Genomic DNA, 72,089 nt, shown 5'->3' on the forward strand with positions numbered 1-72,089 from the left:
TGTATATGTAGGTAATTATATTTTAAATTAAGGACGAAGTCGTAATTTTAAAACGAATATAAAACAGTAAAATGGTTAGTCGAATAGGGAAGTGCCACGCAGCTGCGTGGCACTATTCCCTCAAACTTCCTTTTGTATATGTAGTGCTTGGCACTATTCCCTCAAACTTCCTTTTGTATATGTAGGTAATGTTCTTTTTTTTCTTTTTCTGATTGACTCTAACTAATTACATAATTATGTCGGCAACTCGATCTAGGGGTGTGCATGAGTTGGTTTGGATCGGTTTTAACCTAAAACCATAATCATAACCACGATGTCGGTTTATGGATTACCGTAAGTCCATAACCATAACCGATCGGTTATGGTGGTTATAGTTATTCGGTTTTGATGGTTTTAGCGGGTCGGTTATGGGTGGTTAACCGTGTATTTAGCTTAGCTAAAAATAGTTTAATTTTTTTAACATGGGATAAATTGTTATGGAATATTTGTATATATTAGTATATTACATAGTATAAAAATACATATAATCTATAATATTAATACCAATTATTATCGAATATTTATTGATATAAAGTGATATCATACATTCCATAAATTCAAATAAACATCCAACCAAAACCACAAAACGATATGAAAAACCTATAAATACTAAAAATCTTCAATAAACAACATCAAATATAAAAAATATGGTGAAATGTCCTAAATCCTACAAAAATTTATTACATGTCGGTTCGGTTCGGTTATGATGTGTATGGAAAAAATGATAACCATAACCGACCCGCTACTTTCGGTTTTCAAAAAAACCATTAACCGACCCACCGCTTGTTTATTTGGTTCGCTTTTTTCAGTTTGGTTTTGTCGGTTAATTCGGTTATGGTTCGGTTAATTCGGTTTTTTGCACACCCCTAAGTATAACCATGGTTGTAAAACAAGGTTTCCAAGGCCGAGTACTCCCCGAGTAGTCGCTACAAGGTAGGCTGCCGATGCGACTTTCTTTAACTCCGCCTAATTACTCGAAATCGGTCAAACACAATCAACCGCCTAATTCGGGACGAAAACATAATTTTAAACTGAAGGCGAAATCATAATTTTTGAAACGGGGGCGAAAATGCAAAATCATCATTTTTAGTTTGGGGCAAAAGCAAAAATTATTTTGAAATGGGGCCAAGAATATAGTTGTAATATGGGGATAAAATCATAATTTTGAACCGAGGGCAAAATCGTAATTTAGAGCGAGGGACAAGAACATAATTTTATTTTGAAGTGGGGGCAAAAACGTAATTATATTTAAAATTAAGGACGAAGCCGTAATTTTAAAACGAATATAAAACAATAAGATGGTTAGTCGAATAGGGAAGTGCCACGCAGCTGCGTGGCACTATTCCCTCAAACTTTCTTTTGTGCGTGGCACTATTCCCTCAAACTTTCTTTTGTATATGTAGGTAATTATATTTTAAATTAAGGACGAAGCCGTAATTTTGAAACGAATATAAAACAATAAGATGGTTAGTCGAATAGGGAAGTGCCACGCAGCTGCGTGGCACTATTCCCTCAAACTTCCTTTTGTATATGTAGGTAATGTTCTTTTTTTTCTTTTTCTGATTGACTCTAACTAATTACATAATTATGTCGGCAACTCGATCTAGGGGTGTGCATGGGTTGGTTTGGATCGGTTTTAACCTAAAACCATAATCATAACCACGATGTCGGTTTATGGATTACCATAAGTCCATAACCATAACCGATCGGTTATGGTGGTTATGGTTATTCGGTTTTGATAGTTTTAGCGGGTCGGTTATGGGTGGTTAACCGTGTATTTAGCTTAGCTAAAAATAGTTTAATTTTTTTTAACATGGGATAAATTGTTATGGAATATTTGTATATATTAGTATATTACATAGTATAAAAAATACATATAATCTATAATATTAATACCAATTATTATCGAATATTTATTGATATAAAGTGATATCATACATTCCATAAATTCAAATAAACATCCAACCAAAACCACAAAACGATATGAAAAACCAATAAATACTAAAAATCTTCAATAAACAACATCAAATATAAAAAATATGGTGAAATGTCCTAAATCCTACAAAAATTTATTACATGTCGGTTCGGTTCGGTTATGATGTGTATGGAAAAAATGATAACCATAACCGACCCGCTACTTTCGGTTTTCAAAAAAACCATTAACCGACCCACCGCTTGTTTATTTGGTTCGCTTTTTTCAGTTTGGTTTTGTCGGTTAATTCGGTTATGGTTCGGTTAATTCGGTTTTTTGCACACCCCTAAGTATAACCATATTTGTAAAACAAGGTTTCCAAGGCCGAGTACTCCCCGAGTAGTCGCTACAAGGTAGGCTGCCGATGCGACTTTCTTTAACTCCGCCTAATTACTCGAAATCGGTCAAACACAATCAACCTCGACCAAAATCGTATCTAGTAGGTCGACTCGAGACGAGTTTGACATAAAAAATAATAAAACATTCTATGCCTATCATATTAAAGAATTAATATCATTTTCACGTATTTTGTTCTAGATATTAGAATATTTATGTTATTTGACATATATATAATTTCCAAAAACTAATTTCTTTATAATTTAACATGTCCGAGTACTCCCCGAGTACTCTCCTACTAGGCCGAGTACGCTCAACTCCCCGGTCGACCGACTAGTGAGCGCCTAACAACTTTTGCAACCATGAGTATAACTAAAAAAGGAGAGCACACAAAATCAATAGCGGCGGACCACTTAGACTATGGGGTGTGGTCCAATATGGCTGGCTTTGGTTTGGTTGACTACTTTAAGAAAAAGAAAAATCCACATGACTGGCCACGCCAAGCTAAGCCATGCCACACCACGCTCCCTCCACACCCCACTTTTTTTAGGGTAGTGAAGCCCACCTCCGCCACGTGTCGTGCAAAGCCCCCAACCCAAGCGCCCCCCACCCCACCTCGCGGTCTTAGGAACTTTGTACGATTAAAAAATGGCTCATAAATATACACGTATGTCTAAAATAAAAGGTAACTTATAGAATACGTCCTTTACGTGAGACGTTTATGTGAGATATAAAGTTTTTTCTTACGGCCTGTACATAAAAAACAATAATTTTGGTTGTATTTATTAAGCAATAATCTAATTAAAAAAACACTCACGATAACCTAGCTAGGGGCCAAAGCAAACTAGCCAAGGATGAACAAAGTATTTAGTTAGATCCTAGGCTTTTGAACAAGGGGGGCTAAGGCCGTGGGGTATGGGGCTTGGGTTGGGGTGTGGGTTGGGGTAAAACGTCCAAGCCACCATCCCGGGTGGGCTTGGGTTGGGGCGTGGCTCCTTGGGGCTTGGCTTTCAAGCCGGGGGTGGGGCGGTATGACCATGCTAGTTGGCTGAATCTCATTGGCTCACCCGCCACGTCAGGCGGTCTTTTTAAATTTCGAAATTTAAAATTCAAACGGTCCCCCCATCTTCTCTAACCGCCACCGGGTCCCCCAAAGGCCTCTATATATTGTAACCCCAACCCACTGGTCCCCCCATCCCACGAACCGAAACCCTAACGGCTACCCAGTCTTGAACCCGCTACCCCACTGGTCCCCCCCATCCCACGAACCCACACCGCTATGGCATCCTGGACCCGTGAAGAAGAAATGGCACTCATCACTAGCGTCGTCGACGCTATGAAGGGGCGGCCACCGAGCCAAACAAAATATTGGACAGAAGCATTCGCGGCCTACCGACATAACGTCGGTAACGACCGCCACAGCCTCAACGCGTGCCAACATAAATGGCGCGAGCTACGGCCCAAGCTCGAGCGTTTCAAGGCTTACTACGAAGCCGTTCCCGGTGGCGAGTTAAGCCACGAGGACCGGGTGGCGGTGGTGAACATAGAGTTTCGAGACAAGGAAAACAAGGCGTTCGACAAGATCGACCTTTTTGGAATTTTTGTAACGCTCTAGGTTTGTTTATTTTGTAATTTTTTGAAATTATGTAATTTTTAGGATTATGTAATTTTTAAAATTTTAATGAAGTTGTAGGCTTTTTTTATAAATGTTGTGTGATTTTTTATAAATTTTTTGTATTTTTTTTTAAAAACTATTCTGCCACGCGGTGCACCCAACCCAAGCCCAACCCACGCCCCGCCATGCCCCGCGGACACGTAACCAGGCAGTGGGGGGACTCCCTTTACACGTGTCAGCAAATACCTCAACCCAAGCCCAACCCTCCGCCCCACCATCAAGGGCGTAGGTTTTAAGGGGCCGGGAGGGGCGCCCGACCCCCCGAACTTTTCGCTCAGTAGTGTTATGTATGTACGTTTCGTGTAATTTTTTTTAGGTATATACGTTTTTGACCCCCCGGTTTCATAAAAAAACATTTACTTGTATAGAATTTTTAGGTTCGGTGACTTCCGATCCCCCGGTGAAAATTTTCGAGCTTCGCCACTGCCCACCATACTCCACGGTCTAAGGGAAACGAAAAAGAAATAAGCACATGCTGTTTCGGGAAAAAAAAAGTTTTCGGGTTTTGAACCACATCTCATGTTAAACGGGTGAGCGCTTAGCCAACTAAGCTAAAAAAAAGACCAATGGAATATTTGGGCCTTGTGTGGCTGCACACCCTGCGAAGGGTGTGGGCCGGCTCTGACAAAATTCTTTATCAAACTAAAGTTACTTAAGTCGAAATAATAACTTTAACACGGCATTATCCTTATTTTATCGTTGGTGGTGATAGAGAAATATGACTACAGTAGGAGTTAATTACACAGATGAACCATGTGGTTTATAGCTCGCCTTTAGGTTCTAACTTTTTTTTAACAAGTTCAGGTTTTATGGTTTTAATTTTGTAACACCTTTGAGTACTAACACTAAACTTAGTTAATTTTTATGTTAAATTTCAGTGAAATGACTAAAATTTAAATGTTAGTAAAAGAAATGTACTAAGAATCAATAATGATCCATCTTGAAATTAAAAAAAAAAATATGATATATATTACGGCTGAAACCAGATAAAAGTAAATTATGGTGGGGTTTTTTGCTCCTCTGAGCCTTCTAACATCTCAATTCTCGAACCATTGATTATTAGTATTAATACAACCCAACCCAACCCAAATCACTTCACCAATAGAGACATTGAAAGAGGAGTTTATAAATTATTGAAACCCAGATCAAGAAATTCTTTTAATGGATTTGGAAAGAGGATTCTATAAACAAACAAATTATTGAAACCCAAATCAAGAAATCCTTTTAATGGATTTGGAAAGAGGATTCTGTAAATAAACATCATTTTAATGGAGTTGGAGTTTATTCTCATGTCAACAGTTTCTAAAACCACAAGCTAAATAATTTCACTTTCAAACATCAAACAAATATAAAATTTTGGGGGGATGTAAATTTTTTTTCATGTTGCTGCATCCAGTTCTTCTTATCTTTGGTATATGAGGTAATCTTCTTGACTAAGAAATTAATGATCATTACTCATCACCACGAGTGATTTCAAGTCAGATTTTACACGATCATGGATAGGGGTGAATCGTGGAACCCGAACATGGCCTCATGTATTTGTTTGTGTCAAAGATATCAAACCTAATCCGGACACACTTAAAATCGTGTAAACCGAACATGACCTGTTTAATCCATTTCACTAAATGGGTCAAACGAGTTGTAAACAATTAATCATTAAGTTGTAAATTTGTTAAACATGTCAGGGGGTTATTATAAATGGATTCAGCAGGTTCAATTAAACGGGTTAAACATGTCAACTCGAACACAACCCTTTCATCAAACGGGTTTAGATATAACAACCCAAAACCTGAAGACATCAGGTTACTTGATGAATTGCCATCCCTAATCATATGATCAAATTAATAAATTGGATTTATTCTATAATACTATTAAAATTGTGTCCCTAGACTATCAACTGCTCACTGAAACTAAACAAGTCACATAAACTAAAGATTATTATGCCTAAAATAAAACAAATCACCATGTCCTGTCTTTAATAAACGCGCACCCGCCTTGTTTTCAGGCCGTTTTCTGCTTTGAAGCTTGTCGAGGTGGGAAGACAAGCCGATATAACCAGCCAGCCAATATTGCCCCTAATGATGGACATATCCAATAAACATAAAACTGCTCCCATGTATTGTGTTTATTATATACATACGCCCACCCAAACGCCTGCAAGATACAACATAATCAGCCATTTTGTCTTTAATTGATAATCAGATTTTTATTTCTTTATATATTTCTTAAGAGTAAAATGCCATTTTCGTCCCTGAGGTTTGGCGACTTTTGTCCAAAGGTTTGTTTTTCAGCATCTGGATCCAAAAGGTTTGAAATCTTGCCATTCTCATCCAGCTAGTTAACTCCATCCATTTTTCCCGTTAAGTCAGAGGGATATTTCTGTCTTTTTTGCTAACTTAAATGGCAATTTGGTCTTTTTCACTTTATGTCAAAAGACCGAATACCCCTGAAAAACCAAATTGCCCTTTATGTTAACAAAAAAGACGGAAACACCCCTGATTTAACGGAGAAAAATGGATGGAGTTAATGAGCCGGATGAAATTGGCAAGATTTCAAACCTTTTGGATCCAGATGCGGAATAACAAACTTTTGAATGAAAGTCGCAAAACTGGCCATACCTCAGGGACGAAAATGGCAATTTACTCTTTTTTTTTTTTTATCAAGAATCAATAATCATTAATCTAAGCCAATCAAAACTGCATATAGGTACTAGAAATAGTCAACATGAAAACTAACTAATGAGTTCTTGTCGGTCCTAAACATTGGTTACAAAACTATATTATTACTAGAATAATAATCTAATTTTGTTGATAGTACTAAAGCATCTAATAAATCATATATGAGGATCAAATGCTTAACCTATCATCAACAGATAAGAGTTTTGTAGTGCTTACATTGGCAGGATTCATTGAAGGACCGGTGTAACTTGAACCAGGAACAATCACCGCCATAGCGGCAACGGAAATCATCCAATTCTTCCAGAAGAAGCTCTTAGGACCCTTAATGATAATCAATAAGACGGCAAAGGTAATAGCGAATGTCAACACCCCTTCAGCAATGGCTCCTGTGTGCAAGTCAACTTTTAGTGTAGGCCCTTCTAGCATATGCTTATACTCTAATGGCATCAACTCCATAAGTGCCAATACACCACCAACTGCTCCAACTGCCTGTTAAGTATACCACAGAGTTCTAATTCCAGTTTCAGAAACAAAGATCCATTATATAATTGCTCACTTCATGATCATCATCTCTAATACACGGGAGAGATCTATGCAGAACGTTATATGTTGCGATAACACGCAAAACAAAATAGATCATATATTTTGTTGATCCTAAAAAAAAATAAAAGTATAAAAAGTTGTTGATAGGCAATGTTTGTTCAACTCTCCTAAAATCCAAAAAGTGTGTGTGCATATATATATGAACAAATTTCATTTATGTATTTCAACGGCTACACATGAGTAGGTAAAAGGTTAAAAGTTAAGAAAACACTCGAGCAAATTAGTTTGATGGCTTTTTATGTACATATTATACATGCTATTTCATATTTGTATGTAAAAAGTACAATTTTTTTTTTAAATATTAACCACTGATAAGAAAAAACTAAACAAATTAGGTTTGTTCTCTCTGTTTTTGCAAGAATACAGTGTTTAACTGTTTATGTAATGAACCTCTTACTTACCTAACAGCACCAAAACCGATAATTTCACTTCGAAAATTCAAATCATTCATATCAAATCTGATATCAAACTCCACATGTTAACAATCTACAGATCATATTATACCAATTCCAATAGTTAAAGTTACCGATACCGATCTATCACGTAATTCAACTAGAATCTGACACTTCAACCAATCATAAACCATCACCTTAAAAACTATCGTTTTGCTATATTACCTGAGCAGATCATTCCTATCAAATCTGATATCAAACTCCACATGTTAACATTCTACAGATCATATCATGCCGATTCCAATAGTCAAAGTTACCGACCTATAACACAATTCAACTCGAATCTTAACACTTCAACCAACTATAAACCATTACCTAACAACCTACCGTTTCATTAATTACCTGAGCAGGAAACCGACGGCCATAGACATGAGTGTGTGTGTGTATGAACAACTTTCATTTATGCATAAAACCTACATATATTCAAGTGATGTGTAGGTTATATTACCTACACATAAACCAGATTTAGGTTTATTATTTTCGTTGTCGCAATAATTTACTCTTCCACATTCAACAACACCAATTTCACTTCAAATATCCAAATAATTCAGATCAAACTCCACACGTTAACATTCTACAGATCATATTAACCGATCTATCATACAATTCAACAGTTGAATGAATAAGAAAATTATAACCATAACCTAACAAGCTAGCGTATGGAAACATTACCTGAGCCGGAAACCTAACAGCCGTAGACATAAGCGTATCGTCATCTCCAGCAGCACCGGCGATGTAAAAGGCAACAGTACCGGTAGCATTAAAGCTAGCGCCACCGACCGCATCGGCGATGAATCCAAAGAGAACAGAGACGACGAATATGAGTGCGGTAGTGATGGCAAGTGAAGCGTTGCCTTCAACGCCGATGATATCGGAGATTATGGAGGTGGTGGCGCCAATGGTGGAAGCGCAGATAATCCACATGAAAGTGAGCACCGCATCACCAACTGCCGCCTTCACCAGCCCCATGGATACTCACCTGAATCTGGAATAAAGTCAGGGGATTGGGATTTGGGGAATTATTATTATAGTGATCCAGGGTGGGGAGGAGGAGGAGGAGGATTGTTTGGGATTTGTATTTTTGTTATTTGGAGATAAGTTTGACTTTATGAGGTCAATAAGATTTTAGGATCTATTGGAAAACTTTGATTACTTAATGTACACGTGTTAGTAATAATCTATTTAATTAACAAATATTTTATTTTATTTCATTTTTTTGATAAGAAATATTTTTATCTTATTTTATAATTTTGAATATGTGGAAGTAATAATAATAATAATAATAATAATAATAATAATAACAATATCCATCTATCATCTATGTTATTATATAGTTTGCAAAAGTTGTTGGCCGGAGATAAGAGATAAGATAAAGAAATCAAATTGAATGATTTGTATAAATTGTATAGCTGTTAATTTTTAAAGATATATATTTTTTTAACATGTAATACTCTAACATTAGATAGTATAGATATAGATAAATATAGATTTACTCGAGATATCATAGTAAATTACAAACATTAAATGGACATATACATATATTTAAATAAAAATATTTATAAATATATTGAACACTTAACAGTAGGCTCACTTAATCTAATCAAATACACAAAACACTTTAGGTTTTTTCACAAATTTGCAAGCCTACTCAATACTTTTTGGAAAAGTACATGTTCAAAAATCAAAACTTGTTCATAATTTTCATCGCTATTTTATTATAACTTGAAATGTACAGTTTGCATCATTTAACAATGATTTAGTTTGTAACCACATGTGAGTCACTTGAAAAGAAACATAAATTAAGGTGATGTCTACTTTATACTTTGATCTTGTCATAAAACACAAAAATGAGTAGGTATCGCCATCAAGATCCAATAAAAAGCAAAGCAAACGCCACATGGCAAAAAGAAAAAAAAAAGATGAGAGATATCATAAGATTCATTAAAGAACAAGATTCGTTTTCTCACTTTATGATAACTTAAGATTCAATAAAAGTAAGATAAGAAAAAGCAGTAGCAGCATCCATATTCCATCACATGTCCACCCACCATTTTAGTTGTTGCTTCTTTTTTCAGTGGGGGTGGTAATAACTGCCGCGCGGGCGGCCTTGCCTTTACGGCTGCTGTTAATTTCCAAAAGATAACAAACCATTGAATCAACATCATCGCCGAATATGCTGTAAGCCTCAATCGCCTGCGCGTAGCTGAACCCCATCGACAGCACCATCTGCATGCTGCTGCTGATTAGCCCGTTATCTTGTTCCTTCCTGCTGTCTGCCCCTGTTTTACAAACCATGATGAAGAAAACTCACTCTTTTTCCTTTTATCAACCCTTTTTCTTTTTGAATTCATTACACGAATGGTCCTTTTTTATTAAAGGACATTAAAAAATTTGTTATATACATGTTAAATAAGACAATTACACCCCTTAAATTAATAGAACAATACGTAAACAAATAAAAAACCCTAAAAAGTTGTTTGAAACAAGGGGTATAATAGTCGTTTAAAAAAAGTTAACATGATTTTTAATGCTTGTTAGTGTCAAGGACCATAAGTGTTACAGTAGAGTGAAACTTTGTGTAATTTCTGGAAGAGCAAAATGTCATTTTCGTCCCTTGAGGTTTTGTTCCTTTTGCGACTTTCATCCAAAGGTTTGTTTTTCCGCATTTGGGTCCTCGTGGTTTCAAAATCTAGCCCATTTCGTTCAACTAACTAACTCCATCTATTTTTTAACGTTAACTGAAGGGCATCAATTCATACATTTTTTCGTTTTGAAAGCTTATTAAATAGCGGTGGTTGCTGAAGAAGAAGAAGAAGAAGAAGAATTGACTTAACGTTAAAAACAGACGGAGTCATAGTTGTTAAAAGCCATCGCCACTTGCACCTAGGCCCAATTTCCTAGCGAGGTGAGGCAATTGCGCCTTAAGTCGAGGCAATTGCGCTTTAGTTCTCCAGGTGATGGTTCATGCGCAGATTCCGCGCGAGATTCCTAGATTCCTGAGAGTTTTCGGTCAATTCTCTAAATTCTGGCAAGATTCCAGCTAGATTTCTACTTTTATCTAATGAAACTACTTTTCTACACTAATAAACTAGCATTTTATAACTTTTGGTACTAAATAGACGATATTAAATGTTATATAATAGCTTTAGTTTATTTTATTTGAAGAATAGTATTAATTTTCTATTATATAATTTTTTTTTGTTGCGCGCTTTATTTTTCTTAGGCCCGCGCTTTTTTTGCGCCTTGCGCCTAGGCCCCAGGCGAGGCCTATCCGCCTTGAGTGCGCATAACGCATTTAATAACTATGGATGGAGTTAGTCAGTTGGACGAAATGGGCAGGAGTTTGAAACCACAAGGACCCAAATGCGGAAAAACAAACCTTTGGACGAAAGTCGCAAAAGTGACCAAACCTCAGGGACGAAAATAGCAAATTACTCTTTCTGGAAACATGGGACCAAAACCATATTATGGTTTTACCATATGACTATTGACTATCTGTGTAAATTAACTCCTTTGTGTCATGTAAAGTGAACTTATGAAAATATAACAGATTACTCACTGTTGGAACCCGAAGGTTTATTCATGTAGGTTAGCATAGTTTAAGGGTTAATTATGTACTTGTTTAGTTCTTATGTTTTGGGTTGATAAATGTGGTTTGGGCTAGTCCTTTATGTGTCGCATGGGCTTAGGTTAGTGGCCGAGTTGGTTTTGTATTTAAGCACACCATTACCTCATTGTTGGAGGTTGTTGTTTTGGTGAACAGTGGGGGCGACACAAAGGAGAAGGAACCGAGTTCCTATTCGAGTCTTGTATCAGTCTTTGCTAAGCCATTGAATGCAAGATATCGGTTTGTGTTTTGTTTATTATTTTCATCTTGGATATTATACATATTCTTGAATCACCTATTGATTGGATTCCGCACAATCAATAGGTTGTTTGATATCATTGAGAGATCCTCACGGGTTTTACAATTGGTATCAGAGCCATTGAAGCCATTCAAGGGCTCGGTTTTGATATCATTCGGATTCAAGAATTGTTTGTGCTACTAATCTATTTTGTTGCATGTTTTGCAGTGAAATACTTAAACTGTTCCTGACCGATTCATCAAAATTATACTGATTTTGGTTTGTTGATTTCTGAAAAAGGTGTTTGCTGATTTTACGGGAAGTTGGTGGTCAACAGATTCAAAGATTACAATATCTTTGAATTTTGGAAGTGCTGAAAAATCGGGATTGCGAGTAAACAGATCTTATCGTTTATTCTTTTGCAGGTTTCGACTCGCAACCATCTCAGTTGCGGTTCATCACGTTCTGGTTACGACTTGCAACCATCATTGTTGCGGTTCATCACGTTTTGGTTTCGACTCGCATTCACCACGGTTTCGGTTCATCCTGTTTCAGTTGCGACTCGCAACCAGTAGTCAGTCTCCACTCGCAACCAAAGCTGTTACGACTCGCAACCTCGGTTTCGGCTCATTCTGTTTTAGTTACGACTCGCAACCACTGCAGTTTCGACCCAGCTGTTACGACTCGCAACGACACTGATTTACGGACATTTGAACTGTTGACTTTTGGACTTAAAACAAAAATCAATTAATTAATTAACTAATTAATTAAACATGTCGTCAAACAACAGTGAATTGACTGCCCTTAATCAACAACAAGAATTGGATTCAAAGCTTGGTACCACAACACGCATTCCTAGGTTAACTGATGCTAATGATTTTCCCGAGTGGAAGTGGCGCTTTGAACAGCATCTGAAGGTTAAGGATTATAAGCTGTGGCGAAGCATTTTGCGAGGTCCTAGGGAAATCATGATGGAAAGCTCAACTGAACCAGGTCTTAAGGTAAAGAAACCTAGGGATCAGTACACTGAAGATGATTTGCTCATTGTTGAAGAAGATGATCGAGCTCTTTCCTACTTAACCATGGGTTTGGGTCCTGATATTGCTATTGGTTTTCGCACCTGCAAATCTGCCAAAGAATTGTGGGATTCTCTGATCGAAGTATATGAAGGAAACGAAGATATGAAAGAGAGCCGAAGAAATCTGCTGCAACAAAACTTCAACAACTTCAACCATATTTATGGTGAAACGGTAGACAATCAGATTCAGAGATTTGTGAAGCTGATCACCCAAATGCAAATGGAAGAAATTCATACAACAAATGCATCCACAAACCGACAACTTCTTAATGCACTACCAAAGAGTTGGGATCATCATGTTGCTATGATCAAGAAGACTAAAGATCTCGCTAGATGCACTCTGTCAGAGATGATCTCTCACATTAAGGCATGCGAACTGGATGATAAGCAAAGAGAAACAAATTACAAGAACAGTATGCTAGCTGCTGGTTTCTCCATTGCTCCCGCTTCCTCTAACAACAGCAACACAGCATTATTGTCTCAAGGTGGTTTTCAGATGTTTCGCAATACTTCATCCGTTACTCCAACTTCAGCAAAGGTGCACTCATCTGGATCCTCTAATCAAGTCGTCTCTCCAGCTTCTCCTGCTTCAATTCCAAATTCTGGAAATATCTCTACTGCTGCTTCTGCTTCCGCTGCAAACAACGAAATGATAGCCTTCTTTGCTAAACAATCAAAGGAAAACTTGGATATCGCAGCTTCAGTGATCAACTGTTTGAATGCTTTTATTGCAGGAAAACTTGATCCACCAAAGTGGAGTCCTGATGATCTGACACAGATTCATCCAGATGATGTTGAAGAAATGGACATCACCTGGCAGATGGCAATGGCAGCTTTCAGAGCCCAAAAGTTTGTGAAAAGAACAGGTAAAAACAGGTGGGGAAATGCATGGAATGGAGCTGCTAAAGTGCCCTTTAATCTTCGTTGCTTCAACTGTCATGAGGAAGGACACTATGCTCGAAACTGCCCGCAGCCACTTATAAACAGAGATCAAACTCCTGCAACTCCTGCCCAACCTGCAACTCCTAATCGAGAAAGAGCTCTTGTGACCACTACAAGTATAGCAGATGCTGCTGCTTCTGGAAGTCCACAACCGCAAGGATTAGCACAAGCACTGGTGGTTCAGCCCAACCTCAATTTTGATTGGACTTCAGAAATTGAGCGTCTGAACATATCAGCTCCAGAGAATCAAACTGCTACATCCAACATTGCATTCATGACTTCAAGCGAACATAGCCCAAAGCCAGAGGAAGAGACTGCAGCTGATGACTTTGCGTTCATGACTCAAATTCTTTCAGCTCCTGTTAAAGGTCTCACCAAAGAAGAGGTAATTTCCGTTTTCTGTACTCCTGCGTGTAGGGAAAGGGTTGAGGCTTATAGAATACACAACGCTGAGCTCATTCAAGATTATAATGACATAAAAAATAAGAACTTTACTTTGTCTAAAAATGAGAAACTGTATAAAGAAAAAATTGAGGCTCAGCGAAAGGACATCATCAAACTAAAGGATGATGTAAGTGTAAAAACAGCCCATTTCCTAGAAGCTCAAGAAAAGGTGTGCATTTTAACAAAGGAACTGGAAGATATTAGAAACAGATATCAAATTAATGAACTTAATATCAAGAAGTTTGATTCTTCCAGTAAATTGGTTAAAAATCTTTGTGATCAACAAATCGCTTTTAAAGAAAAGAAAGGGCGTGGCTTGGGTTACACTCAGACTCCTCCTCCGTACAATGATAATTACACTTATTTACCAATGACTGAGGAGGAGATGCTGAATGAGAGTAAAATGACGTATGGTTCGAAAAACCACAAATCGTCTGTTCATGACAGACATGTTGAGCCACAAAAGTCTACTCCATTGAATTTTGTTCACAAAGACACAATTGATCCTAATGTTTCATCTTCGTGTGCAGATGATAGCTCTGAAGTAAAGTGTGATGATGTTCATGGGAGTGAACCGGTTATTATTTCAAATGTTTCTGAACCATATTTTGAACATTATTCTGAACCAACTGAGTCTGACATTGCGTTTACTAGTTCTTTGTTTGCGTCGTTTTCAACTTATGTTTCGTCTTGTGAGCCTGTTGTTTTGGGCAAAACTGATAATGTTTGTGTTGATGATTTGAACAATAAGTGTGGTGATGATTGTTTTTCAGCTAATGTTTGTGATCCTAACATCTCTAATGTTTCAGCTTGTGAAAATCTTACAGGTGAGGTCCCTCAGGATGCATTCAGTGAAACCACTGAAACGACTTCTCAAGAAAATCAAGAGTATCCTGATTCTTCTTCTGAATCTGTCTCAGTGGGTGTCCCTAATGTTGAATCTAGTGGGACCCCATTGGAAACTGAATTAAACAATGAACCTGAAACTGTGTTGCATGATCAATGCTCTGAGGAAATGCACATTGATGAAACTTCTTCACGTTCAGAAAAGGAACCTGATTCAGTTTCACATGACAAATGCATTGAGGAAGAGCATATTGTTGAGACTTCTTTTTGTTCGGGAAGTGAACCTGAATCAGTTTCATATGATAAATGCCTTGATAAAACGCATTTGGATGAAACTCGTACATGTTCAAATTCTGAATCAAGATTAAGTGAAAATGAAAAGGATGCTGATCTAAGAGAGAAATCTTTAAAAGAAAATTTATCTAAAGAAAAACCACAAGTCAAATCATCTAAATCCTCAGAGCAATCACAAGTCAAACATGTTCAGAAAATTAAAACATCAAATCACACGAAATCAAGCAAACAGAGTCAAAATGTCAAGAATATTCAAAATATGAAACGTCAAACATGTTTTAACTGTGGCATTGCTGGTCACATTGCCAGAAATTGTGGTAAACTCCCAAGGACATCGAACAAGAAAACATCAGGGCGAAATCAGAAGGTCACGTATAACCGATATCACTGTTCGGAGTCCATGATGTCTGCAAGGACTAAGACAATGAAGAACAACTATCATAGGACTAGACCTTCTGATCAGGATTGGAATGCAGCCAAACGCTATAATCAATATCAGAATAGACAAACAAATTTTCAGTGTAATCGAAGTAATTCCTTTGGTAATGCTTTTGAAAATTTCAATGCTAACTGGTCAAGACAGTTTTGGAAACCTAAAGCTAATGGTATGCAATCCAATTCAATGAAAACATGTCATCAAAATGTCGCCAAAAGGGATGTTTCAAAATTTCTGAATAAAGAAAATTTAGTGTGGCAGAGAGTGACGTATATTGATGCACAAGGAAAACCCAGATCCACTATGGGCTGGGTTCCTAAATCTAACTAATCCCGCTAATCGTGCAGGAACAGCTGTGGAGGACTACCGTGCGCCTCTGGTACATGGATAGTGGCTGTTCCAGGCACATGACAGGAGACTTATCCCAACTGGTAAATGTCAAAGAGTTTAATGGTGGATATGTCTCATTTGCGGGAGGAGAGTCAGGCAGAATCACGTTAAAAGGAACTGTTCAAAACGGCGTCTTAAGCTTTGAGAATGTTAATTATGTTCCAGAACTGAAACACAATCTGTTAAGTATTTCGCAGATCTGTGATCGAGGGAATTCAGTTCATTTCACGAAGAAGGGATGTCATGTTCTTAAGCCTGGGATTGTTATTCCAGAAGACTGGTTCTTGATGACAGCTGAAAGGAAAGGAAATGCTTACGTCATTGATATGAACAAAAAACCGTGTGAAGAGATCACTTGTCTATTTTCAAAAATTTCGGAGCATGATGGTCTGCTGTGGCATCGTCGACTTGGGCAGGTGAATATGAAAAATCTGAACCGTCTAGCTAAAGGTCAACTGGTACGTGATCTTCCAATCAAGGACTTCATGTTGGTGGAGAAATGTGTTGCTTGTGCGAAAGGGAAAGCTCATCGAAAACCTCATAAGACTAAACCAGCACCTTCGACAAAAGTTGTACTCGAACTACTTCACATGGATCTTTTTGGTCCAGTGAATGTGATGAGCATTGGGAAGAAAGCTTACTGTCTGGTAATCGTCGATGATTACTCTCGCTACACTTGGGTATATTTTCTCAGCCACAAAAATGAAACTGCTGTCTTGGTAAAACAATTCATTACTTTGGCTGAAATTCAAGCGAGTACTAAGGTGAAGGTTATTCGATCAGACAATGGGACAGAATTCAAGAACGTTACTTTGGATACTTTCTGCATTGATAAGGGAATCGATCGTCAGTTCAGTGCGCCTCGAACTCCACAACAAAATGGAGTGGCTGAAAGAAGGAATCGTACTCTCATTGAAGCTGCGCGTACTATGCTGGCTGATTCAAAGCTTCCTAGCTTCTTTTGGGCCGAGGCTGTTAGCACGGCTTGTTATATCCAGAATCATGCTTTAGTAAACAAACGTCACATGAAAACCCCTTATGAGATTCTGGAAGGACGTAAACCTTCGGTTTCACACTTTCGTATCTTTGGTTGTCCATGTGTATCATTACTAATGGACTCCAACGGAAAGTTTGAAGTCAAAGGTGACGAATGTTACTTTGTTGGATATGCTAAAGGCTCTGCTTATAGGGTATACAACAAAGTAACTAAAAAGGTCGTCGAGTCGTGCAACATTGAATGGCTTGAAGAGAATGCTACGGACGCTAGAGTTGGTCCAGATTGGTTATACGATTATTCTGCTCTGTTTAAATCATTTAACATTTTGTCAAGTGATGTTTCAGTTGCAGGTGTGTCTATTCCCAAACAACCATTGTCGTTTGAAGATACGGAAGACGAAGCACAGATGCAAGACAACGTGAGGCATCATACCATTGATCCACCGGGAATGGTGTTTACGCAACATCCTACACCAACTCCGACGGTCAATCGATCCCCTGAGGGTGCATCAACGAGTGACTCTGCATTGTTTCCTGAACCAATTCCTGAGGATTGTGTTGTCACTTCTCCTGTAGTTCACACTACTACAGCACCTAATGAGGGGGAGTCTAGCAACACCACCACTGAAGAGGAGATTGTACCTGATTTGGCCATACCTACGAGCGTTCAACGCAATCACCCAATCGAGAATGTGATTGGTCCTGTAAATGCAGGAATTTTGACCAGGAGTCAATCAGGAACCATTAACACTTGCTTATATTCTTGTTATCTTTCTCAAATCGAACCTAAAACCATTGATATAGCTTTGCAGGAACCTGGCTGGGTAGATGCTATGCACGAAGAGCTGAACCAGTTTGAAAAACTTGGAGTATGGAAGCTCGTCAAGTTGCCAACAGGAAAACGTAAGCTTGGAACTAGATGGGTATTTCGAAACAAGCAGGATTCTGCAGGAGTCATAGTTCGAAACAAAGCAAGGCTGGTGGTTCAGGGATTTAGACAAATTGAAGGACTGGATTATGATGAAGTATATGCTCCGGTTGCACGACTTGAAGCCATCCGGATCTTTTTGGCTTACGCGTCATACATGGGATTCACTGTTTATCAGATGGATGTGAAGACCGCGTTTCTCTATGGAGATGTGAAGGAGGAAATTTTTGTCGAGCAGCCACCAGGGTTTGTGCATCCAGACCATCCTGAGTACGCTTACAAGCTAGACAAGGCGCTGTACGGGTTACACCAGGCTCCTCGAGCTTGGTATGCCACACTAACAGAGCATCTGTTGGCTCATGGGTATACGCGTGGCACCATAGACCAGACTCTGTTTATCAAGAAGGTAGGACGTGATCAAATCTTGGTTCAAATCTATGTTGATGATATCATTTTCGGATCTACAAGTGAGGATCTTTGCAAGGAATTCGAGAGAGTTATGAAGAAGAAGTTTGAAATGAGTGCTCTGGGGGAAATGACACTGTTTTTGGGTCTACAAGTCAAGCAGAGTTCACAAGGAATTCTTATTCATCAAGGGAAGTATGTGGATGATGTGCTGGCAAAATTCAAATTCACGGACGCAAAGCCTGCTGAAACACCTATGGCAGAGAGACCACTATTGACTGAAGATGAAGAAGGAGAGTCTGTCAATCAACGTCAATATAGGTCCATGATCGGGTCATTGATGTATCTCACAGCTAGCCGTCCGGACATCATGTTTGCTGTTTGCAACTGTGCACGCTATCAGGCTAATCCTAAAACTTCTCATCTTACTGCTGTTAAAAGGATCTTTCGGTATCTTAAAGGCCGACCTCGGTTTTGTCTGTGGTATCCGAGGGATTCCAATTTTGACTTGTTTGCTTTCTCTGACAGCAATTTTGGAGGTACTGACAGTGACAGGAAATCTACATCTACGGGTGCCAATTTTTGGGTGATCGGCTCATTTCTTGGCAATGCAAGAAACAACAAACAGTGGCGATATCTACAGCTGAAGCCGAGTATGTTGCTGCCTCTGCTTCTTGCTCTCAAGTGGTGTGGATGCAACATCAATTGCAGGATTATGGTTTGACTTATCTTAACACTACTATTTACTGCGATAATGATGCTGCAATACAAATTGTTCGAAATCCTGTCTTTCACTCCAAAACCAAGCACATTGATATTAAAGTTCATTTTATTCGAGATTGTTTTGACAGAGGTCTTATTACTCTTGAACAAATCGACACAGATGCAAATGCTGCCGATTTGTTCACCAAACCTGTCAGCAGCTCGAAATTCAGAGTGCTTGTGGATTTTCTAAAAATGATCCGTTTTACTGATTGAGCATGTTTTTTTTTTTTTGTTTTTTTTTCGTAGGTAAATTTGTTCATAAAGTTTTCTATTCTTAGGTAGTTTTTTATTTATGCTCAAATTTAGGGGGAGAAAAATCGAAAAATAAAAAAAAAATTTAAAAATTGAAAAATACAAAAAGAAGTGTGGCTGGACTGGGAAATGAAATGAAGTTTCACATTATGGTCGAGGGCTGACTCATGTAAGACCAGTATCGAAAAAGTTTGACTCTAGTATGATGTGTTGGTAGGCTCTATCCTTAAGATTGGAAACATTAGTTGTTTCTGTTCAGAACTAAACTAGTACATGACCTCAGAAAAGAAAATCACCTGGAATTAGCTCATGTCTATTTGAATGTCTGTATGTTTTTCCCGATACACACAATTTTGATCTGATTCTGAAATCTTATCTGAAAAAGCCGTGTACCTCCTCTGCTGCATCCAGATACATGCTGACCTGGAGGTGCTAGGCAACTACAGCTTCTGCTGCATCCAGATACATGCTGACCTAGCTGTACGTTGTCGATCTGTAGATCAATTAACACCCGAAAGAGGCCCTCAAGTGCCCAAAAGAAACCCATGAAACCTATATCAAATTGAGAAAACTCATTTGATTTGTATATTACACCATCCCTGCTTAGGATCTATTCTGTTCTCTTCTCAATCTAATCCCAGTTAATATTTCAGAAATTTGGATTGGACTTGTGAAATATGTGGTAGGGAAACTGCTTGCATGATAGAGTGAGCTGTGCATAATCCCAGGATTTGATTAGTATTTGTTTGGGTGTTCATGGTTAAAATATCAAAACATGATAAAATGAGGTACAGGCAGTTATATGGAAAAGGTCTAGGGAGATGAGTTTAAGAGGACAAATATACTGGCAGTTGTCTAGATCATCCTGTAGTAGATCAGTGTTGATAAGTGAAGTCAAGCCCGAAACCTTGTGATTTGATCCCTGAGTATCTATGCAAATTTCCTGATTTATTTTTGTAAATAATATTTTATTATTTATTTTTGTTTTTTTTTAGGTTTTTATTTTGCAAACATTGCTCAAAAGGTTTAATGGATAATTTTTATTAAAATTAAATCAGTTTTTGAAATGGGGTTAAAAATTGCTTGATAAATCTGTTTTAAGCCCAAGTCCACAAGGCCCAAGCCCATAAGACATGGGCTCATGATAACTGTTGAGTATAAAAGGGAGGTTACGAGTCATAACCCTTGTTCACTCGCAATCAATTCTCTCTTTTTCTCTCAAGATTCCGGTGATCATCAACAGTTCCGACTGGTTTCCGGTTGCGACTCGCAATCTGCTTCGTTAATCATCAAGGTATAATGACGTCATCATTCAAGTTTTGCAGGAATTATGAATGTTTGTTGAATATTCCGATGAAGTTTTGAAGATTCCAATGAGGATTTGAAGATTCCGATGATGTTTCCGATGAAGTTTTGAAGATGTTGACTCGCAATCAAGAACACTTAGGACTCGAAACCAGTGGTTACGAGTCGCAACATCAAGATTGCGACTCATGGTTGCGACTCAATATTTGTCAGTTGCGACTCATGGTTGCGACTCAATGTTTGTCAGTTGCGACTCATGATTGCGACTCGAAATCTGTTGGTTGTGACTCATGGTTGCGACTCGCAGACAACTGGTTTCGACTCGAGACCTTTTAGTTGTGACTCATGGTCTCGAGTGAACAGTAACAGTGTTTGTTTTGGTTTTTATTTTTATCACTGTTATATTCGAAAGTTGGAAACTTATTTGAGGTGTGTTGTGTGCAGAAAATGGATTTAAAGTTTATATCTTCTCATAATCAAGTTGGATATTTAGCACCTCCACCAGTGAAGCACAAGCAGCTGTATACGTCGTTGATGAAAGGCCTAAATACATGCCGGATTGTTCATGCTCTTCGTGAGAATCCAGTTGTTTATGAAAGCGTTATTCGAGACTTTTGGAAGACTGCTAATGTTGAAATCGTTGAAGGAAAGGGAGCTATAGTTGCTGAGATTCAAGAGACGAAAGTTATAGTGACCGAGCAGATGATTAGAGATGTGTTAAGGTTTAATGATCAGGAAACAGATCCTATAGAACTTCCTGCTGGAACAGTGGAAGCAATTCTACCTCGTTTAAGTTATGAAGGAAAGTTTCCTCCCCTGGTAAAGAAGTTTGTGCATCCTTACTGGCGTCTATTACTGCACATGTTCCTTTTGTGCATGACAGAAAATAGAGGGGGAATTGATCAGTTGAATATCACCCAGTCTGCTGCTTTGATATGTGTGATTACAAATGAGCCGTTTAATTATTCTAGATATATCTTGGAAGCAATGAAGAGAAATGCAATTGGGCTTCGGAAGGATAAGTTTCTTATGTATCCAAGATTTGTGCAGATGATTTTGAATGAGCGTTATCCGGAATTGAAGAGATCTGGTAATACGTTGGAATTAAAGCCTATGGGTCCTTCATGTTTTGGTGCTCTCACTACAAAGAAAGGAACTGAGAAAAGGTTTGAAGGTTTGATTGAGTTGGAGAAATTTGGTCAGTTTGCAGAGACAGAAGATGTTGGTGAGAATCCAGTGATGGCACGATCTGTTCCAGAGCGTAGTATATCTGCACGTGCTATTGTTGCTGAAGAACATGATATTCCAAGGAGAGTTGAAGGTGAGCCTGAGCCAGAGCGTATTACAATTAACTCTGACGATGAAGGTGTTGAGATAATGTGTAACTCTGATGATGACATAGAACTTCCTCCTGAAGTTAATGCTGATGTTGTTCCTACGGTTGAGCCAGTGATTACTGCTGAAAATTTGGCTATGCTAATAAAGTCAGTAACTGACAAGATGGGAAATCCTCCTTCCGATCTGTCAGTATCAACTGAAGAGCCTGTTGAAAGCCCAAGGGATTCTGATTCCATTCCATTAAAAAGGAAAAGGAGGGATCCTAGACCTGGAATGTTTGTTGAACAAGGAAAAGATCAATCCGTAAACATTGCTGATGATGACGAAGGTTTGTATGACTTCGATTTTGAAAAGAATGTTAGCGATACTACCACCACTGCAGAGAATATGTTTGATTTTGACGTTAATACTCAAGGAGATGATATAGCTACGATGGATGTTGAAGTTCAAAATGAAACTGGGCCCAATGTTGAAGTTCACAATGAAGCTGGGCCCTCTGGAATTGTTGATGCTGGACCTTCTGGAATTGTTCATGAAGAACCTGGCAGTTCTAGTGGTAAAAGGCCTGAAGAACCACTAAGAATGCCATTTGATAGTGATTCAAGTGATGAAGATGAATTTATCAGCATGAGAGATATGAAGAAACGGATGGTTGTGCTTGAGCAAGATTCGATTCATAAAGATGCAAAGATTATTCAACTTGAAGACACTATTGTAAAGAAAGATCAACAGATTGAACAACTTCAAGGAGACGTTAGCTTGTTGTTCAACATTGTTTATGATTTACGAGGAAAGTTGGAAAAGAAGTTTGGGCAAGAATTTTCTGATCCAACTGATGTTGAAAACAGAAGAAAAGCTATTGCTAAAGATGATGCTGAAAGAAGTGCTGCAATGGAAAAATATTTCACAAGAGTTACAGATTCAGTTGCAGACAGAGAGAAGGCAGAGAGGATGAAAAAGAAAAGAGAGTTAGTGATCTTGAAGAACAAGAATGTGAATCCAGATGATGAAGATGCTCATGCAACTCATCATTTAATGGATGTTGGTGAAACTCTCTATGATAAAGTTGGAAATCGTTCTGGTGTAGTTAGCTGGGGATATGACCATGATCGTAAGAGATGGTGGATAAAAAGAAAAGTTGGACCTGTCGAGTGGTACAAACGTTCAGGACAGTTTCAGTCTTTCACTAAGGTGGATTTGACAGACTTGTCTAATGCACCTTATGTGGATGATAAGCCTGGTGGTCCTGGATATGCATTCTTTGAGAGGTTGAAGAGGGAGGTAGCTAGAGGTTTTCCCTCGATGCGTACGGCAGATTCCATTGTTAAACCAGCTAAAGGGATTAGAGATCCTTACACAAACGTATGAAGATTGTGCATTGGCCAGCTACAGATAAAGAGAAGACAATCCCGTTAGTGAGAAAGATACCCAAAGGAGCACTGAAAACATTACACTTTTGGGCATACGATGAATGTCTTGGGCAAGCGGTGATAGTTTGTGATGGAAATGCAAGTTATTGTTTGGTAGATCAGATTGACTTGTTGAATCTTGCAGTTGAAGATCTGGAAGTATTGGCAAGCAATCAAATCAGAGTTACAGAGAAATATGAAGAAATTGCTAAGGGTTGGACGTCTGCTGTAGCGTCTGTTCTGCATATTCAAAAGAAGGGATTCGGTGGATATAAAGATCGTATAAGTGGTGGTGATCAAGGCAATTGAAGTCAGAAGAACCTTCATGCATAAACCTAGGGGGAGATTGTTGGAACCCGAAGGTTTATTCATGTAGGTTAGCATAGTTTAAGGGTTAATTATGTACTTGTTTAGTTCTTATGTTTTGGGTTGATAAATGTGGTTTGGGCTAGTCCTTTATGTGTCGCATGGGCTTAGGTTAGTGGCCGAGTTGGTTTTGTATTTAAGCACACCATTACCTCATTGTTGGAGGTTGTTGTTTTGGTGAACAGTGGGGGCGACACAAAGGAGAAGGAACCGAGTTCCTATTCGAGTCTTGTATCAGTCTTTGCTAAGCCATTGAATGCAAGATATCGGTTTGTGTTTTGTTTATTATTTTCATCTTGGATATTATACATATTCTTGAATCACCTATTGATTGGATTCCGCACAATCAATAGGTTGTTTGATATCATTGAGAGATCCTCACGGGTTTTACACTCACTGGCTGCAGAAGATGATGGTCCAGAACTGGATGACGATGATGATTCTGTGGGACCCAGTTGATGTTTGAACCTCTCGTTAGCAGCAATATATTCAGCCCTTGAAGCTTCCATAACCATGCACTCAAGTTCTTTCTCGGTCAACTCTACATCTGAGTAAAATCGCGCCTCGGCCAGAAGAGCCTGTTAATAGTCAAAGCTGTTAAAGATTTTATCTATGTGAACATTGGATGAAGATTCTAATAGAAGGGTACTTATTTACATTATCAATTTGTTGGTCTTGCTGAGCTTTGATCACTGCCTTGACTTGATTTTTATCAACATTTGACTGGAATTCGAACAACAAACGTTAATCATAGAAACCTGGCATTTCTTTATATCTGATGGAGTTAACTGTCATTTACGTCCATGTCATTTGTCCACTTATAGCCATTTCATGCCATATTTCAAAATTGTACCATTTTCATCCCTGACATTCTCGAAACGTGCCATTTCAGTCCAAAAAACTAATCCCAGTTTAAAAAAACTCAGTTAACTCAGGGGTAAAATGATCATAGATCTTTTTTTTTTTTTTGCATTTTACATAGAATTTTTTTAAATGAAATATAAAAAAAAATCTATGTAAAATGACACAAAGGATGTGACAGACACTTTAAAACTAAGCCATTTTACATAGATCTTTTATTTTGCATTTAACATAGATTTTTTTTTAAATGAAAAATAAAGAAATCTAGTTAAAATGAGCATTTTACCCCTGAACTAACTGAGTTTTTTAACTGGGGTTAGTTTTTCGGACTAAAATGGCACGTTTCGAGAATGTAAGGGAGGAAAATGGTGCAAATTTGAAATTTGGCCTGAAATGGCATAAGTAGACAAACCACAGGGACGTAAATGGCGGTTAACTCTATCTGAAAACTTACCCCCTGCAGAGAGCTAAAACCAAGTCCAGCGCCAACTGTGAATCGACGTGGATCAACAAGAGAGTTATAGTGGTTACCATGATGGTAACTTAGTCGTATTGGAGGTGTGTCGGTATTATAGCTCCCATGGAAAATGTTAATAGGCTCTGCAACAATATATTTTACTTTATTTTGGAATTATAAGCACAAAGTGTGAGACACTATTCAATAACATGTTAAATACCAGAGCTATAGGAATAAATGTGGATAGGCCGGTTGTACATTTCGGACAAAGCTTGAATCTCCACATTGTTACCATATACCTGACACACGTAACCGATAAAATATGAAAAACATCACGAGGCGTATTCAAATAACATAATTGAAGCTGTGGTGAAAAATATTACCTTATCCCTTCTCTTCCTCTTGCAATAACTAGTAAAACCTTCTGTTATAAACTGAGAGAAGTGGTCTCTTTCACGTTCCTGATTCAACAAAACCTTGTTAGTAAATTGTTATAAATAATAGACCCCAAATCGTGACAAAAATATGCAAAGCTTCCTTTATTAATGTTGCTGGTAAAGAGGACAGCAGATATTACACCAACGGCCAATGTAAAGTGGCTTTTAGTTCTTGTGCTGAGTTGCAGGAAACGGTAATTTGAAAGGTGTAAAGAGACTATAGACTGGATTCATATCTAAAAGATCATATGATCTTAAACTCGATGTTTGGTCAAGTCCTATAATGAGCGAAACTCTCATTTTGTGACATGCGGAAGTTGGGCAAATTTAAGCATTTCTTTAACACAATTTTTGTGGTCTATTGATGTATGCATATGCATCTTTCCTTTACATTGTTCCAGCAACAATAGACTATTTTCTTAAGTAATTGTAAAAAAAACAGACCTTTTTGCTTTGATTTTCAGTTTATAAATACAAACACACACGTAATATAGAATGTGCACTTCACAAATTACTATTAAAATATCTTTTCAATTTTTAGTTCCGACATCCATCGAATGTGTACTTCTTAGTAGTTCTGGCCAATCCAGTTTGCTAGAAACTTCCTAACCTTAGGAATTGCTAGTTAGGCTTACTATGATTGTAAGTTGTAACATGAGTGTCATGTTTTCTAATGCTTCTACATATCACATAATTTGTTAACATATAAATTTCAAACATAATGAAGGTACTAGCGCAATATCAGATTATAAGGCAGAAGTACTCAAAAGGAAACTTTCAATATGAAAAGTTATACTGAATTCCATACCATGTAATCTATACACATTTGTCTAGCCAAATCATAAGCTTCAGAATCACCATACACTTGATCTGCAACAGCACGAAACAGGCAATTCCCATCTTCATTCATATTTTTCACTTCAAAACCTTTTACGCGTCTAATATCAATCTCAAACTGACGATCCCTTTCCTGAGAAAGGTATCAGATTAGTCCACCAATATCAATGGCATATGAGTCATGACTAAAACATCATTTTAGTTAACGTAAACCCTACTTCACGTAACACATTATAGTATGTTAGTTCTTGGTGGTCAATAAAACTCACAGTATTATCATACGATGATCCATAGCAAGGAATCTGTTCATCAGCACTGTTATATCCCTCATTATCCCCATGAGACTTTGGTGATCCAATTCTGCTCCCCGACTTATATTTCGTTGAAGAAGGTTTCGGCGGAGGAGCAGGCGGCGCTGGCGGATACGAACCACCTCCGCTACCCTGCAAAGCACAATCATCACTCTTTAAAACACCATTCTCTTCTTCCCCCTCATCAATCACTCTCAGACCCGCAATCCTTAACAAATTATCGTCCTCCACACGCGCAACACTCTCGTCTCCACTCTTATCACAAGTTTCCACAATTTCTAATGATAGGTCACCACACAGATCATGTTCTTGAGCTTCATGACTCGGAGTTGAACCCGAATTCGACCTGTTTGCACTATTAGATGATGATGAAGATGAAGAATCAGAGCTTCTCTGAACAACAACAACACGAACACGAGTCATCCTTATATGATGATTATTATTATAGTAAAAGCCTAAATTTGTATTTGTCACGCGTCCTGGCCTTGGGCACAGTGACTCCGATTCTCCAACAGATTCCTGGTTCGTTCTCCAACTGAAACAATTTCTGCATTCCCCTAACAATTCTCATGAAATTGAAGAAGAATAAAACCCTAGGCTAGGTCCTTTCAATATTAATGCGAATTTACCTCTCCAGTTAGTTTATCTCCAGGAATTACAACAATAACCTGCGATCATAATCATGATGAATAAAACCTAAATATGCTAATTGAACGATCGATCTGTTGTATAGAAATTATGGATAGATTGAAGAAAAGCAAAACTTAATAACCTAAGAACAGAGTTGACTTGCAATTGAAGTGAAGAAATGGAGGAGTCGGAGTTTAAATAGGTGGAAATGTTGTGGGGTAGAAAATTAACAATGGAAAATTACAAAAATGTTCATCGACCAAAATCACTTTTAAATTTAGCCATCTCATGCGTCCTTGAAGTGACTCATCACAAATCCAAATGTAGCGGAGGCGTTTGGATGTAGCGTCTGGGTCATTTGCTTTCACAGAAACCCAGTTAAAAAAAGACACATGGCATGGTTAAGAAAGAAAAGAACTCAAAACAACTGGAATCTTTTTGTTTTGTTTGTGCAAACTTGTTCCCACCCACGTGTCCACCCACAACTTGTAAAGTAAGTGGGGCCTACAAATAAAGGCAATTCTCAAAATTTTAAAGTAAGTATGAAAATAAATGAAAGCAATTAAGAGCAAACGTTTCACGTCCAATTGCAGACGTTTCAAGAATCACCACCGGCAGTATAGTCTGACAACCACATTTTAAAATTCCGATCTTCAATATATCACCACCGACGGTACAACGGTGAACACTAGCTTGAACCAACATGAACAAGTTAACTATTATAGCAGCGAACACTAGCTTGGACCCGCCGGTGACGTCTGCAACTCTATTCCATTATTTCCTGCAATACCTTGGAATCAAACGATAATGAAAAACCGCCGGAGATAGCCGGAGACGTCTGCGACTCAGTTTTGGCACCATGAAGTACATTAAAGAGATAGCCGGAAAAATGTATTGCCGGAGATGTCTGCAACTCTGTTTGGACATAGCCCAGACGCTTCAGCTTCTGCAAGCCCGGGCGCTTCAGCTCTTCACATGATGAGTCGCTCCAAAGACGCATCGCGTGCATGATGAGTCGCTCCAAAGACGCATCCCATGCCACGTGTCCTTTTTAGATTGGGTTTCTATGAGAGCAAATGACCCAAACGCTTCAGCTACATCCAAACGCCTCCACTACATTTGGATCCATGATGAGTCTTTACAAGGACGCATGAGAGGGCCAAATCTGAAAGTTGTTTTGGTCACCGGCCATTTTTTTGTAATTTTCCCAATTAATAGAGCGATAACTTGGCGACAAAGGGAAGTACTGATACATCATACATGTATGTGTATACGAAGGTGTGTGTATGTGTGCACGTAATTTCATTGGACAGTTGATGATGATGATGTGGCTAAGTGAGTGGCTGAGATTCACCGTGTGAGTGCTCCACTCTATTTAAGTCTGAACTCGTGTAGATACGTTTAATTTAAAGAGTTTGAGTTTGGCTTTCAAATTCGAGTTATGTTGTTAAAAAGATTTGCTTGGTAGGGTGTTAAAAAGTTTCGTAGCACTAGAGAATGACCAGACATGACTTGGAATCTTCTTAAGTTGTTGCGCAAGGAAGTAATCGTACGTCGTAGTGAAGGAAAATTTCCTCATGTAGTGTTGACTATGACGTAAGAGTAAGTATCAGCTTTAAGAACTCCCTTTCTTATGATGGTAAAGAGATGTTAATAGTATGATTTCTTTTGGATTTTTCTGTTGGTGTGACATATGGTCCCAAGAATGTTAATCTGTACTAATGAATATTATGTGTCAAACCTATAGGTTGCCTTGTCAAGCTCTATCACGAGTCTACAATGTTAGTTGTTTGCCTGATTCTACAAAGAAAAAAAAAGAAAACTTCTTCTATCTCCTACATAAAAGAAGAAAATACAAATTATGTATTAATATTAATTTAACGTTTGATAAAAAAAAAGTTATTATCCTTATCTAAATTAGATTTAGTTGGGAAAATTAAATTGAAAAATAAGATAAGAAGATTATTAATTCAAAGTTTGATAGAAAAGTTATTATCCTTATCTAAATTATATTTAGTTAAACTATTGTTTAATAGGAAAAAGAAATTGTAAAATAAAATTAGGAGGCACTAGAGATTTAACACATGTCAAAATATTTCTTTTTTTCCGTTTATTAGTATAGAAAGATTAATCAGATCTACAAATGTAAGGTGATTTGTGTATTGTTTGTTCTTCACAATGTCAATTCATTTAACAATAAGGGTGTAAGGAGTGGTTAGACACTTGAAAGTGGTAAACTTCAAAATCAACCAATGAGAGTGTGCCATGTCATTCAATGAAAGCATTTAAACTATGCTCAAAAGTGTTGGCAATGGTTAGACACTTCATAAATTGGTAAACAATTTTAAAAAAAAGGAAAAAAGTGTGATTGGTTGAGATGACATGGACCCCACCACACAAACCTTCCCTCGCTTCACCGTTTGGCAACCTGTCACCGATCCCTCACTTCACCGTGCGGCAAAGGGGGTAGACGGCGGTGTTCCCGCGCGGCAAACTGCTTTTGCCGATCCCCTTTGCCGCCCACTCCGTATCCCCTAAGCACCCAACAACTTAGTAAGGTGATTTGTGTATCGTTTGTTATTCACAATGCCAATTCATTTAACAATAAGCACCCAACAACTTAAAAACCATACACCTCTCAACGGAAAAAAAAAAAACACCAAACCACGGGCAACTGTAGAATTCAAATGATACCATTCACCCATGAGCCATGCAGCATTGACAGCACGAGCTTGAACTCAATTTCATGGTCAAATGACTTGAATTAGAGGTGTTAATTAACACTTGTTCGTGGGTTAGTTGTTCAAACCCAAACATGACATGAACCCCGAAAATTCGTGTACGATACATGAAGCTGGACAAGACTAGAGTTTTCGCAACACATATACAACATATTTAATTATATTTTTTTTTCATATTCATACTCTAAAATTACAAATTTACAATGAAAAAAATACAAATATAGATATATTAACTACATTTAAAGTACAAAAGCTATACTCCTTTCTCTTTTTATCTTTTAAATAAAACACCCACTTATTTAAGTTATAATATGAAACTCTTTTTTATCTTTCAAATAAAACACCAACTTATTTATGTTATAACATGAAACCCGAACATGACCCATGTACATTTTCATGTCAATAATATCAATCGCAACCCGCACATACTGAAAATTGTGTAACCTAATCAACCTATTTAGGACGGTGGGTTGTAAAAAATGGGTTAAACAAATCAACCCATACACGACCCATTTATTAAACATGTATAATTTGACAGCCCAAAACTTGATTGGTGATTACTTTTGCGTCACCTCTACATGAAACACATCTTATCAAAAGCAAAACGGGATAAACATGCCAACCCGCCACATTGGCACAAACATGACCCAACCTGTTTAAAACTAAACCCATAATCTCGAATCTCGTGTCGTGTCATAAATTCATTCGAATCCATCATATCTCGGTTACACATATATTTGATCTACTAACAAATAGCCAAATACTACGTCACTAACCATCTAAACGATACACACGCATCTCTTATTAGCTTCGACTTAAAACAGATAAGTTCAAAGAACACAAATGAATCTCTCCCTCAAGGTTTAATTTTCAAACTAAAGCTGTAATTTGTAAATGCCGGTTAAATACAAGCACGCCTCCATGTCTGTATCAAAACTATATTATGTATAATCCCCAAAGCACGAGGAAAAGGAAAAAAGAAAAAGCCTACCAGTTTGTAGTATATCTGCAGAATCTCGAACACGCGTGGTTGATAAATCAGACAGATGTTGCAGATTAAGCAAAACCAAAGGATCATAACTAGCTTGGACGATTTTCTTATGGCCGCAATCTCCATCCTCGGTCAGCAAGCGCCTCATGTACACGATTTGCAACGTCTGCGGTGTCGTTTAGAGGCGGGTAGCTCCAGCTTTCTGACATCTACAAGGAGTTCACATGTGAAATTGGGTTAATAATGTCTAGGGCTGTTCACAAGACAGGCTTGAGCCAAGCCAGACCCAATAGGGCTCATGCTCGAAAATACACGAATACCATATTAATATGTTACTAAAACAAGCTGAGCCGCTTGTGAGCTACTTGAGATCGGCTTGCTAATAACTTGAATTGAGTCAAGCTTAAACGAGCTTGAGCTCCACATACCAAGCTTAACTTATGACTTGCGAGCCTAAACGAGCCAATTATTTATATAAACATAACAGTTATTATTTTATAACATAAATATATAACCAAAATAATAAAATATTACTGTACATAAATTATGATAGAAATAATTAAATAATATATATTTGTTATATATACACACACGCACGCAATTATATATGTATACAAGTAAAACAATTAATTATTTAATAAATAATAAACTAGCTGAGCCCAAGCTTGAAAAATTATTAACAATCCATGCTTGAGCTTTAGACATTATGCTCGAACTCTCTTACTCTCTTAAATTAAAGAAGCCAAATCATGAATATGGTATTTTAAACGAGAAAATGATGATCAACCTATAGAAGGTTTTTGTTGCAAGTGAGAGATTTTACCAACTTGGACATGCAAGGGTTGTTTAAAAAGTATATTTATACAAAATGCCCCAGAAATTGTTTTTCTTTTTGCATTTCCAGAAGAATAATAGTTTGTTTGCCATATAAGGCCAAATAAAAGGTGAAAATAGTGCATGTTTCTTTGCATAAAACTTACATCCTCAAGGCCTGTAAAAGGTCGAACCAGACCTCTTTCCCTTAAAGTTTTATGAAATTCAGCGAATTTCCACTTACAACGTTCAGCTCCGACTACATATACAGGTTTCCTGAAAAGAAAATAAAAAAATACAACGTTACATTTATGAAAGAGAATGTAGCTTAATATTTGTTTATGTTCCATTTATTGTGTACCCAGTGCTGCAGGCTTCACTCAACATGCTGATTGAATCGGCTGTGACAATGAAAGCATCTGCCCAAGCTAGATGTCCCATGTGAGGATTTGGTTCTACATTTACAAAAAGGGTATAGACGTCATAAATTTGAAAGCGGGTGTATGTGGTATTATGATTTTTATCAGGTAAATCTAATATTATACCATAGTATTGATTAACTGAGATTACCTTCACCATCATATACATAGATTTTTGGATGGTCTCCAAGTTCTTTCCGCACGAAATTAGCAACCTGATGATATATATAATGCATAGCATAAGAACACAATAATAAATGAATATTTCACGTGCAAAAATTCATGATTTGAAGAAACAGTTATTGAGCTATAGATATGCTCTAATGGCATAGTAGTAACTAGTATAATACCTTATCTGGGGTCCTCCTTGAGAAAGAAATTCTTACACTTCCACAGCTATCAAGAACGCCACGCAAATAGTTTGTCAACTGCTTTGAAAGATCTGTACCGTATTTACAATGACCTGTAAAAAACCCCATTACACATAATTACAGTTACTAAGCAGCACAAGAATGTACAAATTTCACTAGTTAATGAAGAAAATACAAGTATTCAACCTCAAGACCATACTAACAAGTAATAACAGCAGAGCTGTTTAATAAAACAATGCGGACTGAGCTGGTAATTCAAGCAGACTCAAAACCAATGCAATATAGAGAAATAACCAAAATGACCAAAAGCTTTTATTAAATGCATTTAGGGGGCGTTTGGTTCGCGGAATGATTTGGAATTGGAATTTGTATAGGAATTAGAATTTGAAGGAATTGGATTTAGAATTTAAACATTCCAATTGGAATTGGAAATTGTTGGAATTGGAATCTCAATTCCATTTTTGTTGTGTTTGGTTGTCAAATGAATTGGAATCCATCACCCCGGCACCCACAACCACCAGTTCGGGTCGAAATGGTTCACGTCGAAACGGTTCGGGTCGAAACGGTTCGATTCGAAACGGTTCGCGTCAAAACGGTTTGATTCGAAACGGTACGGGTCGAAACCGTTGGCGTCGAAACGGTACGGGTCGAAACCGTTGGCATCGAAACGGTACGAGTCAAAACTGTTCGCGTCGAAACGATACGGGTCGAAACGATTTGGATCGAAAACAGTATCTGTCGAAACGGTACGGGTTGAAACGGTGTGGGTCGAAACGGTCGAAGATTCCAATGAATTTACTTTAATTCCTTCACATATAGGAAGGATTTTGAATTCCTTTAGTTAAAGGAATGTGAAGGAATTCATGCCTAATTCCAATTCCAATTCCATTGTCAACCAAACACATGAAGATTGGAATTGGGATTCCAATTCCACCAAATTCTGTGAACCAAACATCTTAAGAGATGAAATTCAAATTCCAATTCCCTTAAATTCCATTGAATTCCTGCAAACCAAACGCCCCCTTAGAGATACAGAATATATACTTGTAGGGCCCCCAATGTTAACCACGATTAAGGGTTTGGGCAAAGGTGCAAACTCATCATGCCAGGCAATAGCTGCACTGCGAAGTGCAGCAAAATCAACTTGATGCAAAGCTCCCACAGTAAGAACCTGATAAATCATGCATTATGAGACCAAAGCCTCTTATAGAAATACGAAACATCAACCTAATTTACAAATTTATAGAGGTGGCCATTTCAACCTTTTTATTCATTAACAAGCTCGGGTTGTATTTATCTCAAATTGGCCAAATCACAAAAACTGAGCAATATGGTTGACTGGGTAAACCTGTACCAAAATGACCCATTTCAACCCAATAAATTTGACCCATGACCCAACCCAACCTACCAATCTTGCCACCTCTACAATCTGTGATTAAGATACATACCACGTTCTTGCTAGGAGGCTCGTTGGGAGTTATATACTTGCGGAAAAGCCTGGGAACCTGCTCTTGTGCATGAGCTGTCAGAGCATAATAATCATGTTGAGGAGCAACCACCAGGTCAAACCTATTCAATTGTGTTCGTGGATGTTGAATCTAAAACCAATTTTCCAAAAGAATAAAATCAGACATAATTATACAAACATCATGTAAAGAGTCATTAATTGATGAATAAGACCTGAATATTCTTTAACCAGACACACTAATGTTAATTGCCGGTGTATAACAAAGATAATAAATGCGCTTATTGGACTGACTTATGAAAGGAAACAGAGAAAAAAGTTGGAACCAACCTGAACAACAAACACACTTTCAGATGCTAGTTTTTTTATGGAGCTTGCAATCGATATGGTATCTCTGCCACATGCAACCACCAATAGAGGCCCATCCCTAAGAAAAAATACATACAAAAGTTAAGTTACCATGAGCCATAGGAAACTGAACATCCAATATTTGTCAGATTCCTATTTATCATACCACAACTTAACCAAATAGTGGCTTGCAAGGACTCCGTTCAGTTATTACCAATTTGAGCATAAACAGGTTTCAAATTAATATTAAAGAACTTACATAAAAATAAAAGTAATTCAAACAAAACAGCTTACTTCTCAGCAGTTCCCTTTGCCAATTTTACTATTGACTTCACATCAGCTTCAAGTACAGATGATAAACCTACACTGCCACCATTTTCTCCAGTTAAAGATTGAACTCTACTTCCTCTGCTGGTAAATAGAACTTGCGAATAACCATAAATCAGTCTGATAATGTAATATATCTGTTTATGGAGTGAAACTGGGAGCCAATGCAGATATTCATTTATTCCCCCTCTTGGCCTTGTAACACGCTGCATGCATTTTGCCAGAAAAAACATAAGGTGAATAAGTTTTCATAAACAGGAGGCTGCATTACATCATTAAATGCTAAAACAACATTATAGTTGGATATGAATGGGTATAGATTCAAACAGATCAGTTAATGATAAGTGCAATGGCCCCAGTTATGTTCCATTTGCTGATATGCGCTTAGGGTTTCTATATGTTTTCAAATTTGCTTCTACAAATTAGAAAAGAAAAAAAATTGCACACCCAATTTTTTGCATATAGTATTTTCTTCTTTGTATTTCTTTTGCATACATGTGAAGAAATATATGCAAGCGGTTCTCTACATCAATATAACGTTTGCAATTTTTTCACATATTATTCACGTTTCTTCTGTGTGTCGTTTCTGTTTCATTAACATATTTAAGCATTATTTTTGCACAACCCACTGGTGAGACTGTAAAATGAAAGGAAGAAATACTAGACAAAAAGCTGAACACGTCTGAATGTGTAACTGACAGGAACAGAAACAAAAATAGGAAGAAAAAGTGAAAGAGAAGGTTGAAGTTTAAAGAATGATTCAATTACCTATCCAAAGTTCAAGGAATCAAAGGGAGATGAAAAGAACAATTACAGCTTTCTTGAAACATGTTAAAATGAAACGAAATTTGTATACAAAGTTCCTCTGAAATGGGTCTTTTACTCTCAAAATCATCAAGCCATTTAGAGACCCCCTTTTTTGACAAACATGTTTACCCCCTAACTATTTCAAAGCAACTCGTACAACTATACAAGTATGCAATCCATTCAGATGTGAACAACATCACCAATAGCTATAAATCTTACTCATAATTTCTAAAATTAAAAGCATGGCATCAAGAAAGCATTTGTCCACCTGTGACCTGTCTTTAACAATTCACCATCATACACATATACCCAGGACATAGTTGTTAATGGCGAATAGCGACAAATAGCGATAAGGTACCTATATGCTACATAGCGAATAGTGATACACTAGAAAAAAACTTTAAAAAATTATATGTATATTATATCAAAATACCCTGGTATATACGCTATTTTACATGTATATTTAACAAAAACCTAAAATCCAACTATTTTATAGCTATATTTAATCACTGTTTATATTTAAAAATAAATAAAATAAATAACAGTAATCCCGCTATTTATGGCTACATACCTTGTAGCGACCTTCGACCTATACGCTACGCTATTCGCTATAGCGACCATAGCGACCGCTATTGACAACTATGACCCAGGACTCTGAAGATGTTCACTTGAAAGACAACAGTAGCATGTAATGCTAAAAAATCCCATTGATCATTATCACTAAAAATGTTTGCACATCTTTGAAAAAAAGGCAATACTTCACAGGTGCCTTTCTACACAAAACAATTCACCAGTCACCACCAAAAAGGAAATGAAATTTTTGAACACAACATAACACAAATTCTACAAAACTTTCTAAACTGAGTTACACTCACACATTGCACTACAGGATATGTGTTCACTATAACTAAGCCAGTTAACCGTTGAGAAAATTAAGTGCTATGAGTTTTTCAGATGCGCAACAGGCTGCTGCTAACGCATAATCTATGTTCAATGGTCGACAGACAGATGCCTACAAGCAACTCTTTTTCAAGCAACCATACAGTACCAAACATCCTTTTTACAACCTTGGTTTAAAAAAGCGGGAAGCGCACAAAAGCGATGAGGTCTAAAACCGATTTTTAAAAAGCGAAGCGCAAAAGCGGTGAGCTTTTCGTACGCAAAGCGCCGCAAAGTTATTATATAATGTATTTTATATATCCCATAAGTGTTTAGCATCCAATACCTATGATTTAGCTATAACTAAGCTGTATATATGTTTTAAAATGAAAAAAACATAAATGTACAGCATAAAAAGCCTGTTGTACAACACTCATAAGCATAGAAACACCCCATGTACAAAAAGCGTACGCCTCAGCTGCACCTTAGGTCGATTTTCACCCTAAAAAGCGCGCCTCAGCTGCGCTTCTTGTACACCGTGCGCCTTATGTCACACAAGGCGATGGGGTTTGCGCCTAGATGCGCTTTGCGCTTAAGCTCGCTTAAGGCGCGCTTTTTTAAACCAAGTTTACAACAACCCAGTTACTCTTACTTGGGTCTTTTACTCTCATAACCATAGAGCCATTTAGAGACCCCCTTTGTTGACAAACTGATTTAGCCCCTAACTAATTCAAAGCCCAAGTCATACAATTCATACAAGTATGCAATCCATTCAGATGTAAACATCACCTATAGTTATATATCTTACTCGAATTTCTAAAATCAAAAGAGCGCCATCAAGAAAGCATTTATCCTCCTGTCTTCAACAATTCCTCATCCTACATACATACCTAGGACTTCGAATCTTAATATTCATCCAGATTTCTGCAGTCTGAAGGCATGCAAGCAGCCTAGAACATGTTGGCTTGAAAGATAAAGTGGCATGAAATGCTATAAAAATCCAGTGATCATACCCAATAAAAACATTCGCACATCTTCGAAAGTTGCAATATTTCAACCAAGTGACTGTCTACCCAAACAATTCACCACCAAAAAAGAAATCAAATTTTGTACTCACCATAACACAAATCCTACAAAACTTTCTAAATTGAGTTACATTCACACATTGCACTACAAGATATGTGTTCACACTTCTCTATAACTAATCCCCTTAACCGTTGAGAAAGTTGGAACGTTGGATGCTATGAGTGTTTCAGATGCGCAGCAGGCTACTGCTAACGCATAACTATGTCCAGTAATCACCAAATAGTTGCCTAAAACCAACTCATTTTCAAGCAACCATAGAAACTAAACATCCTTTTTACCACACGTGCAGCTGAGCAGTCTAAAACAATAAAATTGAAACTACATAATTCCCTTAGTCCCAATCTGAACATTTATTTTTCCCTCTTCTTTTAGATCACACTTATCATCCATATACAAAATTGAAATCAGTTGAGAATTCACCCACTTTAAGACCCCACATGAACCCTAGATACATCTTATACACTTGTCAACAAACAATATACCAAATCTAACACCATCAATATTCCAAAAGCTATACCTTTTACAAAGATTCATACTGTTGTCCTTCCATAGCCTAAATTTCTCTAGTCAAATAATCCTAAATCTAATAAAAAAAACTTTTAAAGTGCATTCACACATATGTTTAAGCTACATACCGAACAATTACACTTATAACTTCATATAAATCCGAAAATTTACAAAGGGACTCATACTGCTAGCAATCTTTTCAATGTGTAAAAATCCAAACACTATCCTTCCATAACCTAAAATTCTCTACTCAACCAATCCAAAACCTAACAAAACTAACTTTCAAACTCCATAACACATCTACTAACCTATACACCTAGCAACTACACTTAGACCTTCACATACATCCAGAAATTCACATATAATTCTTCCATAACCTAAATTCCTCTACTCAACCAATCCAAAACCTAACTAAACTGACTTCCAAAGTCCATAACACATATATTTAACCTATGCATACATCCATAAACTCACAAAAACAATTCAATCAAAAACAAAAACTACAACACAAAACATCACGACTTACATATAGAGTTTGCTTCTCCGACAATCCAAGCGCTCGAACTAAACCGGCGCTCTGATTCTCCGACGCCGGAAAACCGTTACCGATGATAACAGCACGCTTCACAACACCGTAAACACCGCCTTCGAATATGTCCGGTACGCCTCTCGGTGGACTACCGGGCGGTTCCGGAAGCCTAATCGGCTTCATCTGCGTGTCTTCTACGGCAAATTGATCGTTTGTTTACTTTATTTTGCAAACTGGATGTGAAGGATGATGAATCTGAAGTGTGGAAGAATAGTCGCGTATGAGGTTTTGCTATTTGTAAACTGCAATCGCGACTCAGAACTTTGTTGAGTGAGTTGGCGAGTCGTGACTCGGTAGTGGAACGGCGAGTTTAGATTTGATTATATTTTATGAAATGTTCCCCTGTACTTTGCTTGATAACAAAATTAAGCCTCATAGTTTTTCTTTGTAAAGGACAAGTGAACCACCCCAAAACTTTTTATATAGAGATTTTCGTTTTTAGTGATTTATAATACGTTATATTTGAGAGGGTAGGGATATGGTAAAAAGTGTTTAAAATGTGAGAAGGGTAAGAAGTGTTTTGAACCATTAGATATTTGATCTAATGGTTGAGATCAATAGAGTATAAAAATGTAAATTGTGTTTTAATTAGAGGGACCTTATGTAAAATTGAAGGACAATATTGTCTTTACCAATGTTTCAAACATGGTAACCGTATCCTACACAACCAAAAACACCTACATTCACTCCTTTTTCCTTAAATATCGGAATTAATGACCAAGATCTAAATCGGAAGCCTCTTTGTTTTATATAAGATTCAAGGCGTGGTGTTTAGGGATGAGCATATGCCACCGAATACCGATCCCGATCCCGATCGGTATCCCGATCGGTATCCACTTTTTGGCGTTTTCGGTATCGGTACGGTACGGTATCGGTATTATACCGATACCGACCCTCAAAATACGGTATAATACCGATACCGTACCGTACCGATACCTAACCGACATGTTTCGGTATCGGTACCTAGTTTGGGTGAAATTCGGGATCGGTATTAGGCGGTATCGGTATCGGTTCGGTATCGGATACCGATATGCTCATCCCTAGTGGTGTTTTACATTTAGAAGAACTGTAATCAGATTCATGGCGTGGTGTTTTAAACATCTGGATAAATTGACTATGATTCAAGTCATGGTGTTTTATCTGGAATCCAGAAAACATTGTATTGTGATTACATCCATGGTGTTTTAACATCTGGACAATCAATACAAAACATTCCCAGATTTTAAAACACCATGACTATGATTCAAGTCATGGTGTTTTATCTGGAGACATTGTTCATGGCGTGGTGTTTTAAACATCTGGAGTCATTGACTATGATTCAAGTCATGGTGTTTTATCTGGAATCCAAAAAACATTGTATTGTGATTACATTCATGGTATATTAACATCTGGATAAATTGACTATGATTCAAGTCATGGTGTTTTATCTGAAATTCAGAAAACATTGTATTGTGATTACATCCATGGTGTTTTAACATCTGGACAATCAATACAAAACATTCACATATTTTAAAACACCATGACTATGATTCAAGTCATGGTGTTTTATCTGGAGACATTGTTCATGGCGTGGTGTTTTAAACATCTGGAGACATTGTTCATGGCGTTGTGTTTTAAACATCTAGAGACATTAAACATTCCCAGATTTTAAAATACCATGACTATGATTCAAGTCATGGTGTTTTATCTGGAGACATTGTTCATGGCGTGGTGTTTTAAACATCTGGAGACATTGTTCATGGTGTGATGTTTTAAACATCTGGAGACATTGACTATGATTCAAGTCATGGTGTTTTATCTGGAATCCAAAAAACATTGTAATATATGATAAAAAGATGTCGCGATTAAAAGATGATGAAGAAGATAAAACAATTAGATGTATAAAATCGTAAAAACAAACATGTTTCCTAAAATTTCTCCTAAAATAGTTAACACATGATCTCATTTCCTTTAATTGACTTTAACTACTATTAGGAGTAAATTACATTATTACCCTTATTCATTAATATAATTGATGGACACGTGTCAACACCAGATTATTTCTTACACTTCTCACACTTTGGGCACCTTTTTACAGGATCCTCTATCATATTTGAGATACAGTTGATTTTTTGGTGTTTTCTCGCTATATTGTTATGATTTTGGTAGAATATATATTTTTTATTGGGGGGATATATTATGAAACGAAATAAATTACAGAGACTAGCAAGGAGCTAGATACATGAAAACAGTCACAAACAGAATTATATTCGAAAAATTAAAATTGCTACAATGGGATAAAAGGCCAACATCTTGGTTAGAATGAAGAGCTACAATAACCTTTTTCTATAAGCTTTACTATTTCTTCTTGAATCGGTACCACCATTTTGTGAATGGGCCATTGTTCATATATTTCAATGACCCTAAACCCAATCCACCATCTAATTTCAGAGCGATAACATAGTCCCAACAGGTTCGATGAATCTTGATTTTGTTGTCATGGCCATCCCAGAAGAACTTTCTACACAAACTTTCTAATTGGTCCAACACCTTTGTCGGGGCTTTATAGAGAAAAATATATAGTAAGACGTGAAACATTCTAAAACGAATCTGAGAAGAGTTACTCTTTTCTGGTCGAAAGAGTAGATGCTTTCCACAATGCTATTTTTGCCTCAAAAGTTTCAATTATGAGGCTCCAATTCTTCGCTCGGGTCATATTAACCATCAATCCAAAGTAAGTGAAAGGGAGACTTCCCACTTTGCAATGGAGTTTGGTAGCCATGACATTGACACCCCTTTGGTTTACCCCAATGTCATGTAAACAAGATTTGTATATATTTAGATGATTATAGACTTTTAGAATGATTAAAGGATGAATGGAATTTGTTATTTTTTTTATTCGGTCTCTAGATGAGTTTAAGTAGTTCTAGCAGTGAGAGTAAGTAGTTCGGCTTAATTGTGAGTTGATAGTTAAAACTAAACCTACAATCTTTCGTATTTTAGACTACACGGTATGGGGACGTGGAGAAGGGATGGCAAGCCCCTCCACTCCACCCACGCCCCTCCGCCATAAACGCCTTGAGAGCGTCGCCTCTCTCTAAGGCAAACTTTACACAGGTGTTGGGGCTCTTGGAAGGTTTGACCCACTTGATTTTTTGCCCCCTTGCCCTTGCGTAATTGTCTTTCACCACCCCTCCTCTATTTATGATGTTGAGGGCAAAGCCCTTTTGGTGATGTGACGCCTACATGACATGCTCTTGCCCCCTTACCCACTACACCATGGAGCCTTAGATTCTATAGCTCTGGTTATAAACAGTTAACTTGTTTCGAGTATTGGGAAAGACTGGTTTATTCAATTAACCGCCTGTTTTTAGCATAAACCAGTTCATGTTCATTTCAATAAATCTAATCAGGTTTTGAGACAAATCAGAAAAACACCATAATTGTCAAAAATAAGAAATTAACATTTTATTTATTAAAAAAAGTATAACCACCCATGTCTAACATATAACATATTATTTATAAAACACAACAATAATAATAAAGATTGGTCTAATTGCAATTCGGTTGATTTAATATTCAGATAACAAGAAAATTTTGGTTATATACACAACCAATCCAAAGCACAAACCATGAAATTAAAAACCATCAGTTTCTCAATAACACCACCAGTCATTTTCCTAGATTGTTTGTTTTTTCAGTATTTCAGGTGTTTGTGAAATCGAAGATTAGATCACATGAAATTATCTATCAACAAGGACCTGGTACCACTCTGTTTGGGCTTCATATCCCCAATCGCTAAGCTACATCGTGGGGCCTGTTATAATATTTATACATAGATAAAAGGATCGCGTACAATATCACATTTAGGCACGAGAGTTTGAAGCTGAGAGTTTACACGTCAATGCTACTAAATATTTATACAATTTACAAAAGACATAAAACAGAGCAAAACATAGATGATCCCTCAGTGTACGGGACCAACTCAGAAGGTTTCACGGTATCGAAAACTGATATGTAAACTCATGTACACAATCTCGACAAACCTGACATAACAAGTAATAAAGCAACACCTCAAGTGAAACAACTTATGATCTGCAGGACGGTAGAGTGATTCCCCCACAACATGCCGCGACAATTATATACAGTAGTAGAAATATCAAGCATGTCAACAAGGCCCTGTCATGAAAAAAAAAATAATAAAAATAAGAGAAAAATCAAGAAAATAATCATTTTCATTGTACACATATATAGACATGTTAGAAACAAATCACTCATTTAGCCATGAGATAAGCGACTAATAGTCGTGTATCTACTATTACTTGTGTCTAAGACTATCTATTAGACTACCATCAATAATGACTTAAACTAATGTGATAAGCGACATCAAATCACATATATCACATAGATTTGTCATATATGCAATTATTAATCGCATATGCATCACTATTTTCCTATAGGATGAAATGATTTAGAGCTTAGGCGAGTAAGGTAAATACACAATCAAATTATTCACGTATGTGTATGTCATGGCGTGAAATTGTTCCGAGACTATCTCAAAATACAAATATGATGTAATAAATTATATGTTTGTGCAACATATACATATAACAGGGCCATTCTTTTCCGAAAAAAATAATGAAAACATTTAAATTAATGTTATAATGACTAATAGTTGTTTACGAACTGATCCTGGTTTTTTGTAAAAATAAATATTCAGTGTTATTTTTCTTAACTACCAAATGCTTTTATGTTTTCATTGAAAAGCAGAAATTACAACCCTATTTAAGAAACAAAAAACATAATTGGTACGAACAAAAGTAATATCTCTAGAATGGGGGCGTTCACACAATGCTGTACAAAGAAGTATTAGGAGATTTATGATCACTATAACAACACCAATTTTAAGTAGAGAACTGCATAAGAACTTGTACATACTACATAGTGCTTTAAAGATGTAGTGAGAGAGAAAATAACAGACGGTTATGTGGTTACATAAGTGTCGCGCGTATGTATCATAGTTAAAGCACTATGTACAAGTGCTTATGTGGTTCTCTACTTGAAACTGGTTTTGTATTGAGCATTCCTCTATAAACATAACCAACATAAATAGGGGCGTGTTCATTTTAGAACCAAAATTATGTCAAGAACAGTGAGAACCACATAAGCACACGTACATAACGCTTCAATGAAAACGGTAAAACAGAAAACAATGGTCTATTTCTCTCTCCCGCTATATAGTAATAGTCATACACATACACATGTGCATATAAAAATGTGCACATATGCATAAAGACGTGCATATAGACAAAAGGCTATCAATATCCTACTTTTTTTATAGTTAATCTTAAACAAATTGAAATCTATATCCATTCTAGTTAATTTGTATAAAAAAAGGTACAGATAAAGCGGTTCTCGCAGTTCTCAACATATCAGTGGTTCTGAAAGGAACACCCCTTCATATATATAGTGTCTCGTCTTCTAACTATGACTTCAAACAATCCTTAGATTCTTAAAAGTACATAGCTAGAAGATGAGACACTTCAGTTAATGATAATCTACTCATAAATGGATATTCTAGTCCTAGAAAAAACCCATTTTTGTTCAAGTGTAAAATTAAAATGATCGCACTAGTCATTAACAAAAATAACACCATAAAGAGGGGGCGAAATGATTTCAAGTCATTAAATCATGATGTTACAAATATTATCCATTGCCATATGCGCATAAATCATAATTAGTGATTCAAATAACCATACAGGCACACAAATAGTGATTACTTACAGTAGCTTTGCATTTTTCATCCAAAGAGCTCTGCGGAGTCGCTTTGATTGTTTCTTAAAATGGAAGGCACTGTCTTGCATTGTTGAAGTTTTATCGACAAGAAGCTCAATCCGGTCACCTCTGTCTAATATCTTCTCAATGTTATCCACCATGATGGTGCGTACCTGAATGCAGGGATGTGAAAACCGTTAACATTAAGAGGTCTTAAGATATCATAAACAAAAAAGAAGGAAAATGAATCAGCTTAGAAGAGCAAACTGTGCAGACCGGATTACCGATCAAAACGAGTGAAGTCAGAACCGTAATTGTTAGCTGTGCAGATCAAAATGAGTCAACCAAAAAGGCCTTTTGTCGGAAATAATTAATTATAAGTAATTAGATTGTCGGATATGATTATAAAAACTATTATTTGAATAATATTACATAATTTTACGAAGAGTAACAATGCCATTTTCGTCCCTGGGGTTTGGCCACTTTTGCGACTTTCGTCCAAAGGTTTGTAAATCCGCATCTGGATCCAAAAGGTTTGAAATCTTGTCATTTTCATCCAACTTGTTAACTCCATCTATTTTTCTCTGTTAAATGAGGGGCATTTCCGTCTTTTTAGACATTTTTATTAAAATAAAAAAAAAAACACTATAAGAAAAAAAGATCCACCTTTGTTGATTTTCTCCCCACCCAAACCCTTTAATTACCATTAAAAATGCTAAAAAGACAAAAATACCCCTGACTTAACCTTAAAAAAATGAATGGAGTTAATGTATTGGATGGAAATGGCAAGATTTCAAACCTTTTGGATCTAGATGCGTAAAAAGTAAAAACAAACCTTTGGACGGAAGTCGCAAAAGTAGCCAAGCCTCAGGGACAAAAATGCCATTATACTCTTTTACAAATATAATAATTTCGGAAGTATTATGCATTAAAAATACATTTATGGAAACCTTTGACCCACTTGACTTGTTTCCTGTTAAGGTCATTCTCTATGAGAAATGCTAACTATAGCCCTTCAGGTTATTGTTAACAGCCAACTTACATTTACTTTTAAGAGAAAAATAATTTTGTTACCCAGCTTATGGTAAAGCATATATCTACAAAAATGATTGTAAATGTTTTAACCATAACTGAAATATATAACCATGCATATTGGTTGTTTATGGTTAGCAATGCCCTTTTTTTATTTTCTGGTTGGCCAACTAAAGATAAAACCCAGAACCCGAATCAACATGTGCACAAGTTAATAAATCAAAACCGCCACCTCTAAACAGATTCATAGTCTACAAATATTCATTGTATCAACTAATTTGTGTAATCAAACGTTTCTAACAAAGTTTAATTTGCTAAAGAGAATACTTACCTCACCAACTTCACTCCTAACACGGTTGAGCGTATCTGCACTAGGATTACTTGAAAAAAACTCCATCTGCTGATGCAAAACCCTTGAAAATTCATCGTTCATAGCATAAGCAGGTGCATATGGTGCCACCTTACCATAGTTTTTTATAAACCTCATTTGAATGTCCTCCAAGTATGAAAATGGGATTCTTCCTGAAAAAAAAAATTGCATATTAGTTGGAGACTAAACAACCTCATAGTATAGTCTATCTCATACCATATTAGAATATCTTTACAATATAGACAGTGCATAAAAGATCAGGTAACATTAAATAAAACGGGACCAAGTTATGCTGTTTTGAGTTAGTTATAAACTATAGTAAAGGTAATTACACAAATTAACTTCCTCATATAGTTAATATGTATCCCTTCAAGCAATTACACTTTATTAACCTACTAAATAAATAATTCACCAACGCTCATATGATTCCAAAAACCTAAAATCTAGTAAATCATATCCAAAGTCCAAACAAGAATCTAAACACAATGAAGTGTTAAGTAAAATATAAATCCAAACTATGAAATATCCCCTCAATCAATCCATCATCTATAATTACCAAACTAAACTGAAACTTAACATCCATCCAAATACACATATGATTACTTTTAATACACAAATCAACAGATAGATTAAGCTACAACCAAAGTTCTCCATCTTTTTCTAACACACAGATATATCGTCTGTAAAATTGCTAGCACCAATTATTTTCCACAAATAGATTATGTGTATTCCTTCAATCATTTTCAGTTTATTAACCTACAAAATTAATAAATAATTCACCAACACTAAAACGATTCCAAAAAAAAAAAAAACTAAAACCTAATAAATCATATCGATTTGAGCAAATTGCAAGCATCAGTGAGAGAGAGAGAGATAGAGAGAGAGAATAGAAACGAACTTCCGAAGGTATCGTTGGCCATACAGAGAAACGTGAGAGAATCAGATCTGAGAATATGGAAGATGTATCGATCTTGAGAGAAACATAATCTAGATTCAACCTCCGTCGGCAACTTCTCGAGAATCCGGCGAGCAACGGCTCCGGTGTTACCGGAAACGGCACTGAACTCCGCCAGCACCGTCGTGCCTCTCGCCACTAGCGCGTACAGAATCGCCATTATTTTTTGCCGATTACGTCTACCGTCCAAGAACCCTCTAGTCGGTTTCGTTGACTCTTAAAAAAACCGGTTTTTAAACTCTGAAGTACAAACTGTGTTATTTTTCCTTATGATTTTGGTCCCTAACATTTGGTCACTTTTGTCACTTTAGTCCAAATCTTAAATCTCTTGCATCTGAGTCAATGTGGTTTCAGTTTTATTGTCATTTTGGTCCAAAAGTGAAATCAGATCATATTTGTCTTATAAAATCCTGCTATTTTGTCCTTTTCCTCAGAGACAAAATGAACATTTTATGTTTAAACCCTAATAACAGAACCATCTCCTTCCCCACAACTCCATTTTATGTTTGAACCCTAATAATAGAACCATCGCCTTATCCACCCCACCCCTACCTACCGTTCTCCATCACCAAACACCATCCTCCATCTTCACTCCGAACCGGCAATCCTCTACAACACCATCATCTCCGTCGCTCATCTCCATCAACCACTGGCGGGTCGTCTTTAACCACAGTCGCGTCGCATCGCCTCCGCCACTCGCAGCCGGTCTCCGACTTAGGTACGTCTCTGTTTCTCTTCTGTCTTTCTACCGATGTCCCGAGAAACTTGACTTCAAGAGGTGTGCCTATGTTCCGCAACACTCCACGCTCCGGTGACTACACCCGAACCAACCCACATCCTCACCGACCCGGCTAACCCCAGTACCTATTTAAGTCGTACCTCCTGTAGGGGTGCTAAACGGGTCGTGTTCGCGGGTGGGCGGGTTCAACCCGACCCGAACCCGAAAATTTTACAAAAACCCGACCCGAACCCGAAAATCGTATCATACATAAGAACCCGAACACGACCCGAAGTTTCGTGGGTTGACCCGAACACGACCCGTTCAACTCGATTTATTTATTTTTTCTGAAATTAATGTAATAAAATTAAAATTTACTTAAAAAACACAAATGTATATAAGAATATCATATTTAAATTATGAAATCTATGTTAATTTCTCTTTTTAAGTTACAATCATGGCATAAAATACACACCCCATTTAATTTATGATATAAAATATATTGTAAAAAAAATATAATATAGTATAAATGTGTTAAACGGGTCAACCGAACCCGACCCGTTACCTAAACGGGTTCGCGGGTTCAACCTGAAACTAACCCGAACCTATTTAGACTAAACCTAAACCCGCGAATTTCGTGTTAGGTTCGTGTCGGGTTTTCGGGTCATGTCAGAAATTCACACCCCTAACCTCCTGTTACCGGACCGAACAGTTCCAGTTCTGTAACTTTTGCTATTTCATCATGGAATTGAAATAGGTTTGATATCAGTGAAACTGATTGAAACCCGCCACTACTGTCCATCGTTATAGTTCCTCTTTACCCATTTTCAACAGCCTTTGAAACCCTTTCAAGCACCTCACACAATGGGGATGTGTTCTAGGCTAGGGTTAGGGCTCACATTCAGATCGGGGGAAATTCATATCTGGAGATTGGTGAGAAGTAGGTGGTGGTGGTGGTGGAATTCATGGTGGCGATGGTGTTAGACCAGGAGGCAATTACTTAAAAACCTAAATCTGCAAAGTGGGTCATTATCTTTTTTCTCACAACATTATGAGTCATTCTCTTTTATCAAATACTTTCAAAACCCTAAATGTTTTCCAAGTTGTATTTACAGTGATTAAGTTTTTGTATTATTAAATTATTGCCGGTATGCGGGGTTTGTATACACTACTGGATAATCTTCACTATTGGACAACGGGTTAGCCAATGAGTGGTATGATCACAGTCACAGGAACTGTCACCGAGTGACAAATATTGATTTGAGTAATTATAAGATATAAACAAATGTAAAAACCCTTGATGCTGTAATTATAACAATGTGTTTTGTACAAATTGAATGAGCTCACCAGTATTTTTTGCTGATAAAATGTTTTTAAAATGCGTTTCAGGTGATTTACTGTGAAGAGTAGGAAAAGTGCTATGAGGCACTCAATCTTAAATAAGTGGCTATGTAACCTAAGTAAAACGTGTTTTGAAATCAAGGGTTTATCCCTGTGAAAAATCCTTTATGCAAATATGGGTTTCATCCCACAGTTTATGAAATGAAAACTACGGTGTTTTGAAAACTCTGATATTTTTCCTAACACCCGGTCCAGATTAACATTCCGCTGCAATAATTTTAATAAACACCGGTACCACTTGTATCTGTTCACGGCTCCCGCCCAGGGTAGGGTCAGGGGTTGTGACATGATAACCTTGTATAACAACCCTCCAAAATATTTTTCAACACCCCTAATATAATTAAAATATCCCAATATGTCTTAAAATACACCCCATATGTGAAAACCAAGCCCAAAATACTCTATATAATTAAAAATTAAATAAAAATCAGAAAATACAGTCGCTCGCGGGCCGCGTAGCCTTTGGCTACGTCTTACGCGGGCCGCGACCTAGTGCCGCCAGGAGAAACCCTAGCCCGCCACGTGGCAGGCCACCCGGAGAAGCTAGGTTGTTGAATCGACAAAGCTAGGCCCTACAGACCTACTACGCGGGCCGCGAAGGACATCCTTCGGCTTACGCGGGCCGCGAGGGAAGGCGAAAGGTCGCCTATAAATAGAGGCCTTCAGTCTTCAGTCGAACTCGCTCATTCCTTTCTTTCTCTCTCGAATTTCTATAGAGTTAAAGTAATTTCCGGGCATAATACCCCCCTAAATAACAAAGTTTTGCTCCGTTGTAAGTATCATAACCCCGGTTACGTATTAAATACGCTGCCCGATTGATCCAGGGTTCCGTAACGGCTGTCGAGGTTCTGCCCGACGTAGTCGTTGGAATACCGTCTCTGGGAGGGTATTGCTAATGTAAATATTGGGTTATTATACTAACGCGTGTGCATTTTTGTATTTAATAGATAATCACCAGGAAACCCTAAAGGAAAACCTAAGACAGTGATGTGCACAAAATGCAACATATAAATTACATCAATTGTGGCATAAAACTAACCCCTTTTTAGTACTAATGTTGGAAAAAGTTTGTTTTTGTCTTCCTTTTGTTTTTCAGGATTAAATGAGCTCAAATGAACAAAAGAAGCAAAAAGGCAGCTAAATCTAACTTAAATACAAGAAAAGGAACAAACGTGGCATGCCCGACCCCCCCCCCCCCGACAGCATCCTCCCAAGCAAAACAAGAGAACAGAAGGCTGAACATGCCCCGTGCTCAGTGAGCACGGGGGCGTGTCCAAGTGTCAGCAGAAAAGACAAAGTTTTAGAAGCTTCTATCGCCCACCACGGGGCCGTGCTCAGCGGACACGGGGCCGTGGTCAACTATAAGATTCGCAGAATCCAGGCAAATCTTGATAGTACAGATACGCTTCTGCACACGGGGTCGTGCTCAGCGGACACGGGGGCGTGGTCAACTAATGTAGACAAACTACAATTAATGAAGAAAGAGAGAAGGATGGACACGGGGCCGTGCCTGAGCTTCTGTTCAGCCTATAAATAGGAGTGCTTGGATCACTTGCAACTCATCCCTTGGCACACCACCTCTCTCACACTTCACCCACCACCATCACAACACCATCATCCACCACCATCATCCATTGTCCATCATAGAGTGTGTGAGTCGTCTCGGGATCCAAGATTGATCGTAAGAGTTCTTGACAATCAAAGGCCATGTTTGCCTAAGTCTCTTACATCACTTGGTGAAGACAAGTATTTAGTGTAATACTTTTTATTTTTAATCTTTTCGCACTTTTTATTTGGTTATGTATTAATGACTTTAATAACTAGTTTCTTATGTTGAAGGTGATTCTTCCTTATCGTTTGTCCGTGGTGTCTTGGGATTATTTTACTGTCTATATAAAATAAAAGATTTTCACCATTCATATCTCCACGGTCTATATGGATATATGTTGGCTACCTGGTCGGGGGTTAAGGGAACGGTTTGGTAAGAGTCCTGCCATTGTTCAGCGTATAGATCCTGCAAAAGGACCTGGGTCAAATTTAGTAGGACCTCCTTCAATACCCACCGGTATTGGATGGCGGGGGTCCAAACTCTTTGATCCCCTCATAAGTTAAACTACCATTAAAACTTTAACCCGGCTACTTAGGACTGTATCCCTGCTGACTCAGACTACTTAACCGAGGGTAACGTCACCTTCAAAAGAGGGGCCTACCACATTATGCATTAATAACTTAATTAATTATCTTTCAATAATCCGACCCTTTAGGATTGTATTCTTGCTGATTCAAACTACTGGGTTGAGGGTAACGTCACCTTCAAAAGAGGGGCCTACTACAATAACTAAGATAATCTCTTAAAATGTGCAAAAGTGCGGAAATAATCAAAGGTTACACTAGGAATCTTCTAGTTCTTCCTATTTGACCCGAAACCGATCGATCTAGCCATGAGCAGGTTGAAGAGAGCTCTAACAGGCCTTGGAGGACCGAACCCACGTATGTGGCAAAATACGGGGATGACTTGTGGCTAGGGGTGAAAGGCCAACCAAGATCGGATATAGCTGGTTTTCCGCGAAATCTATTTCAGTAGAGCGTATGATGTCAGAGATTTGCCTCCTACTAGGCCTGGTATACCTTGATTAGATAGACTCTTTTCTGTGTCAAAGAGAAAGAGCGCTCAATCAGCTCATAGATGGGGAGAGTTTGGCCAGGATATCAAAAAACGATTGATTCAATTCATCTGATTCTCTCTTTCCAGCTCTTGCCTCTCTGTCTGCATTGGTGTGGCACCTAGGCTTTCTGACTTTCCTACGGCTTCCACGTGCTGCATAGAGCACAACAACCCATCACCGTTGGACATCTGCTTCTATCCTGGGCAAAATGAAAAATTGAAATGAAAAAGGACTTTCCAGGTGAGCCAGAGTTTGATCAAGTCCAAAGTATAATCCAACTCTGGTGTCATGAAGGACCGCGAGACGCCTTTCTTTGCCCGACATACTCTGCCGTCGATGAAGACGGGGGCTTTGCTGGCTTAAAGCTCTTAGCCTATTTCGAATGCTACACACGAGTCGGATCCAAGTGATTCATCTTGTCTATCTGTTTTTACTTTTATTTTTATTTTCAGCATTTTAGTTAGTTTTATTTTTCTAGTTTAAAACCTTTTTCTAACTTTTTGATTGGATTAGACGTTGAGGATAAACCGGTATTAAAAGCTCTTGTGTCCTTGGACGACCTCGGTATCTTACCAACACTATACTACGTCCACGATGGGTGCACTTGCCCATATGTGTGTTTAGTGTTAGTAAATATCGTGTTTTATAAATTTAAAACTTGGCTAAAAGTGTAAAAGAGGGCTTAAAATATACACCTAAAATATATTACACTACACACGCATCAAGTTTTTGGCGTCGTTGACAGGGACACAATGATTTTAAGAAAGTTAGGAATCAACGGCCTAATCGTTTTTTCTAAATTTTTCTTTTTTTTAGGATTTTCATAATTTTTCAGCTTCTGCAGAACTCAGCACGGGTCGTGCCTGCTGAACACGCCCCGTGCCCAATCATTGGAACTGGCAATTCTGTTTTAAGTTAGACAGTAAGTTGAACACGGGGCCGTGCTCATTCAACACGCCCCCGTGCCGAAGATTCAGTTACTGAAAACAGAACCGTAAGATCCCGACGGTTGGTAATTTCTGACACAAACATGAGTGATACTGATACTTTTTACTTTCGGCACTCTTATGGTACGTGGTGTCAAATATGTGGAGGCTCTCATAAAGAATTAGAATGTTATTTTATAAATTATAAGCCCCACTATATAGACCCATTGTTTTCCTGTAGCCTTAAGAGGGGCGAAAGTAAAAATAATCCATATCTCTCCATCGAATGCGCTCAACCGGACCTTCTAGGAGAAATGCTTCTTGATGAACTATTTCAATTAGAAGATCTAATTCTTAATTGGTTAAAAGAACTTAGGATGGGTTTTATTAATCCATCTCAAGACGATACCAAAGAAGAATTGTTGGGATCGCATTCAAACAACTCCGATGTTCCCGATATCACCTCCAACTCTAGCGAGGACATGAGCGATAGTCGTCCCTGTGCCGATTGTGCCGTGAAAGACTCTCCATCGACTTCATTCGGTGCATACATAGACCTGAGCGATTCGGCATACACCTTCTTTAACGAGAGCCCGGGAAAGGGTTGGACTTGTCCACCTACATTTAGCATAGGAATCACCCTCACCGACAACATCTTGCGTTCTCGTATAAAGTTAGAGCAATTAAGGTATCTTAGGCACTTTGGGGTTGTCCCATCAAGTAAGGAGCCGCCCGATCGAGATAAATTCCTTAGAAAACGGAAAGTCCTTAAGACAGCTTCTAGACACGGGGCCGTGTCCAAGTCAACACGCTCCCGTGTCCACTGAAAGATTCCTTTCTGATTTTCATCAGAATATGGAAAAAATGTGTCAGGATTCTGTCTGCACACGGGGCCGTGTCCAGCTGACACGGGGCCGTGTGCAGCGTGCTGTCCTTTTCTATAAATGCAGCAAGATTCCTGCTCATTTGGACCACTCCAAAGACAAAGATCTGCTGAAATCTTCACTCATACCATCCTAGGTATATTCTAAAGAAGGTTCTCAACAACCATCTTGTCTTTTCCACTTTTGCTCATTGCCTTCTTCTTCAATTTTCACTCAATACCTCCATTAAAGCTTGAAATCTCCATGATTCCAAGCTTTATTGTAATGTTTGTAAGGTTATTATTCAAGGGATCTTGTTGAAAATAAGTTATACAACTTTGTTTTAAATTATTCATGCTTAAAAATAACTTACAAGTGGAAAAATAATTTAAAACTCCAAGATTCCTTGCTCTAAAAACCTGTAGACAACTGAACACGGGGCCGTGTCCGAGGTACTGTTCCATAAAAATTGAACTCTTTTCGGTCTGTTTTCTCATAATGGCGAGCAGAACTAGCGGAACATCTTCATCACAATCAAGAAACAACCGACAGGGAAGGAGATCATCAACGGTAGAAGACTCTCTTGTAAACTATGTTTACGCTTTAAGAGAGGCTATTGATGAAATGACGGGGGTGGAAGAAGCGTTGGTCGACCGTATTAATCACTTAACAGTGGGACTAGAAGGGTGTCTCTGAGAGGTCAACCTTTTGCACCAAAGGTTGAACATTCTCGCCTCTCCTCCTTTGGTACCGGTCATTACCCAAAGGGCATGGAACATGGTGCCCGAAGTCATCATACCAGCCGAATGGTACACCTTGCACCCGGGGCCTCCTCGTGATATACTACAAGGAGTTCCGGTTGGTGTCACTCCCCCTCCACAAGATGTTGAGGAGAATGAAGCCGCCTTCTTCCTCCCGAGAGAGATAGAAGAATGACTTTAACAACATCTAGGGAACACCCCTCGGCCGGAGTTCTACCAAGCTTTTAGATACCGGAAAATTATGCTCGGAATTTTGGTTCTTAATGTAAAAGTAGAGCTCCTTAGAATGATTTTATGCACCACTTGACCTATCTAGTTTAACTCGTATCTTTCTTTTTCTTCTTTATTTTTAATTTCCTAGGAATATTATGTAATTCTCTCTATGACTTAAATGAAATGATGGTTTTAGTTAATTTGGTGTTTGGATGATGTTGTAATGGATAACACACACTCGGGATGGTGAAGGATAACAAGGGAAACTTGCACCAGCGCCCCATGCACGAAAACAGGACCATCCGACAAATTTTTCTTCGTTACAGCAAGTTCAGCACGGGCCGTGCTCACCCAACACGACCCCGTGCTGCACAATCTGCAGAAAATGCCCAGTTCAGGTAATTGGATACAGGGCGTGCTCACTGAACACGCCCCCGTGTCCAGGCTTCTGTTTCTTTTTTACAAACTTATGTTACTGGCACTTAAACACGGGGCCGTGCCCGGATACCATGGGGTCGTGTCCAGACGCCCAGTAACATAAAATTTTGCTTTTTCACACCTTTTTACACATTCAATCAACCTAAAAACTTATTTTTGGACACATTGAGGACAATGTGTAATTTAAGTGTGGGGGGATGCTAAAACTTTGAATCTTGCAAGTCATAATTAACAAGCCTTACATAAAACTCTATTGGAACCGCTAATCACAAAAATTTTTTTTCATTTTTTTACTTGTCTAGGTTTAAGTTGGGAATTTCAAAATTCTAAAAATGTTATATTTTTACAAATTTACAACCGATAGCGTCGTGATAAAAAGAACCAACATAAGAAGATTATGAAACGGCATGACAAACTTAGTTAAAACTTGATTATATATACTTGATCACATAAAAACCCATTCCCACAAAAGTGAGTTTTGAGCCTTTATTGAGCGTACAAATACATATCTTTAAACTAAATGCTCATTTTTCGTTTCTTGTGTGAATAGCCGCTTGGTTCTTACAACTCTAGAACTTGCCACGACGATACATTCCCGGTCCTTACCGACTTAAACCCGAGTAAGTATATGATGGAGCCTTTATTGAGCATACAAATACATATCTTTAAACAAAAGTGAGTTTTGAGCCTTTTTATTTCTACACCATTATTTTTCTCTTTTTTTACCACCTACCCAAAATCTCCTTAGTTAACCCATTTGAGCCTAAACCTTTTCATTTCTTAACCCAATTCAAAAACCCTTTACCCACCTAAACCCTTTTTCATTTTAAACCCTTTATTTTAGTAACAAAGCTCGGTTTTTCTTGTGACTTGAAAAAAAAATTGAGGATGAAGTCAAAGAAATAAACAAACAAGTTTATCAAAAACAAATTTGTTTGAAAGAAATGCTTCATCAAAATAAAAAGTTTTGAACAAATTTTTTACGAGTCGTATGAAAACCGACGCTTTTTACGCTTTTCGCCCTTTTACTAACCACTAACCCAACCACCCACCTTTCGCCCAAGCCTAACCCTTCACCCAAAAATTCCTCTTGATATTTACAAAGGTGTATAGTTAAAAAGGAGGAGGATTGATTGCTTGGCAAGCTTATGGTAGGAGTAAGTTCCATGCCGCTCTCGAGTGATTCACTAAAAATACATTTTCGGCCGAGTGTTGAGTAATCCCCCGTGAGGTATGTGAACTTGTATATAAATGGAATTTTAAAAAGGCATGTTATGCCCTAATAAGTAATTTATCTTATGAAACGTTTTTTAATAAATCATGACGAATAGGATTGTAAATAAATAAAAATAAAACTTAATAAAGAATCTTGGAAATCCCAACACTCTATGACAAGCCCAAAAACCTTCACTTCTACCCATTCTATTTGGGAGTGTAAAGCCACACTATAAAGAGTTTTGCTTGAGGACAAGCAAAGATTCAAGTGTGGGGGTATTTGATGTGCACAAAATGCAACATATAAATTACATCAATTGTGGCATAAAACTAACCCCTTTTTAGTACTAATGTTGGAAAAAGTGTGTTTTTGTCTTCCTTTTGTATTTTCAGGATTAAATGAGCTCAAATGAACAAAAGAAGCAAAAAGGCAGCTAAATCTAACATAAATACAAGAGAAGGAACAAACGTGGCATGCCCGACCCCCCCCCCCCCGACAGCATCCTCCCAAGCAAAACAAGAGAACAGAAGGCTGAACACCCCCCGTGCTCAGTGAGCACTGGGGCGTGCCCAAGTGTCAGCAGAAAAGACAAAGTTGTAGAAGCTTCTATCGCCCACCACGGGGTCGTGCTCAGCGGACACGGGGTCGTGGTAAACTATAAGATTCGCATAATCTAGGCAAATCTTGATAGTACAGATACGCTTCTGCACACGGGGTCGTGCTCAGCGGACACAGGGGTATGGTCAACTAATGCAGACAAACTGCAATTAATGAAGAAAGAGAGAAGGATGGACACGGGGTCGTGCCCAACGGACACGGGGCCGTGCCCGAGCTTCTGTTCAGCCTATAAATAGGAGTGCTTGGATCACTTGCAACTCATCCCTTGGCACACCACCTCTCTCACACTTCACCCACCACCATCACAACACCATCATCCACCACCATCATCCATTATCCATCATAGAGTGTGTGAGTCGTCTCGGGTCCAAGATTGATCGTAAGAGTTCCTGACAATCAAAGGCCATGTTTGGCTAAGTCTCTTACATCACTTGGTGAAGACAAGTGTTTAGTGTAATACTTTTTATTTTTAATCTTTTCGCACTTTTTATTTGGTTATGTATTAATGACTTTAATAACTAGTTTCTTATGTTGAAGGTGATTCTTCCTTATCGTTTGTCCGTGGTGTCTTGGCATTATTTTACTGTCTATATAGAATAAAAGATTTTCACAATTCATATCTCCATGGTCTATATGGAGATATGTTGGCTACTTGGTCGGGGGTTAAGGGAACGGTTTGGTAAGAGTCTTGCCATTGTTCAGCGTATAGATCCTGCAAAGGACCTGGGTCAAATTTAGTAGGAACTCCTTCAATACCCACCGGTATTGGATGGCGGGGGTCCAAACTCTTTGATCCACTCATAAGTTAAACTACTATTAAAACTTTAACTCGGCTACTTAGGACTGTATCCCCGCTGACTCAGACTACTTAGCCGAGGGTAACGTCACCTTCAAAAGAGGGGCCTACCACATTATGCATTAATAACTTAATTAATTATCTTTCAATAATCCGACCCTTTAGGATTGTATCCTTGCTGACTCAAACTACTGGGTTGAGGGTAACATCACCTTCAAAAGAGGGGCCTACTACAATAACTAAGATAATCTCTTAAAATGTGCAAAAGTGCAGAAATAATCAAAGGTTACACTACACACGAGTCGGATCCAAGTGATTCATCTTGTCTATCTGTTTTTACTTTTATTTTTATTTTCAGCATTTTAGTTAGTTTTATTTTTCTAATTTAAAACCTTTTTCTAACTTTTTGATTTGATTAGACGTTGAGGATAAACCGGTATTAAACGCTTTTGTGTCCTTGGACGACCTCGGTATCTTACCAACACTATACTACGCCCACGATGGGTGCACTTGCCCATATGTGTGTTTAGTGTTAGTAAATATCGTGTTTTATAAATTTAAAACTTGGCTAACAAGTGTAAAAGAGGGCTTAAAATATATACCTAAAATATATTACACTACACACGCATCAGACAGCAATGTGAGTAATCTCCTTTTTACAAATTGTTTTTACAAAACCTCACTTAATTAATACTATATTAAACGGTGATTGAGTATTTGTATTCTACAATTATCGTCGGTATGTTGGGGTTTTGTATACAAAATTTGTTACTACCTTGCGAGGGTAACACGACCACAAGTCGGGTTGACAGTACCGTGGGTGGTAATTAACGTAGATGGAAACAAATGTAATTGCGCGACCGCCCTCAGTACTGTACAATGGTTTTACTTAACTTGATTAAACTGAGATTTACTCACTAGTATTTCCCACTAACAAAATGTTTTTAAACGCGTTTCAGGTAATAAAATATGAAAGCCAAATAGAAGCCAACTGGACAGCACTGAAGGCTTGGAAACGTGGCTATAAAGTTACATAAAATAAAGAGATGTTTTTATTAAATAAAATAGGGTTTATCCCTATGAAAATGTGTGTACTTAAAACTTGGGATTATTCCAACGTGTTTAATATTATGAAAATGTGGTATTTTACTCTGATAAAATATTTCCTAGCTACGGTCCTGATGTAAATTCCGCTGCCAAAATGATAAACACCGATACCACCAAAACTGGTCGCGGCCGCCCATTCCCGGGTTGTTAGGGGACGGGGGTTGCGACAGAAGGTGGTATCAGAGCTAAGCCACTGATTCAGCCACAAAAGTATTATGCTGACACCAAAATTTATCTAAATTGTTAGGAAATAAATTACGGAAATACGTGCATAATTGTATTTTATTGTTGTGTGTTATTTGACTATTTGTTAGTTTACAGTATGAGCGACCAAGGACCTTTCGTCACGTATCGTCAGTTGTCCAACTCGCTTAGAAGCGAAGGCACCTCTTCACGGCCTGCCCTCTTAGGGTATTCAACTGATAATGAAGACGGGATATTCGTGTTTAAGGCTCAGTCTGACGAGCCATTCCCTCCTAAAAAGAGAGGATGGTTCAGTAGGGGAGCGCATGAACGTAGGAAAAGAATGAAAAAGTTGCAACAACAGCGAGCCATAGCAGCCGCTAAAAGAGAGACAGATGCCCACACACAGGATATGCTTAATAGGAGTTTAGCCAATTTCGATATCGTAGCAACCACAGCTGCCGACCCTAACTTGGAGCAACTGATAGCACCCCAACCACTACCACTGTTTCCCACCCAGCCAATGGAAATAGAAAACAACCTAGAAAATCAAATCCAAATGCATGATTTTAACCCAGAGGAGATACTTAGGATACCAGCACCCAATCCCTTAGACCCAGACTACGACACGTGGCTAGATGAGCATAGGGATTACCAGCAGCGATACCCAATACCCGAAGATGAACCCATGCCAAATCTAGCAGCCTACCCAGGTTTGGACCCTCTAGATCCCTACTATGATAACGATGAATACATTAGGGAAATTTTAGAGAATCCATACCCGTACCAGGAACCCATGCCCCAGTTTCCAAACCCAGTCCCAGCACCTGCACCCCCAATGAGTGCAGAAAATGTGCAAGAACTCCGAACTTTCGGATAGGAGATTTTAGAAAGCATCGAGAGGATGAGGCAGGTTGGAGATCGACTCATCTGGAAGTATGACGAGCGCAATATGGAGTTCTGGATGAACCCATATCCGTGATGGTGGTGGTAGTAATATATATATATATATATATATGTGTGTGTGTGTGTGTATGAAAAAAAATCTAGACAATAGCTATAGATGCCTACTAGTATTGTAATTTTAACTTCCAGTTTCAGTTTGTATTAGATGCATAATATAAGAAAGAGTAAGTCGCAATGTTCGACGTTTTTTATCAACATGCGTGTTGTGTGATTGGTTGTATTAAATATTATCTTGTGATATTAATACGTGGTAAATGTTTAAAATTCAGATGGACAACGAAGTGAACCAGGAAAACCAGAATGATAATAACCAGAACGACAATATCCCAAATAATGATAATCCGAACAACAATAACAATGGAAATCTAGTGGATAACAGTGCCATCCAACACATAGTGGCACAATGAATTATAGATGCAATGCCATTTATTATTCAAACCGTTAAGGAAGCTGATAATAAAAGTAACAAGGGCAGTAAGCGACCAACTGAACCAGATCACAGCGTAAACAATGGACCCGTACTTCAAGTGCTCATTCCCAAAAGAAGAAGAACCATGTCTTATGGTTGTTCTTACAAAGAATTATGGTCCTGCAAACTAATAGAATTCTCGGGCAATGAAGGACCATTGCTACTCTACGCTGGATAGAAAAGACTGAGGATGTCTTAAAAATAAGCAAATGTGCGGAAGAGGATAAGATAACGTTTGCTTCCAATCTGTTTAAGAACTCAGCCTTAGAATGGTGGAACACTATCCTCCAGTCTAGGGGAAGTGATTGGTGTGACAACCCGAGTTTCCAAGATCCCATATTCGCATTAATTGCACGTTAACTGTTTAGTTTTTGATTGTTTGCCTTGTAACTGTACACTCGATTATAATTTGAGATGGTTGTTTGATATGTTATGTGTTTAATATGAGTAAAGTGCTTGATTTGTCTGTTTCCCTGAACATGAACTTGTATACTTGTATACTACTGAGTTTTGACCCGATGAAACAAAGCGTTTCGCCATAACCAACATCGACGAAACGGAGTTTATTTCGTCACCTCTATCTCGACGAAACAGAGTGTTTTGCCGAGCCTAGTTTCGCCGAAGCCCATTAAGGGCCCAGAATGTTACGTGACTATTTATCGTGTGTTACGGTTCCATTCGTCACATTTTCAACGAAATAGAAACCCTAGAGCTTTCTCCTGTGCACCGACGGCAGCCTCTCCCCATTCGAAAGTGTATCCATCTCGTTCGTACTAATCGCTTAGTTCTCCGGTTAGTGTTTGTATCATTTGATTTAATGATCTTTGAAATTGCCTTCTGTATAATCTTGATGTTGTGTAACAACTAGGGTTCCTGCTAGTAGATCCATTTATGATATTATGCTTGTAGAACAGATTCATGTGGCTATCAGTTATATGCCAAGTGATGTTTGTATAGATTAGGGTTTGATATTCTGTTGCTAAAACTATTGAACTTGATCTGATGTGTTACTGTATTCATTCATGATTTACTACTCAAAGCTTATGTTCCTGATTGATATTTGCAAACCGCATTATCATCTGCCTTTGATTGATCAAACGAATATGTGTTAAAGTCTGGTGTATGCAATAATCTGGTAACGTGTGATTCTTGATAAAGTTCTGTTGTTGATGATCATGGCGAAATAGCTGTAGACGATTAGGGTTTTCTGTAATTGTAACTGATACATGACGTAACTGACATTGTTCACGAAACGGAACTCACGGCGAAACGGGGGGGGGGTGTTTCGCCGAGAACATATACGACGAAACAAGGGATGTTTCGCCGAGGGGATCACGACGAAACAGTGGATGTTTCGTCGAAGGGAAGTAACGACGAAACAGGGGTGTATCGTCGGGAAATCTGCACAGTGAACTTAGTTATTCCTGTTAAGAGTTAACTGAATTAATTAACTGCTGTTAAATGATAGGCATGACTTGTATGAGTTTGAATACGTGCTTTGTGTGATTCGGTGATCATTGATTTAATATCCACTGTGATTGTAATTATACGTGAACTTCGTGAATATAAACTGATTATGTACACGTGCGTACTTTAAGACTTGACTAATTATTTGTGAGCACATACTCTAGCATACCCAGCAAACAAGGTGAGTTCACACTCCTTCCAAGGCATGGGATTCCCAAGGTTTGGGAATGGGTAAATGAACTAAACAGTAATTACGACCATCCTCCGTGGGTAGGATGCCAAGAATACACACTAGACCAAACCTCTATCATTGAAGTCCCTCATTATATCGACTTAATCGCCGAGGCCTATGGCGAGCGGGTCATTAGTTAATAGCGCTATTAGGTTTAACAAACCTCACACCGTGTCGTTCGAACGGGCGTGTACTAATGAACTATGGGCAAAGGGTCAATGCTGATAGACATTGACTTAGGGCACCTCTTACATTTTCGTAGCAGTCGATACACTCGGTCTGGTAACACATGGGAAGCCCCCACTAATCTTCACACACATGTCTGGGAGACCGCGATACGAACTAATACGATACATGGTTTTCAAAACGAACATATGATTTACAAAACGAATACTATAACAAATCAACCAACTGTGAACTCGCTCAACATTGTTGTTGGCTCTCTGTTACATGCCTTGCAGGTCGTTAGGTACTCATGGAGCTTGCACAGGGAGGCGTGATTGTTGTGGGACATGGCAGTGTGTGCCATGCTAAAAACATTACTTTAATTCGTACTTAAATACTTACATTGGGTTTTACAATTATGCTTCCGCTAAACACTTAACTATGTTTTGATTTGAAACACCTTTCATATTGTGTGGTTGAATTTTACTTATTACTTATTATGTTCAATATGATTGGTGGCTTAATCCTGGTCAGTCACGCCTCCAGGCGGTGGTACTTCGCATGTGGATTTTTGGGGGTGTGACAATAGGATTTACAATATGGAATGGGAGGAATTTAAGAACATGGTGGAAAGGAAATTCTGCCCTCCCAATGAAAAAGAATAGATAGCAAATAAGTTCCTAAACCTTAGAATGACTGGAGTAGATAGTAAGGATATACTACTACATTCTTTGAATATGCTAGAATAGTACCAACCCTTGCATCACCTGAACCCGTATTAATCTCCCGTTACATCTAGGGATTAATCAGTGAGATTAGGCATGTAGTCAAGACAGCTAGAACTCAAACTATAGAAGAAGCGGTAGAACTAGCAAACACCTTGACAGATGAATTAGTGTGTACTCGAGAAGAAGACCAGAGGAGGAACCTAGCTCAAAAGCTTACCCAGAAATTCCGTTACGGTAATTCCAACCGTGGGAAAAATGTAGGTTCTACCTCTGCACCCTACTACAAGACTTGCAAGAAAAAGCATTCGGGAAAATGCTCCACTTACTGCAAAGACTTGCAAGAAAAAGCATTCGGGAAAATGCTCCACTTACTGCAATTTCTGCAAGATACCAGGGCCCAAGGAAGAAGATTGCAGGAGGAAACCTAATAATGGAATGTGCTTCAACTGTGGAGAAAAAGGCCACATCAAGCCGAATTGCCCGAAACTAGTTCCAGCCATGGGCAATAAGACTACCAAAAATGCTAGAGCATTTGTTCTGACGGCAGATGAAGCCAAGATGATTCCGGACGTGATAGCTGGTACGTTTTTAGTTAATGATGTTTTTGCTAAAGTACTATTTGACTCTGGTGCGAACCAAAGTTTTATTAATACTTCATTTTGCAAACTTCTCAACCAACCATTAACTAAACTTCCACAAGAATGTCTAGTAGAGACAACAAATGGAGAAACCATTAAGATTTCCGAAATCTTGCAGGAAGCAAGAATAGAATTCTTAAATCAAAAGTTTATTAAAAACCTTTACCCAATGAATCTGGCAGGATTTGATGTTGTATTAGGAATGGATTGGAATAACCAATAAAGCCAGTATTTTATGTGATCAAAAGTCAATTCAAGTAAATTCACCAAAAGGTGAAAAGATCACAATTAAAGGAGATAAGCCATCTAGATCCACGAAATTCATCTCTGTGATGAAAACAGCAAGTTATATAAGAAAAGGATCATTAGTGTATTTGATTTCTATAATCACTAACACTAAAGGAAAGGAATTGAAAGATATTCTAGTAGTATCTTAGTTTCCAGACGTGTTTCCAGAAGAATTACCAGGACTACCGCCAGACAGAGAAGTTGAATTCAGAATTCTGAATTCACCTGCTACCAGGAACAACACCAATTGCCAAAGCACCTTACCATTTGGCACCCGCCGAAATGCAGGAATTGAAGAAGCAATTAGACGAATTGTTGGAAAAAGGATTCATACAGCCAAGTTCATCGCCATGGGGAGCACCGATCTTATTCGTTAAGAAGAAAGACAGATCAATGCGTATGTGCATTGACTACCGCGAATTGAACAAGGTCACGATTAAGAATCGATATCCATTACCAAGGATCGATGATCTGTTCGATCAATTGCAAGGAGCTCGATTTCTCTAAATTGATTTACGGTCATGTAGGATCGTGCGACTGACCCGAATGAGTTGTTCAAAGGAGTTTTACTCTGTTTCAGGTGCGGAAAACAAGAAACAAAGGTAGAAATAGCTTGCAATTCACTTAAATCACTGATTGTATTGATCTGACGATGTTTACAATCAAACCTCACACCGGCAGCACTTCGGCATGGAAAACAAGGGACTGATTACTTGATTTCGCTCCTGAGGACCTATATATAGGGTCCTGATTCCGCTCGTAATGACACAGAAGCAGTTGGAGCGGAATCAAGATCTTGTGATTCCGGGCGGAATCACCTACATGGCATTTGGAGCGAAATTAAACATTGTGATTCCGATCGAAAGTGTCTTCATGACATTTCGGGTGGAATTAGCCTTTGGAGCGAAATCAGTATCTTAAACACCTAAACATGCTAATTTCTCGTACAACGCGCCCTGATCTATACAATCTAATCTAAGACTCGATACAAGACGAAGTCGACAGATGTATGCACCAACAGGTTAGGATATCATCAATTAAAGGTACAGGAAGAGGACATTCCTAAGACCGCATTTAGAACAAGGTATGCCCGTTATGAATTTACTGTCATGCCATTTGGTTTAACCAATGCTCTAGCTGCATTTATGGACATGATGAACCGAATATGTAAGCCATATTTGAATAAATTCATAATTGTCTTTATAGATGATATTCTCATTTATTCTAAGAGTAAAGAAGAACATGCAAAGCATTTGCACGCACTTCTAAATTTATTAAGGAAAGAAAAACTTGATGCAAAATTTTTAAAGTGCGAATTTTGGTTAGAACAGGTACAGTTTCTTGGACATCTAGTCAATCATGAAGGAATTCATGTGGATCCCACCAAGATCGAGGCAATTACCAAATGGAAAACCCCTGAGTCACCAACCGAGGTTAGAAGTTTCTTAGAATTGGTCGGTTATTACAGAAGATTTATTCAAAATTTTTCTAGAATAGCCATTCCCTTAACTAAGCTAGCCTGTAAATCTGTTAAGTTTGAATGGGGATCAAAACAAGAAGAAGCTTTTAGAATTCTTAAGCACAGATTAACCAATGCACCCATACTAGAATTACCAGAAGGAACTGAAGACTCTGTAGTCTATTGTGACGCTTCTAAGTTAGGTTATGGATGTGTGTTAATGCAACGCCAAAAGGTTATAGATTACGCATCTAGACAACTTAAGAATCATGAAGAGAATTATTCAACCCATGATCTAGAATTAGGAGCAATAATTTTTGCTTTGAAAATTTGGAGACATTACCTTTACGGTAGTAAGTTTACCATTTTCACCATTCATAAGAGTTTAAGGTATGTCTTCGGGCAAAAAGAGTTGAATATGAGACAAAGGCATCAGATGGAACTTCTTAGTGATTATGATTGCAATATCCAGTATCATGCAGGAAAGGCTAATGTGGTAGCTGATGCTTTAAGTCGAAAGTATCATGAAAAGCCAAAAAGAGTACATTCTCTTAAATTAAATCTGCAGATAGATTTAAATGAACAGATTAGAAAAGCACAAGAATCAGTAATCAAGGACGATACTGAAAAGTTAAAAGGAATGATTAAAGAATTGGAACAAGGAACGGATGGAATTTGGCGATTCCATAAGAAAAGAATGTGGATACCTAAATTAGGAAACCTACGCCACCGTATATTAGAAGAAGCCCATAAGTCTAAGTATACAATGTATCCTGGAAGTGATAAAATGTATCAGGATTTAAGAAAGAATTTTTGGTGGATAGGAATGAAGAAAGACATAGCAGCTTATGTTTCTAAGTGTTTAACCTGTTCACAAGTTAAAGCTGAACACCACAAACCCTCTGGTTTATTGCAGCAGTTAGAAATGCCAGTTTGGAAATGGGAATTGATAACAATGGATTTTGTTACCAAATTACCCAAAACAAGAAAAGGTAATGGTACAATCTGGGTGATTGTAGACAGACTAACTAAGTCAGCTCATTTCCTACCAATGAAGGAAACCTTCAGTATGGAACAATTAGCTAAGTTGTATGTAAATGAAATAGTTTCAATACATGGAATTCCTTTATCAATTGTTTCTAATAGGGATAGCCGTTTTACCTCTCATTTTTGGGCAAGTTTCCAAAAAGCAAAGGGAACCAAGTTGAATCTAAGCAAAATTAATCATCCTCAAAAGGACGGACAAAGGGAAAGGACAATTCAGACAATGGAGGACATGCTTAGAGCTTGTGTAATTGATTTTGGAGGTAGTTGGGATGACCACTTACCATTAATTGAATTCTCTTATAATAACAGTTATCACACAAGTATCAATGCTGCACCATTCGAAGCACTTTACGGACGAAAGTGCCGAACGCCAGTCTGTTGGGCAGAAATCGGAGAAACACAACTCTCTGGACCAGAGATAGTACACGAAACAACCAACAGGATCATTCAAGTCAAGGAACGACTAAAAGCAGCACGTGATCGACAAAAAAGTTATGCAGATAACAGGCGAAAACCTTTGGAATTTCAAGTAGGAGATAAAGTGTTATTAAAAGTCTCTCCTTGGAAAGGAGTGGTAAGATTCATCAAAAGGGGAAAGCTAAGCCCCATGTATGTTGGACCTTTTGAGATTATTAGAAGAATAGGACCTGTAGCCTATCAGCTACAATTGCCAAAGGAAATGGCAGGAATCCATGATGTATTTCATGTATCTAATCTCAGGAAATGCTTAGCTGATGAATCACTAGTTGTACCTCTTAAGGATATAGAGGTAAATGAGCAATTAAAATTTGTGGAAAGGCCTCTACAAATTGAAGACAGAAAGGTTAAGAATCTCAAGCATAAGAGATTAGTTCTGGTCAAAGTGAAATGGGACTCCAAAAGAGGACCAGAATACACATGGGAGCTTGAATCAGAAATGCAAAGGAAATACCTGCATCTATTCTAGTAGATCTCAAGGACGAGCTCTAAAACAAGGTGGGGAGGATATAACAACCCTCCAAAATATTTTTCAACACCCCTAATATAATTAAAATATCCCAATATGTCTTAAAATACAACCCATATGTGAAAACCAAGCCCAATATACTCTATATAATTAAAAATTAAATAAAAATCAGAAAATGCAGTCGCTCGCGGGCCGCGACCTAGTGCCACCAGGCGAAACCCTACCCCGCCACGTGGCAGGCCACCCGGAGAAGCTAGGTTGTTGAATCGACGAAGCTAGGCCCTACAGACCTACTACGCGGGCCGCGAAGGACTATCTTTCGGCTTACGCGGGCCGCGAGGGAAGGCGAAAGGTCGCCTATAAATACAGGCCTTCAGTCTTCAGTCGAACTCTCTCATTCCTTTCTTTCTCTCTCGAATTTCTATAGAGTTAAAGTAATTTCCGGGCATAATACCCCCCTAAATAACAAAGTTTTGCTCCGTTGTAAGTATCATAACCCCGGTTACGTATTAGATACGCTACCCGATTGATCCAGGGTTCCGTAACGGCTGTCGAGGTTCTGCCCGACGTAGTCGTTGGAATACCGTCTCTGGGAGGGTATTGCTAATGTAAATATTGGGTTATTATACTAACGCATGTGCATTTTTGTATTTAATAGATAATCACCAGGAAACCCTAAAGGAAAACCTAAGACAGCAATGTGAGTAATCTCCTTTTTACAAATTGTTTTTACAAAACCTCACTTAATTAATACTATATTAAACAGTGATTGAGTATTTGTATTCTACAATTATCGTCGGTATGTTGGGGTTTTGTATACAAAATTTGTTACTACCTTGCGAGGAGTAACATGACCACAAGTCGGTTTGACAGTACCGTGGGTGGTAATTAAAGTAGATGGAAACAAATGTAATTGTGCGACCGCCCTCAATACTGTACAATGGTTTTACTTAACTTGATTAAACTGAGATTTACTCACCAGTATTTCCCACTGACAAAATGTTTTTAAACGCATTTCAGGTAACAAAATGTGAAAGCCAAATAGAAGCCAGTTGGACAGCACTGAAGGCTTGGAAAAGTGGCTATAAAGTGACCTAAAATAAAGAGATATTTTTATTAAATAAAATAGGGTTTATCCCTATGAAAATGTGTGTACTTAAAACTTGGGATTATTCCCACGTGTTTAATATTATGAAAATGTGGTATTTTACTCTGATAAAATATTTCCTAGCTACTGTCCTGATGTAAATTCCGCTACCAGAATGATAAACACCGATACCACCAAAACTGGTCGCGGCCGCCCGTTCTCGGGTTGTTAGGGGACGGGGGTTGCGACACCTTGTTCGTATTAAGTGAATATTTCTGGACAGCAGTTGTGTTCAAAAATGATTTTTAAGCCTATATATATAGTGGTGTATAGGTTATGATTTGGAGACTTTTGGGAATTTATATCCATTATAAATTGTACGCTTTAAGTGGTGTTTAATACAAGTGCATTTCGTGTTTGAATTTTCTCTTTCTACTCATTCTTTTGTTTACTGTGATTATACGATGGATCTGCACATTGGATTGTGTGTGTTTGAGCGTGATTGATCCTGTTAATATTGGATTAGGTGACCTTACATGTGATATCCGAGCAGACTTTGTATATAGATTGCTCAAATCACTTTAGGCAGTTGTTTTGAGGTTTAGAGACAACGATTTCGGTGTTTGAAGAAGTATTTCATAAGTTTTCGGTGTTTTTGGTTTTATTCCAGCATCATTTTTCTTCATTTTTGTGGCTATTATGGATTAGGTTTTGGATCAGATTCTTTTTAGATTGGGTACAGGTGAAAATTTGGTCCAAAATGTCACACCCCGACCTTGTTAAAACAACGAAACCGCGACGGAAACGTCGGGGAGTGTTGTAACAGAATCATCGTTTCACAACCATGGTAATTAAAAGTTTCATTTTATTGATTCCTTAAGTACATTACATTGTCTTAAACCAAACAAACAAATTAAACATCGTCTATCATCGTTATTAAGTCACTAAGGCCTTGTCCATATCCTATATGAACATGCATCCTAGGAACCAACATCATGCAACACCACCTGAAACATATGTAAAAACAAAGTCAGCAAAGAAATGTTGGCGAGCACATAGGTTTTATGAGAGTATCGGATTCATGGCTCGTTTATATGTTGCAGTACCTCATTAGACTACAAGAATCAAAAGTACAAACCTCATTTTGAAAAGTGTATTGCAACATGATTAACCAACTCAAAAACAAGTTGGTTATAGTTTATAAAATCTCGTAGCCATGATTCTTAACCCCAAAACATTTGTTTTAGTAAACCAAATCGTAAATTGTTCTTATTATAAAACTCGTTAATAAAACTCGTATGGTTTATATCGTTTCGAAAACCTCATTGTGTGACATCGTTTCAAATCGTTTCCCAAGTGAACTAAATAATGCCACAGAATATAATATGATAAAAGCACTTATATATAAGATGTACCAGCGGCGTATCTACCATGCTTTTATCATGCTACACCCGCCCCATTATCTAATCACAACCCAAAACCAATCGTTTAATCAAATCGTTTATCTCGTTTAAGTCGTTTCAAATCGTTTAACTCATCCCAAAATCGTTTTCATTTTAATTGTGAAACTACTTTTGGTCGTCTCGCTAATAACATTCAAACCTTCGTGACTCAACTATCTCGAAACTCGTATTAATAAGCCACCAAAGGGTAAGTTAACAATCACAGTTTCTTTCGTTACCTACATAACCCCCACACATAACCATGGGTGTAGTCTGATAACGTGATTTGTCAGATCCTATGGTACCATAACCTAATACTGGTCGGCTTGATCAATGCTAATGAATGTCATTCGTTATGTAACTACGTCCAACAAGTTTTTTCACATTATCGAAATCGTTATTAGTTTAATATAAACCATCTTAATCGTTTTTGAAACCATCGTTTAAATATTGAAATTGTTTTAATACATATGAATCACCCCAAAACAATCGAAAACAGTAAAAAAGGGGATCTATGTACTCATATCGAAGTGCAAATATCCTCAGTCTAAAGAACTCAACAAGCTCAGGCAAACCAAGGAAATTCAAGTAGCACCTAGTAATCGAATCATTAGTCAAATGAATCGACACCTAAATCGGAAGATCGGATAGAATGAGGTCTTGTAAACCATATGAGTATTGGAACTCATGTGATATGGTTTAACAAAGCCTACATTCTAAATCAGAACCTAACCTAAGTGCTTTCGACCCCTTACGACCCGTTTAGGTAGCTTACGCTACTTTAACGCTTCGTTCGCGCAAACGCGCGTTTGAGATGTCTAACTAGTCCTATGACAAGTATTATATGCCCTTAACATGTTTAATTATGTTGCGTAATCAGTTAAGTGACAAAAGTTTAAGTTACATATGCTTAAAATCCAATTATGCATGAAAAGGGCATTTTGGTCATTTTCCTAAGGCATATAAACTACCTATCATACAACTACTTAAACTATGTGACCATAAGGTATAACCTCGGAAGGTTATTTCCTACGCAACTATGGTCACTAAAGATGCTTGGTCGGATCCTAATGATCGACCAAACGGGTCGAGTTTGAAAGTCTAAGAGGTGGTTTAGACCGCTTGACTTACGACTCTAAACAAGCACTAAACTAAAAGTGACGAGCTAAGCATGTTAAAACATGCTTAACTAAGTTAGAAAACAAGTTTTGATATCAAAACAAAGTGTTTTGATACCCAAAAATAGTTTGGTTGCAAAATACGCTTAAATGCGCATTTTGACCGAAACTACGACTCGTCACTACGCCTAGTCAACGTGGTAATCAGTAGGTATAATTACTAAGGACTATAACCATCGTGATTACGCTCACGTTGCGATGTTCAAAAGAACTTTGTGTTGACCAACTCGTGGTCAAAGCAGAAAGTCAAACACTGTTTGACTTTCACACTCAAAAAGCGATAAAAGAACGAAAGTAGCTTACAAAGGGTCCAAGCTAGGGAGAACTTGATCTTAAAATCTTAGGTATGAAGTATTATAACTTCAACTTAGAGAAATCAGATCAAGGGTGCAGAAAATGGAAGGAGGGCATGGCTATTTATACTTTTCGGTTCACCGTTAAGATCATTCCTTGCTAAAGAGGGAAAGATCTTGGCCATACATGTGGGCTAGTGGTTTTAGAATACAAAGGGGGACATGCTAAACCATCAAAACAAGTAGATGGTATCCCAAAACAACCATTTAAACCATCAAAAACAAGCCCAAAGTCCAGATTCAATGTTTCTATCTGGCAAGACCTCGCGGCCCGCATAAGATAAGACCTGGGCTTACGCGGCCCGTGTGAACATCTTTGGCAGATTGTCAAAACTAGTCCCTGCAGCCCAGAAACTTGCATTTTGATGCATTTTTGACACGTTTAAGCCCCGTTAACCTCATTTCAAGGCTCTAAAATGAAGCTAAAGTATAGGGAACTCAAAACATGCTCAAAAACGTCTCGGATGTCGGTTCGTTTGGTCGTACAGTTGCGTTATTCGGTTAATTACGACGGAAGTTGTAACGAACGCAAAAACGATCCAAATTAAGCGTCGAATGGAATTTTATCATGACAATCACTAAAATAAAATATTTTAATGATTACATAAATTTATGGGTGTCCGGATATATTCAGAACGTAAGCTATGCGCGAAAATGCAAACTTATGCACTTTTTGATGCTTTTAGTCCCTATTGATCAAATAAGTTTATTTTAGCATACCGAACCCCTCAAAGCCTATTTCTAAGCTATGTAAAGGATATTTGTGGTATGTTTAACTTATGATCAAGTTCCGGAATGTTCGTTACTATACAAATCGGTATAGTTTCGCAGTTTGACACAAATAGTCCCTGCGATCGAACAAACTTGTTTTCGACACACCAAACCATCCAAAACTTATTTCTAAGTTATGTGGAGGTTATTTAAGGTATGTTAAGCC

The 72,089-nt window shown here is 37.9% G+C and overlaps 4 protein-coding genes across 5 annotated transcripts; all 4 read right to left on the reverse strand.

Moving 5' to 3' along the window:
* Window positions 1–5,855: 5,855 nt before the first annotated feature.
* On the reverse strand, window positions 5,856–8,841 carry LOC110908730 (aquaporin SIP1-2). Its single transcript, XM_022153704.2, has 3 exons — window positions 8,428–8,841; window positions 6,917–7,189; window positions 5,856–6,176 (listed from the first exon to the last, which is right to left on the reverse strand). The coding sequence occupies exons 1-3, from the start codon at window positions 8,722–8,724 to the stop codon at window positions 6,024–6,026; spliced, it is 723 nt and encodes a 240-aa protein (XP_022009396.1). The 5' UTR covers window positions 8,725–8,841; the 3' UTR covers window positions 5,856–6,023.
* Window positions 8,842–9,567: 726 nt separating this feature from the next.
* LOC110908731 (OVARIAN TUMOR DOMAIN-containing deubiquitinating enzyme 6) lies at window positions 9,568–27,490 on the reverse strand. Its single transcript, XM_022153707.2, has 9 exons — window positions 27,327–27,490; window positions 26,656–27,244; window positions 26,358–26,519; window positions 25,496–25,573; window positions 25,333–25,411; window positions 25,110–25,255; window positions 24,452–24,517; window positions 24,192–24,372; window positions 9,568–10,034 (listed from the first exon to the last, which is right to left on the reverse strand). Exons 2-9 carry the CDS (start codon window positions 27,118–27,120, stop codon window positions 9,808–9,810), a joined length of 1,404 nt encoding a protein of 467 aa, XP_022009399.1. The 5' UTR covers window positions 27,121–27,244; window positions 27,327–27,490; the 3' UTR covers window positions 9,568–9,807.
* A 3,249-nt stretch (window positions 27,491–30,739) lies between these two features.
* LOC110908732 (mitochondrial fission protein ELM1) lies at window positions 30,740–38,937 on the reverse strand. Of its 2 annotated transcripts, XR_002574846.2 has the most exons (11): window positions 38,608–38,937; window positions 34,770–35,008; window positions 34,458–34,554; window positions 34,111–34,260; window positions 33,707–33,833; window positions 32,642–32,754; window positions 32,443–32,506; window positions 32,234–32,327; window positions 32,040–32,148; window positions 31,060–31,268; window positions 30,740–30,993 (listed from the first exon to the last, which is right to left on the reverse strand). XR_002574846.2 is itself a non-coding variant. In XM_022153709.2 (10 exons), the coding sequence occupies exons 1-10, from the start codon at window positions 38,791–38,793 to the stop codon at window positions 31,167–31,169; spliced, it is 1,281 nt and encodes a 426-aa protein (XP_022009401.1). In that variant the 5' UTR covers window positions 38,794–38,937; the 3' UTR covers window positions 30,740–31,166. The 2 variants fall into 2 exon arrangements, 1 of the variants encoding a protein (XP_022009401.1); XM_022153709.2 differs by having other exon boundaries at window positions 30,740–31,268.
* Window positions 38,938–42,460: 3,523 nt separating this feature from the next.
* On the reverse strand, window positions 42,461–47,023 carry LOC110908733 (vesicle-associated membrane protein 714). The gene is made up of 4 exons (XM_022153710.2): window positions 46,725–47,023; window positions 45,788–45,978; window positions 44,434–44,597; window positions 42,461–42,828 (listed from the first exon to the last, which is right to left on the reverse strand). Exons 1-4 carry the CDS (start codon window positions 46,939–46,941, stop codon window positions 42,738–42,740), a joined length of 663 nt encoding a protein of 220 aa, XP_022009402.1. The 5' UTR covers window positions 46,942–47,023; the 3' UTR covers window positions 42,461–42,737.
* Window positions 47,024–72,089: the final 25,066 nt, after the last annotated feature.

The sequence above is a fragment of the Helianthus annuus genome, chromosome 14 (genome assembly GCF_002127325.2).
Source record: "Helianthus annuus cultivar XRQ/B chromosome 14, HanXRQr2.0-SUNRISE, whole genome shotgun sequence".
In the NCBI taxonomy this organism is placed as follows: domain Eukaryota; kingdom Viridiplantae; phylum Streptophyta; class Magnoliopsida; order Asterales; family Asteraceae; genus Helianthus; species Helianthus annuus.

Excerpts from the sequence above, each read along its gene's own strand:
- LOC110908730 (XM_022153704.2), bottom strand. The coding sequence starts at position 8,724 with ATGGGGCTGGTGAAGGCGGCAGTTGGTGATGCGGTGCTCACTTTCATG. Across the intron at positions 7,190-8,427 it reads CTGTTAGGTTTCCGGCTCAG|GCAGTTGGAGCAGTTGGTGG; the intron begins GTAATGTTTCCA and ends TATACTTAACAG. Across the intron at positions 6,177-6,916 it reads CTTCAATGAATCCTGCCAAT|GCGTTTGGGTGGGCGTATGT; the intron begins GTAAGCACTACA and ends TGTATCTTGCAG.
- LOC110908731 (XM_022153707.2), bottom strand. The coding sequence starts at position 27,120 with ATGACTCGTGTTCGTGTTGTTGTTGTTCAGAGAAGCTCTGATTCTTCA. Across the intron at positions 24,518-25,109 it reads GTTTTAGCTCTCTGCAGGGG|TCAAATGTTGATAAAAATCA; the intron begins GTAAGTTTTCAG and ends TTCGAATTCCAG. Across the intron at positions 10,035-24,191 it reads ACCATCATCTTCTGCAGCCA|GGGCAGACAGCAGGAAGGAA; the intron begins GTGAGTGTAAAA and ends TTTGTAAAACAG.
- LOC110908732 (XM_022153709.2), bottom strand. The coding sequence starts at position 38,793 with ATGAAGCCGATTAGGCTTCCGGAACCGCCCGGTAGTCCACCGAGAGGC. Across the intron at positions 32,507-32,641 it reads CAAGGAGGACCCCAGATAAG|GTTGCTAATTTCGTGCGGAA; the intron begins GTATTATACTAG and ends ATATATCATCAG. Across the intron at positions 31,269-32,039 it reads CTTTTACAGGCCTTGAGGAT|ATGTCAGAAAGCTGGAGCTA; the intron begins GTAAGTTTTATG and ends AACTCCTTGTAG.
- LOC110908733 (XM_022153710.2), bottom strand. The coding sequence starts at position 46,941 with ATGGCGATTCTGTACGCGCTAGTGGCGAGAGGCACGACGGTGCTGGCG. Across the intron at positions 45,979-46,724 it reads GGCCAACGATACCTTCGGAA|GAAGAATCCCATTTTCATAC; the intron begins GTTCGTTTCTAT and ends TTTTTTTTTCAG. Across the intron at positions 44,598-45,787 it reads TTAGGAGTGAAGTTGGTGAG|GTACGCACCATCATGGTGGA; the intron begins GTAAGTATTCTC and ends CCCTGCATTCAG.